We start from the raw sequence: 72,089 nt of genomic DNA, 5'->3' as shown, positions 1-72,089 counted from the left end.
TTAGTCAGACAGGACTCTGTGACAGAAGAACAATCAGTGGACAGGGTCTTGGTATGAGAACTTGTTCAACGGATCCCCTTGGTTAACTACACTGCTCACCTCCATCGCAGGACCCCTAATATTGGCATTTCTGGGGTTGCTATTTGGCCCCTGTGTAATTAATTAGATAACTGCCTATGTCAGAAAACAGGTACAAATAGTAAAACTCATGGTCCTCAGAACAAACTACCCACCACTCCAGGTTGGAGAATCAATGATTTGAATTCCCTTGAAAAACAATGGGGAATGTAAAAGTGAAAAATTTTCCAGTAAGCTAGTCCCAAGGACAAGACAGGGAATGATATCTTCAGCACCAGCTCCCAAGAAAAAACATTTCCACCAGGGTGCAGATAACAAAACTGTCTATCAGGCCCCATTTGCTATTAGATTAGGAGTCCCCCAGAAACAACATATCTTTGTACTAGACGCTAACAGCCAACTTCTGCCTTTATAATCTGCTTGCTTGCTTGGACAAGGCCACCAGGACATAATTTCAGGCTTTATAAACTGCCTCCTCTGGATTCTCTGACCTTGCGTGGTGGAAAGAGTCAGTCACCCGCAGGCTAATAAAGGCTCATAATTAATCTCAATTGGCTCCGTGGGTCTTAGATTTGAACTCGCTACAACAGTGGTACTATAGGCATTCAATTTCCAGTTGTCAAATCAGTGTCATATGAACTGAACATTTCTTCATTGAGATTCTAATATTTTAGTGAATATGGCAATCAAGAAGTTCTTTGACAATGTTTTATTTACTAAAAAATGAGGTCTTGCAAATTTTTCATGCAAATAATATCCAAACATGACATACAAAATAAATCTTACTTTAATTCAAACTTATTGTCATATATGAAGCTAAATATATGCGTTTGTATGTGTATATTGAAATGAATGCATGAGTATATGGAAACTGAATTTGTATGTGTATATTGAAACATAATATCAATATTTATCACTGGTACTCTATGATACTTTGCTATTGTAACTATGGTTATTTTCTGAATCTTTTGCAAGCACCATGTTTTAGTTTTATGAGAAAATGCTATAATAATTGATCCTGAAAACATAGTCAGTGACTTACAAATACACCATAAAGTCATAAGAAATCACTGTAGGTCCTATAATGACTTAGGGATGTGCTTGTGTTCCAAAGTCAAATGATCAATACATGAGGCTAAATCACATCCCCTCTGACTGGAATTTACACATATTCGAGTATGTGTATCATTCCAAGTGGGCACTGTAATCCATGCAGTCTTCGGAACTCTCTGAATACTTATCTTAGGGTTTCTTAAATATACCAAGGTCTAGTGCCCAGGCCAGAAAATGGAAGAGGGCTCCCAGGGAACCTGGGAATTGAGCCAGGGCAAGAACCGTGTGTATTGGTGCCTAGATTTCCTCTTCTCTTAGCCCTTAGGTGCAATAATTTTTTTTCTCCCTTAGACCTAGATATTTCAATTTTGACCTCTGATATCCCAAGACAATTTGTTACCCCCTTCCTCACCCCCCAAAAAAGATCACTGGAGCTATAATGCTGAGTGAGGAAAAACAGTAGAACTGCAAAGAATAGTTAAGTGGTAACAGATCTTGAACCGAAAAGATTCCCGAACAGAGTGTAGGTTTAGGCCACAATTTGATTGCATATGGAATCCAAAAGTAAAATCACAACACCGTGAGTAGATTTCTTCAAATTGGGAAGAATCAAGGTAAACCGTATTTCCTGACACTTTTGTCTCTTGATAGCATTTTTTTTTTTTTTTTTTGCGCCAGATGGGCGGCAGACGAGGGAGTTGCGGGGGCGGTTCGTGTTAGATTAAATTTCTGGAGCAACACCGCCATCATGAGGAAATCTCTGGAGAAAGCCCCAAAGCTTTCTCTGATAATGTCTTTTAGTTTGGAAAGGTCCATTCTGTTGGGAGGCTGACTGGCTGGGCTTTAATGCCACTTTCAGAGATCTATCTTGAGCTCTGGACGAAGGTGGAGTCCAGGCATAGAGAGGCCAGCGGGGAGGCTGGACAGCCAGGAGCTGCCAGGAAGTCTGGCACAGGAAGTCATGGGGTGGAGTTTGGTATTCTCCTAGTATGGGAGGGAGCATAGGAAGCAATTAACAAAGTACTGCACCTGCAAGTATTTATCTCTCTCCCAGCACCTCAGAGCATGTGGCGTTCCTATGCTCTGAGACTTGTGACCTTTGTGGTAGCAGGGTCAGAGTGCATAGGACAAGATGGTTTCTGATGGCTTACAATATGCTTGCTGGAGGTCTTGGCGCCACCGGCACCGAGATTGGAGCTGGGAGCCCCTGAAGAGAACTGGAACCACTCCGCTACATTAGACCTTTCACAAAAAGATGGGAAGTGAAGAGAATTGAAGATGAACCCAACACTTAAAAAGTTCATATCTCCCAGAGGTGACATTACCTGTTACCTCAATTCACTTCTTCATACATGGCTGTTGTAGCAGGTACATCATAAAGAAGCATAATTGTTTCTAGAAATGCAAAAACAGGTGGCAGTATTTTAAAATATGTCAGAATTTCAAAGAATTATTTAATGATGTTTTAAAAGTCATTGAAGCTACAAAGTAGGAAAATTTGTTTTAATGCTCAAAGCAGAAGGGAATTCGAACATTGTTGTTTTTTCTTTTCAGAGTATTTGTGCAAAAAGTGAAAAAATAAGAATGCATGGCAAAGACATTTTAATTTTTTTATGGTTGAAATATCATTTGCTTTTTACTTTATAATTGCTCAGAATTAGAATGATTTGCCAACAGCAGGTGTAGCTTTTGTAATTTCTTGGAATAGAAAGGTCTTCTAGGGTAAAATATAAAAACATTTACAAGCACTAGAAAACACATTGATATGCAAGTGTGCAAACAGTATAAGGTTCTGCTGAAAACTTTATGCAAAACTACACCCTGTATGCATCCAATTAGGTTTAAGAGAAGCAAACATGTGTGAACATTTATTTATATATGTAATATATATGTGTATATAATATATGTATACATTTTAAAAAATGCTACATATTTCCAGTGATGATCAGTGTTATAGTGAATATGCTTTCCAACTTGAAATTCTCAGTCGACATATACTCATATTTATATTTACATAAAAGGAGACATTAATGAAATATTGTAGCTGCATGTAAAGGCTATGAATGCATCTTCCTTAAAGTTTTCTTAGGGTACACTTCTGGGTGACTAAATTTGAGAGATAAAAATTTCAGTCTTTATTTATTGAATGTTGTCATTTTTCTTTACAGTTTAAAAAAATTAAGATGAAAAATTAGTGAGAATTTTGAGAAATAGAAAGAAAGGAGCCTTAATGTTCTGGGGCATGAATATTTAGTGTCTTCCAATATTAATTTTAGAGTATATGTCAATATGTTAATAATTAAGTAAGGCAAGTCCCAAGATCAAGATTCCTGAGTTGTAATAGGCATTGTAAGTATTATATGTCCTGTATGTCAGTAAAAAAAATTAAGTGAGAACCTAATTAATATTCTTTAATTAAAGAGGCAATCAAGTAGTTCTTTGAAAATGTTTTATTATCTAAAATCCAGGTCTTACAAATGGTTCATGATAATTTCAAACTACCCAGGAATCAGAAGTAAAAATTTGGGTTCTAAAAAATGATGCACCTATAAATCCATAAATACAGAATTATGTGCCTGTGTTAAAATAATGGGTGTAAATATCCAAAAGGTTATCAGTATTTAATATAATATTTTATGACAACAGTTTTACTCTTGATAAGCTCATGATTATTTTTGACTCCTTGGCAAACACATCTTAGTTACTAATGAGAAAATGGTTTTAAGGCTGATCTTTATAAGATAAATGGCAATACACACACACCTACATTCCCAATAGACATAAGAAAGCAACTGAAAGCCATTTAACAACATGGGAACTTCCTTGTGTTCCAAATGGTAAATGAAATATGAGTCAAAGCTCTAAGTAACCTCTGATTGAAATTTATGTATTCTGACATGGGAAGCATTGTATAGTGATGAGAGCTATCTGTACTCTCCTCTTAGGGCCCCAGTCAAATGGTTGCCAAGAATTCAACATATAACACCTACCTTTTTACCCAGAAAATGTAGGAGAATTTTTGAGAATGGTAGAGATGAGCCAACTAAGGACAGATGGATTGGTACCTAGAGATTCCCTTCTGGTTGAATTCCTAGTATTTTCTTTTTCTGTTTAGATCTGGATCCTTTATACTTGCCCCAGAAGTAAACTTGATAACTTATGAAAATGCTGGAGATAGAATGCTGAATGAACAAGAACAGAACTTTGAAGATTAGACCTAGTGGAAATTGAATTTTTTGCAAAGAGAAGATGCCTGATAAGAGTGGGTAGTTTTAAGCCTCAGTATGACTGCAGATGAAAAACAAAGCAAAAGTGCAGCAGTGTGAGCAGGTTTTCTCTAACTGGGCAAAATGCAAGGCAGCCATACTTCCTGGTGCCTTTGCCTCTTGGTAACATTTTTTACAGACAGGATGGGCAGGTGAAAAGGGACTGTGGGGGTGGAGAGATAGTACTTGTTGATATAGCTGGTGCACTACTGCCATCTTGAGGAAATGGTTTAAAATAACCTATACCATTATCGCTTTGTTTCCCTGAGGACTTTCTTCTGTTCAGAAGGGTCCAGCATGCGAAGAGGCCATGGCCTCAGAATGGGTCTCTCTAGCTTTTCTGAGTTATTCTAGGAGCTCTGGCCAAAGACCTGAGGCTGATGTGACAAAGGTGAAGGCCAGCAAGAAGGCAAGACTGAACCGTTATCTTCCAGGAAGTCCTGGCACCGGAAGTTGTAGGGTAGGACCTTGGTGTCCTCGCAGAGTGGGAAGGACTAGAGGAAGCCTCTTGGAACTTAATTAAGGAAGGTCAATAAGAATTACCGAAGTTCAAGCAGAGAAAAAAAAAGTTGGGGGAAGTAATACAGAATACCAAAAACTATAAGACAATATCAAATAGTCTACATACGTTCAATTGAAATCACCAAAGGAAAAAGCAATAAATATTTTTTAAATAATGACTGAGAATTTAAAAAATGAGACCTTAAATCACAGATCTAATAAGCTTAGAAAATCTCAAGTAGTTAAACACACTCACACACATACAAAGACACATCAATTGTCAAACTTCCTAAAACCAAAGATAAAGAGAAAATTTAGAGGACAGCTGGCCACAAAAAAAAAAACACAAAAGACATAATATTTCCTGGAGAAGAACAAATATAAAATGTATAGCAGACTTGTCAGACATGAACGATATAATGAAATGGAGTTGCATCTTAACAGTAATCAAAACTAAACAGAACATAAAAAAATGATTCCAAGAATTTTATACCATAAAAGATGTCTTTTCAAACAAACAAAAGCTAAGAGAATTCATTATCAGCAGAGTTTCATTACAGTACACATTAAAGAAAACTCTTCAGGCAGAAAGAATGTGATATGCAGACCTGGGATTGGCACAAAGAATTGGAGATCTGTAGAAACTGTTGAAGGTAAATACAAGAGCTCTTTTTTCTTATTTCTAATTGTTTAAAAACAGTTTGGTTGTCTATACAAAAATTGTAGTATAAGAGGTAGGATGACAGCACAGAGATAGGAAGCAAGAGTATATTGTCATAAAGTTCTTACATTACATGAGAAGCATATATTATTTAAAATCAGACTGGGATTAATTATATGTGTACATTATTTATATGTGTACATTTTTAAACCTTGGGTCAACCACATACAAATTTAAAATGAACTAATAGTGATAAAACTGGAATCGTAAAAAATACTCATTTGATCTAGAAGGGTTTCAGAAAAGATGAGAAAAGGAACGAGAGTAGAAAACAAACAGCAAAATGACGAATTTAAATGCTATCATATCAATAATTACATTGAATGTAAATAATTTAACCATTCTATTCAAAAGACAGATTTTCAGATTGAATTTTAAGAAGTAAGAACAAGCTATATTTTGGTGACAGGAAATCAACCTTAATTATAAAGATATTGACATATTAAACATAAAATGATAGAAAAATATATACCAAGTGAACACTAATCAAGAGAAAGGAAAAGTGCCTCTTTTAATCTCAGACAATATAGAGTTGGAAGAAATATAATTACTAGGGATTAAGAGGAAAATCACAGAAAGATAAAGGGTCAATTCACCAAGAAAACATAACAATTCTAAGTATTTATGCACTTAAAAGAAACCTTCAAGCCTTTTGAGCCAGGCTTCTCTTGCTCAGGCTCACTTCCACTTCTGGAAGTGTACTTTCCTTTCTAATTGTTAAGAGTAGAAAATTTTCAAATGGCCAACTTCTGCTTCTATAATCTACTTGCTTGTTTAATGTTTAACCAGGGTGTAGTTCTAGGAGATATCCTGTGCAAAGATATGCTAATGGCCAACTTCCGCTTCTGTAAACCTGCTTGCTTGTTTGATGTGGTTTTAGGCTTTATAAGCTGCCTCTTTTGGGATCTCAAGACTGATCTCCTCTAACACTACGCGTAGTCAGTTTCCGGCCAGGCCGGCTAATAAAGGCTCAAAATTCATCTCAATTGGTTCTGTGGGTCTTAGATTGGATCACATCACAACATAATAAAACTTTTCTACTGTAAAAAAAGAAAGAAACCTTCAAAATATATGAAGCAAAAACTGATAGAACTGAAGAGAAGTATGATAACTCACATGTATAGTTAGAAATTTCAACTCCAACTGTATTCTTCTCTCAGTAATACTGAACAACCAAAGTGACTCCATTTTAGGTATAAGACTCCATCTTAAGCACAGGCCAGTTCCCCGAAAAGCTGCAGATAGCAAGACGATTACCCCACCCTAGACTCAGCCAATCAGAGCAACTATGGTAAGTAACTCTCCAAATTCCCCGCCTTGTTCCTTGGCGCCATCACCCAGCCAATCCTGCTAAGCGACAAGCTCGTTGTACCAATCCTGTAACACCAAGACATTGCTCCCCATGCTTACGATTTTTCCCTTCAAATATCCCTGAAGCCCCATGTTCGGGACCGCTTCCTACTCACTGCTGTGTTGGTGTGCGGACTGTGGTCCGAACTCGAGTCTGAAATAAACTCCCTCTTGCTCTTGCATCGGTGTCGGCTTCTTGGTGGTTCGTGGAGATATGAGTCGGGGCATAACAATACAAAGAACAGCAAGTAGACAATAAATAAGTATGAATTTAAAAGACCTGAACAACATTATGGACTGACTTGATTTAATTGACATTTGTATAACACTCTATGTAACAACAGCACATATATACATTCTTTTCAAGTGTACATGGAACATTCATTAATGAAGACCATATTTTAGGTCACAAATAAAACTAAACATTTTTTAAAATTGAAATCTGCATACACGTCTAATGATAACAGAATTAAACTAGAAATCAATAAGAAAAATGTTCGGTTGCTCATGGGCACCATTACACCAGTGGGAAGGTGGCTCAATAACTAAGATGGCTGACGGCTCATGACCAAAGTTACAGCGGAGGCTTCCCGGGTGGTGAGATCAGCCAAACGGAAAAGTCCCCGCCCTGTAACCCCACCGACATCTTAGGTCAAAACCTTTAAAAATCGCGCCTATACCCCAGACATGTGCAACTTCTCTAGCCCCTTCCCTCGGGACCAGAGAACCTCGCCCGCAGACCCTAATAAAGCCTGTTTTATACTTCGCTTTGGCTCAATTTCACCCTTATTCTCATCTCCTCCTGCCGATCAAAAAAGATATCTGGAAAATGCTCAAATAATTAGACATTTAATAACAGACTTAGAAATAACATTTAGGACAAGGAAGTCACAGGAAAATGAGAAAATATTTCAAATCGAAGAAGAATAAAAACAAAACAGCAAAATTGGTGAGATTCAGTTAAGCAGTGCTTAGAGCAAAATTTGTATCATTACATATTTGTAATAAAAAATAGAAATATCAAACCAATGACCAAAGCTTCTCTCTTAAGAATCTAGAAGATTAGCAAATTAAGCCCAAAGTAACACGAAGGAAAAACATAATAATGATAAAAAGATTAATGAAATTTAAATCAGAAAATCGGTAGGGAAAATTAATGAAACAAAAATCTAATTCTTCAAAAAGATCAATAACATTAAACTTCTAGGCATGTTGAGAGCAGACTCCAGACTCAAATTACCAATGTCAAGAATGCAAGAGATACCATTCACTACAAACCTTACTTATATTAATAGGATAATAAAAATATTATGAGCAAGTTTAGACCTTTATATTTGGCAATATAGTTGAATGGACAATTTCTTGAAAAACACAAACTGCATAAACTCACTCAACAAAGAAAATTCACCAAGAATGTTTCATTGGTGAATTTTATCAAACTTTTAAGGAAAAAAATAATACTGATTCTATACAAACTTCCAGAATATAGAAGAGGTGAAAATTCTTTGCAACTCATTTTATAAGGATAGATTTACCTTGATAACAAGATAAAACAAAGATATTACAAGAAAACAAAAATATAGACCAATATCCTTCATTCTAATAGACATAGAAATCCTTAAAAATATGAGAAAATTGAATTCAATGATATATAAAATGGATAACACATCACAACCAAATGGAGTTCATTCTAGATATTCAAAGTTGGTTTAAAATTCACAAATCGATCAATGTAATTCATATTAACAGACTAAGTGAAAAATTATTATAATCTCAATGGATGCAGAGAAAGCATTATAAAAATTCAGCAAACTAGTAATAGAACAATATTCACAGACAAACCTATAGCTAACATCATACTTAATTGTGAAATACTGAATTAAACTCTCATATTTTAGCAGTGAGCATTTGAAAATGGTACAGCTTATTTAGAAAAAAAATATTAGCAGTTTCTTATAAAGTTAAATATGTGCTTACCATATGACACAACAGTTCCACTAATCAGTATTTATCCAAGAGAAATAAAAACGTATTTCCACATAAAACTCACATGTGAATGTTATAGCAGCTATCTTCATAATTGTCATAAGCTGGGAGAAACCCATTATATCAACAGTGACATATTCATACAATTAAATATCACTTAGCAATAAAAATAAATTATTGACGCATGAGCAATTACATTATGCTAAGTGAAAGATCCTAAAGTCAAAAGGTGTAACCCTCAGGCTTTAAAATAGCCTCCAGTATAAGATTCTATTTCTATATATAAAATATACCCATAGTCCTGTTCACATATGGAAATGAAAAAGTCACTTTTTACAGTGAAGAAAACACAAATCTTTGAGCAAACTTCTAAGTGACACAAAATCCACTCTTCTGAAGGACACTTAATGACATGTGAGATGGCCTTGTGATATAAGGACTAGGAAATGTATGACAGAAGGAAAAAAACCTCAAAACCCAAGAATATCCTCATACTAAAGTTATACCAACAATTCCATGTGAGTTAAACATGTACATACTCATGCAAACATTCAAATAAAGTAGATTTAGAAGAGAGATCAGAAAAAAAAAGATCAAAATACTAATGCTTGTTTCATAGATTGTTCAGCCTTTCCTTAAGGGGTTATATACCATGATCATCTTGAGAACAGAAGAGTGAGTGTTACTAAAAGAGGCAAGTGTTCAGGGGTCCTGATATGCTCAACTCCCCAGAGGATATCTTGTTAAACCTATAAGGAATCTTCAGTAAAAGGCACAAAGCAGGCATCAGAAGCAGGCATAGAGAATACTTGCTAACCTAAAAGAATAATTAGGTCCCAAACCTCAATGGTCTCATCTTTCTTAGAGGGAAAGCCAATGACTTAAGAACCTGTTTCTTGTCCTTATGAGAGCTGAGATGAGAACAAGTTCCTTTAAGTGGGTAGGCCTTCACACTGAATCCTAGAAGATATTTGCAAAGCCACTGCCTGCTAGGCTTGGAAAATACTTCCAAGACTTCTTGTATATTCTTGGTTCCCACCTTTGTGTACATTGGCACTCCTACTGCTGCTCTGGAAGTTATTGGCTTGGCATAGCAAGGTGGCATACATTCCTCCTCAGGCCATCCTAACTCCAGGCAATGGAAGCACCAGATTTTTGGGTATCCCTGAGAACTCAAAATTGCAGCGTGTTTGCTGTTAGATGTCACATGGAATGAGATTCCCATCCCTGACTCCAACTCTGACACTGCTTTCTCAGGGGGCCCAGGCCCTAGAGTACAGGGACACCTTGTGTCAGACAAACTTCCTCTTTCCTTAAGGAAAGAAATGCCCAGAAGCTCTGCATAGGTTCTGAGTGGTTTATTTTTGTTCTACCCACAGTAGGAAGAAAATCCCTGCCACACTCCTGGACTCTCATTCAGCAGCTTCTCCACCAACATTCTTCCTTTGTCCAGAGCTCCTGGAATACCTCCAAGTTCTAGTACATGAGGCGCAGTTTGGTCAGGGCCCATTTAGCCTTTGAATTAGCTAGATGTTTCTTAACTGCTAGAATTCACATAATTATGCTTAACAGCTGTGGATTTTGTAAAACCACTTCCTTGTGATAGCAGTATGGCTTCAGAAAAGCCAACTAGCCTTACCTCCAGGTCCTGTTCTCCCTCCCAACGAGTCTGAAAAAAAAAACACCACTTAGAGACAAAGGCACCAGGAAACGTGGCTGCCTTGCAGCAAACTTAGTTTGGGGAAACCTGCTAATGGTGTTACACTTTTGCTTTTGCTTTCAATTCGAAATAGAAATGTGCCCTAAAACTATCCACCCTTATCAGACATCTTTTCCAGAATTCCCTTTCCATTAGACCAAGATATGAAGAACGTCTTCAGCCAATATTCGGTCTGTATGATTTTCTGCATTTTCATGTTTTCCAATGTTGAGCTCAAGTCTCAGAAATCTATGCATGAGGAAAAGAAATTGCTGAAATCCGAAGGCTTGCAAGAGGCCATATGTAGCCCTTAGACATTGTTGTCTTCGACCTGGATCATATCTCAAGCTCCTATGGAGTCCTCCATTTTCTGGTTCACATTCAGTAGTCCCCCCACCCTTATCCAGGGTTTCGTTATGCAGGGTTTCAGTTCCCTGCAGGCAACTGTGGTCTAAAAATATTAAATGGAAAATTCCAGAAACAAACAATACGCTTTAAATTGCATGTTATATGAGTAGTGTGATGAAACTTCACTCTGCCCTGCCTGAGGTGTGAATTAGCCCTTTGCCTAATGTATTTATGCTGTATATGCTACCCACTCATTAGTTACTTAGTAACTCTCTCAGTTATCAGATTGATGACTGTCGTGGTATCACAGAGCTTGTGTTCAAGTAACCCATATTTTACCTAATGACCCCAAAGTGAAAGAGTAATGATGCTGGTAATTTGGATATACCAAAGAAAAGTTGTAAAGTGCTTCCTCTAAGTGAAAACGTGGACAGAATATAATAAAATATTTAGAGAGAGAGAGTAGCATAAACTGTTATTACAGTGTATTGTTATAATTATTTAATTTTATTTTTGATTATTATTGTTATCTCTTACCATAACTAATTTGTAAGTTAAACTTTATCATAGGTATCTTTGTATTAAAAAAAAAACAGTATATAATAAAATTTGGTACCATCCAATTTCAGGCATCCACTTGGGGTCTTGAACTGTATGCATCCTCTGGTGTATAAAATGGGACTGCACCTATCCCTCAATTTACATGGATTATCTGGTCTTTGTGGTTTTTTTAAAGGTTTTTTTCTCCAATTTTATTGAAGCATAATAAACAATTAGTTGCTCATATTTATATTGTAAAATTCAGTGTATTTTTTTTTTCGGTTATACTTGGCATATGTTTCAGTGGTACAGCGCAGTGATCAGAGAGATCTACACAATGTGCAAAGCAATCACCCCCTAAATCTAGTATCCTTCTTCATATGTGTGTGTGTGTGTGTGTGTGTATAAAACAACATTATATATAACAGCAATATATATATATAACAGCAATATGTATATAACATTACATATATATATATCAACATTTTATATATATATATATATAAACATTATTAACCATCTTCCCCACACTACACTCTACATCTCCATGTCTATTCTGCAACTATCCATTTGTGCCTTTTAATCTCTTTGCCTTTTTTTCCAAACTTCAACTCCACTTCCATCTAGTAGTCCTCAAAATATTCTCTGTATTCATAAGTTTATTTCCGCTTTTATTCTTGTTATTGTTTATTTTGTTCTTTATATTCCACAGATACATGAAATTATGTGATATTTCTCTTTCTCTATCCAACCCATTTAATTTAGCACAATACCCTCTAGGTCTATCAAGGCAATATCATTTTTCATTCCCTTCCTTTTAGTCTGTGTCTTTTAATCTGAAGTGAGTCTCTTGTAGGCAGCATACAGAGGGGTCTTGTTTTCTTATCCATTCGGATACCCTATCTTTTCGTTAGAACACTTAATTCAGTCACCCCATCTTTTGATTAGAACACTTAATTTTTTTCTATTTGTAGTACTTGTTGATTGGAATGTAGTTATTACCATTTTTATTTCTGTTTTAGATATATGCTTTTCCTTCTTAAAGAAGTTCCTCCAACATTTCCTGTAATACTGGCTTGGTGATCATAAATTCCTTTAGCTTATTTTTGTCTGGGAAGCTCTTTATCTGTCCTTCGACTCTAAATGATAGCTTTGCTGTATAAACAATTCTTGGTTGTAGATCCTGGGTTTTCATCATTTTGAATATTTTGTGCCAAGCCCTTCTGTCCTGCAAAGCTTCTTGTGATAAATCAGCTGCCAGTCTTATGTGTGCTCCCTTATAAGTAACTAACTGTTTTTCTCTTGCTGCTTTTAAGATTCTCTCTTTTTATTTAAATTTTGACATTTTAATTATGACATGTCTTGGTGTGGACCTCTTTCTTGGGACTCTCAGAGCTTCCTGGGGTTGTATGTCTATTTCCTTCACCAATGAGGGATATTTTCCAACGTTATTTCTTCAAATAGTTCTTTAATGTCTTATTTTTCTTCAGGTACCCCTATAACACATATAATCTTACATTTGATAGTGTCTCATAGACTATATTATTATAGTCTTGGCTTATATTTTGTTGCCATTCTGATTGGGTGTTCTTGGCTTTCCCATCCTCTTTATCGGTCATTTGATCCTCTTTTTTATTCCCTGTTTATTTCATTTAATATACTTTTCATCTCAGATAATGTGTCCTTCATTTCTGACTGGTTCCCTTTTATAATTTCCATTTCCATTTTTATGTTTTTTTTTAATCTCCATTAAAGTTCTCACTGAATTCATCTATACTCCCCATAAGTTCATTGAGCATCTTTATAACCAGTGTTTTGAACTCTGCATCTGTTAGATTACTTGACTCCATTATTACTGGATCTCTGTTCTCTCATATGGTTTCTGCTTCTTTGTCTTCCCATTTTGGCTGCCTTTCTGTGTCTGTTTCTATGTACTAAGCAAAGCTCTTAAGTCTCCTGGTCTTATCAGTGCAGCTTTGTGAAGTAGATGTCCACTGGCTCAGTCCTGAGAGAGGTGCGACTGCAGGTCAAGTTTAGCCCCAGCCTGTGCCCCTCTGAGGCCACCTGTTAAGTTTTAGCAAACAACCCACAGATGCCATGCTTATAGTTGCCTCAAGAGGCCACACTAAAAGCCGAGGCCGGCTGCCACCAGTGTGAGTCTTGGTGCTACTCAGTAAGGAGCACCTGAGTCTCTGAGGACACACCTTGATGTGGCTTGGGTGGGGCCATGAGTTGGGGGAAACGAAGTTTCAGGGAATCCGCTGGGCAGAGTGACCTCTGTTATCTAGTTTGAAGACATCTGATCTATGGTGGCACTGAGTTCGCACACTGTGCGGGTGAGGGGATGCTCAACAGAAGAATAATGGATACCACTGGCACTTCTCTTTGGGAGAGATCCTTGCCTCTGGTTCACTCCAACAACTCAGTGTCCCCCTGTAAGTCCCTGGTGCTCCCAGAGCAACTGCCCCAATACTGATGCTCAGAGAAAGAATAGGTCTTTCACCATGCTATCCCACTCATGAGAATAGCCCCTTTAAGAGCTCTTGTGTCCTTACCTCGTCCTACCCCCTCCTGTTGCAGGGTGATTTCTTATTCCTCTCCCTAGTTGTAGGGCTTGTTCATCTAGATCTCAGGTGATTTTCCTTGCTGTTTTTCCACATTTCTGTCACAACTTTTATTTGGTCACAAGAGGGATGAACAGAGCCTCTATCATCTACACCATTTTTTTTCTCAGCCCCCAGCTTATTGTTATTTTAACAAGAGAGATCTGGGGACATCTCTCACTTCACCATGCCTCTGACATGACTAAAAACAATATTTCCGATACAACTTAAAATTGCGTATTTATTCCAAGTTTATGTTAACTGTGATTCATTATCTTCAAATTTATTAAAAATGTCATTAAAACTCTATTTAACATAATTAATTTTAAAGATGGAAATAATTCCTTGATCTAAAGGTTGGATAGGAAGTTGTGTTTAGTGTTAAATATACAACTTTTATATTTGGATGTTCTAAATTGTGTGGATGATCAGGTGCATTATCTAAAAGTATGTATTTTAAAAGGCAGACATTTTTCTTTCATATAATTTTCAGCTTCTATAGAAAAACATTTGTAAAACAAATCCTGGAAAACATCAGAAGTCACCTATACTTTTCTATTTGCCATCCAATGAATGGGAAGAACAATAATACTTGTGTGTTAGTAAGTATTAGTTTTTTGTACAGTGCTGAGATAAGCTATTGATTTTTAGAAAGAGTAATCGCCAATAATGGAAATAGAAAACAAAGAAACATGTAAAATAAGACCATGTAAATGGAAACTGTGTATAAAAAATCTGCTAAAATGGGGGGTGTGGTGGTGGAGATATTTACCGCATTAAAAAAAAAACTCATGTAAAAAATACCACATAAATTGAAGAACTGGTGTTTTAAATGTGATTAAAATATTTTGTTTAGAAGAAGTTGTTTGTAAACTCTGTCCTCAACTTAGGCCCTCCGTGAATGGATACTAAAGGCATTTTCTAATGCATGTGGAATGAGACCCATGTTTTCAAAAGATGTTTTAGACAAGGAACTAACATACTACATGAGCACCAAATCTGCCTCCATAGAAGTGCTTAGTCGGGAAATTCGTATCATATTTATAATGCACGAGCTTAAGTGATTGACTTGATTACCTTCTTTTCAGTAGGGTTCTTTCTTGAAATGAAACTCAGACATGTCATGTTGTGCCTACAGCTAAGTTTATGACATGGCTTGGTTTAAACAGCATCTTAAGAAGCTACTTAGAAACATTCTTTAGGCCAGTGGCCTTCTACTCTTTAAGATTTACACATTATGTAAAGCAAATGGTAAAGGGTGGAATCTTACTAGTAATTAATTCGTATGAAACAGGCTACTTGCAAATTGTGTTCAGCCACATGTTATTTTGGTGAAAACAATTGAAACCTTTTCAGTAGTTGGTGTTTAAATATGATTTCACAGTTATTTGCAAGCTTTGTTGATCACATTTGCTCTCAGTGTATGGGAACTAAACACATTCACAGTCCATGTGGTCTGCGTCTGATGTGTTTAATATATGTTTTTGATGAGCTATTAGCACACTGTGTGAGCACTGAAACTTGGTTTTAAACTGTGCTTAGTCAGAGAATCAATGTCACACTTAACTGTAATGCATGTTGTAAAGAGTTTGACCTGAGGACATTCTATTTAGCATGATTTTTTTTTGAAAGGAACTCAAATGCATACTGTAACGTCTAAAGCTATGTTTAGGACTAGGGTAAGAATTAAGCTTAGAATTAGAGTCATTCTTATTGGTAGGGTTAGGATTGGTGTCAAGATTAGATATAAATTTGGCTTTATTATTTGTGTTGGTGTCAGGATAAGTGTTGGGATTATTTTATGCATTGGTTTGTGTTGATGTTAGAATTAGGTTGATATTAGGTTTAGGGTTAAGATTAGGGTTGAGGTTAGCTGTGAAGTCAGGGTTAAAGTTAAGTTTAGGGTTAGGGTTATGGCTAGAGTTGAGGTTAGTGTTTTGTATGATGTTAGAAATAGGCTTACAGTTAAGCGTGAGTTCCATAGTAAGTGTCAGGGTCAGGTTTGGGGGAGGTATAGAGTCTAGGATAATGGTCGGGGTTTTCTCTACTTTCAGGGTTAGGTTCAAGTGGGATTAATATTAAGGTTCAAATTAGGTATAGGATTAGGATTCAGGTTAAGTTTATGGTTTCAACTGAAGTTAGGACTATTGTTATGTGTAAAGTTTGGGTTATGGTTAGAATGGAGGTAAGTGTGTGTTGTGAAATTAGGTTTAGGGTTGGGGTTAAAAGAATTTCTAAATAGATGTTTTAATTTCCCTGTTAGAAAGGTACTGATAATGAGTCACATGATCAAATTTGCTCCTTGCGTGACTAGATTAGTTGTACTCCATTCTACAAGAGAATCCTATGGAGGCTTAATGCAAACCTTAATGTGACAGGCATTACAAACAATGTGTTTTCTATTCACTGTTTAAGTGCAGTTCTGAGCACAGTATTCTGGGACTTTGTTGAAACATTTTTTTGAAAGGATAGTAAAACCAAGGCATCCGAGAATGGTTTAGTTTCCATTCTCTGACAGATAAATGTGATTCACAGTGTACAAGTAACTTGTTGTGAACAGAGATTACAGATTGTGTTTCTACATTGTACATTACAAAATGGTTTCAGTTCTATTTACCTAACAGAATACTGTGCAGAACTCATTCGACAACTAACTATCCCATTTGGTACAAACTAATGATGAGTAAGTGCCACTCCTTTACTACCTGTTTTACACAATGCATGAGTTTGATGAGTAGGAGACCATTGCCTTAACCCTAACTCAAAATCCAAACCTAACCCTGTTCTATATGCTACACTTCACCCTAACCCTCAGCCTAACACTAATGAAACACAAACCCAAGACTCCAAGCTACCTATAACTGTATGGCTTACCCTCATCCTAACACAAGACTCATCTTCAACTGTAACCCTAAAACTAACCTAATCCTAACATTTATGTGACCTTAACCCTAACACTAATGCAGCCCAAACCATCACCTCAAAAATATCGTTAATATTATCCCTAATCCTAATTTACATTAAACCTTAATCTCAAAGATAACTGTAACCTTAACCATAATCCTACCCTGTCTCAAGAGCTAACACTTACCCTATTATCCTAAATTTATCCATGTCCCTCCTCGTATCCCAATTTTAACTCTAATTTAAAAGCTAAACCTATTTTAACTCAAATGTTAACCTCAAAGCTGACTCTAAAAACTAACCATAAGTATAAACTCAACCCTAACCATAAATCTAACACTTAAAGCTAACTCTAAATTTAAACCTCACTCAAAACATAACCCTAACACGAACCATAATCTAACCTGAATTTTCAGCCTAACCTTAACTAAAACCATAAACTTAAATCTATCCCTAACCTTAAAGTTAACCTAGTTCTTATTCCAAACCTAACTTTGAATCTAAACAGAACCCTTATGAAGAAAAAAACAAAAACCCTAGCCTCAAATATAAATACAACTCTAACCTTATTGGAAACCCAAAGCCTAAACTTCAATCAAAATTGAACCCTAACCTTCACCTTAACCTAATTATAAAATCAACCTTAACCCCACCCTAACCTTCACCTTAACTATAAACCTAATTCAAACCCTAAGTCATTCCTAATTTAAACCCAAACCCTTCCTTCAAAACTTACTCTAATCATCAACTGAACTCTAATCTTAATCTTAACCTTAACTACAAATGTAAATTATATCCTAAACTGAGCTCTCATCTGAACCTGAACCCATACCATAAACTTAGGCCTTATTCTAAACCTACTCCTCATTAAGAACCAAACCTTAACCTCAAAACTGTTTTCAACAACAACCCTAATTTTAAACATAATCATTAACTTACCTCTAACCTTAACTTACCTCTATACCTAATGTAATGGCTGAAAAATGACTGCTAGAAATTTATTATTTGCAGAAAAATATCTGCTTGGCTATGTCCATGAGAACATGGCTATGTCCATAGAAACATAGGCTGTTACCCGTAGGAACATAACATTCTAAACAAGCTTTCTGCTTCTGTAACCTCGATTATGCACCTGACCTGTGAGTTGACAGGTAATGAATAGAAGAAAGATAGCCCTTTGTGTTTAGACAGAATGAAGAATGGGATTTTGGGCTTAAAAACCCTGTACCTCTACATTTCGGTGTTGTTTAATTTTGGGTCTGCATACCCCTAGCAGACACAGCTGGCTGAATAAAGAGTGTTTCTTATAACTCACTCACTGAGTTCTGGTGGTCCATGTGTCTTTTGGGCGCTGGCGACCACAACACTAACGCTAGCCCTAACTCAAAACCTAATCCAAATGTGACCTCAAACCTTACCCTAACCCACATGCTAACCCATATGTTAAAACTAACTGTGATCTCTAACTCAAACATACTCCTAACCATAGACTTTAGCCTAACCCTAAATGTAATTCTATCTTAAACCCGAACCCTAACCTTAGGACTAACCCTAACCCTAAATCCTAATACCAAATCTAATCATAAACTCAACCGTAACCCTAATGTTAAAACTAACTATAAACCTAAACAAAACCCTACCCCATAAATCAAAACCTACATCTAATTCTAACCCTAACCCTAGGGATCCTTTATTTAAATGAAAACATAACTTCAAAACTGATGCTAACTTTAATACTAATGCTAATCCAAATTTAAAACCTAACACTAATCCTTACCCTAAGCTTAACCATAGCCCTTACCCTTATCCTAACGTGTACTTAAAACCTAACACTAATTTAAACTCAAATCCTAACTCTAAACTTAAATCATCAGATCAGTCCTAACTCTCACCCTAAGTGCAACTCTAAAATTTAACCTAATCCTAATCCAAAACCTAACCCTAAAACTAACCAAACACCAGTACTTACCCTAATCATACCATTAAACATCACCCTAATCTAAAAACAAATTACCATCTCAGAGTTAACTCTAACCTTAACCCTAGCCTTCATAATTAAGAGCTAACCCTAAACCCAACTGTAACTCTAACCCTAACCCTATGCTAAATCTCATTCAAACTCTAACCTCAACTCTAATTTAAAACCAAATGCTAACTACAAAGCTAAATCAAATTCGTATCCTAAAACTAATGAAGAACTCAATTTTTAACCTAACTCTGACTCAAAACATAAACCTATCCAAAGTCATTATGCTAACCCTAACCCTAAACTTAATCTTATAATAGCCTTTATCCAAAATCTAACCCTAACACTAATTTAAATCACACCATTGCCTCCAAGCTAACTCTAACCTTAATGTAAGCCAAATCATAAACTCAATCCTAACCCTAATTCTTAACCTAACATAAAACCTAACACCAATTCTAACCCTAACAATAACTACAACCATAACCTAACCCTAACCCTTGTCCTTACCCTTTTATGTCCCTAACTCTAACCCTAATTTAAACATAAAAGTTAACATCAAGGCCAACTCTAACTCAAACCTTAAACTTAACCCTAGTCATCAAAGCAATCTTAAGTCTAAGCCTAAACTTAACCATATCCCTAACCCTAACACTAATGCTAACTCAAAGCCATATCCGAACTTTAATCCTAAACCTAATCATAAACTGAACACTAACTCTACATCTAACCTCACTCTTAACTGAATGTCTAACCCTAACTTTATCCCTGCCCCTTACTAATCCTCAACCTGGCCTGCACCCTAAACATAACCCTAAATCCTAACCACAACCCTAAACTTAACCTTAAATTTAATTCTAACATGAAATATGAACATAACAAAACACTAAACTTAACCCACAAACCTAACCCTACACCTAAATAAAATCTAAACCCTTAGCCCAACTTAACCCTATACCTAGCTCTAACACTAAATCTAACAGTAATCATAAACTCAGCTTTAACCTTAAACCTCAATTGAACCCTATCACTACCCCTACACTTATTTAAAAACCTAACCCTCAAAAGAACCTTAATTTAAACTCAAACCTTAACCTCTAATCAAATTCTCACTTTAATATACCCCTAACTATGATCATAACCAGGCAGTCTTGAACCTAACTCTAAATCTAAACTTTACTGTTAGGAGCCATTTTGAGGAAAAGAAAATTGTTTGTTAAGCAGGATGTTTTTGCAGAGTCAGTCAGTCGTGCAGTCTGCTGACTCAGGAGGAAGTGCACCTGGTGTGGGGGTGGGAAACGGAATGTTTTTTGAATAGCTACAGAGTTTCTGTGATTGGTTGTTATTTAGAGGTGTTTTGCTTCTTACCCACTCAGTAGGGTATAAGTATGTGTTGCAGAATAAACTCGAGGCTGCAGCAATGAGACTGTATGTCCTCCCGAATAACTTTTCTGTCTTCTTTTTTTTCCTTAGGCTTCACCCCCCTCTTTCAGGTGCTGTTCCATCTCTGCCAGCGGGCTCTGGCACTTTACCCTTATTTGAACCTTACTATAAACATTACTCTAACTGTAAATCTAAACCTAAACAGAACCTCAACCCTCATTCTAACCTGACTTTAAACTCAAAACCTAACCCTAAACCTAAGACACAACCCTAAACTTAAGTATAAACCAATTATGACATCAACCCTTTCTGAAACCCTAAACTTAACCCCAACTTAAAGCCAAACCTCCACCTCAAAGCAAGCCCTAACCCTGACCCTAATCAGATTCAAATAGAATCTGATTTCTAACCTGGAGCTCTGACCCTGATCTTAAATGTAAATCCACCTAAATTAGAATCCAAAACCTAACTGTAAAGCTAAATCTAACCCTAAATCTAAACCTAATCCTAATCATAAATGTAATGCCTACCAACTAACTAACCTAAACCTAACACTACCCCTAAACCAAGGTAACTTACATAACCCGTGGCTTACCCTAATCCACACACCAACTCTAATTCTAACATGAATCCTAAGTGTAACCCTAACCCTAACAGGAGACCTTAACCTAGCCTTAAAACTCACCCTAACTTATATTTAATGCTAACCTCAAAGCTCACTCTAACCCTAATACAAATGTAAACTTAACTCAAAAAGTGACACTAGCCCTAGCACTAAGGTGAACTATAGACCATAACCTAAGGGCAATGCTAACAGTAAATCTATCTGAAACCCTAATCTTAACTTCAATCTAACTCTAAACTTAACCCTAGGGCTCAGTCTTAAGCTAGCCTTTTCTTTAACCTTAACCCTAACATAATCCTTAACTTAAACCTAAACCATAGCCTCAAGGCTAACTCTAACCCTAACCCTAACCTTAACCATGATTATAAACTCAAATATCACCTTAACCATAACCCTCATTCTAACCAGAAACCTAACCCTAACCCTAAGTGAAAACTTAACAGTAACCCTAACACTAAGTGTAAACTATTCCAGCCTTACACTCCCCTTTACCCTAGCCCAACCCCAAACCCAAATTAACCCTGATCTCTGACTCAGTTACCTCAATTGCTAACTCAAACCCTAAACTTAATCATAAACCTGTTCCCAAACTTAACACAAATCTAACCCTAACTTTAACCCTAAACTTCACTCTTAACCTAGCCTTTCCCTTTCTCCTATCCTTAAACCTAATGGTAATTCAAACCCAAACCCTTAATTCAAAGGTAACTCTAACCATAATACTAACCTTAACCCTAAATATAAATCAACCATAAATCTAACCCTAAAATTATAGTTCACCTTAACACTAACCCTAACCCTAACCCCAACCCTAAAGCCCAAACCTAATGCTAGCACTCAATCTAGTCATAAACTCAACTCTAACCTTAAAACTTATCTTAGCCCTCATGAATCTAACCCTCACTTCAACCTTAAATATAAACCTAAATATAAACCTATTCAATCCTAAATACTAAACTCAAAGACAACTTTAAATATAACCCTAACCCTCTTTATCATCATAAACTCCATGCTAAGCCTAACGATAATCCCCAACTCTAACTCTTACTCTAACTCTTATTCAAAACCTAACCTTACCCCTAATACTAGCCCTAAAGCTAATCCTATCTTAGTTCTTACTCTAATCTAACTTCAACTCTACTTTTAAAACAAACCCCGACCTCAAATCTCAAACTAACTCTAATCCTAAACCTAAGTTCAAATATTAACCAAATTCTAACTGTAAATGGCAATAGAACCTTAATTCCAGCACAAATCTTAATAGTAACCATAAACCTTACCCTAACTTTAAAACCAACGACAAACTCAATGTGAATGCTAACTCTAAACATAAGATTAACCCTAGTCAGTAACTCAACCCAATGCTGAAGTCTAACCCTAATTCTAAACTTAACTAAAAATCTAATCCTAAAATTAACCTAAATCTAAACCTGCACTGTACCTTAACCCTAACCATAAACCTAACCTGGATTTAAACCTAAACCCTTACCTCAAAGCAAATCCTGATCTGAATCCTAACCCTAACCCTAAATCTAATTTTAGCATGAGCCATGTACATAACAAATAAATAAACCTAACCCCTAAAGTTAATCCTAAACCTAAACATAAACTTAGCCCTTATCCTAACCCTAACTCTAATCATAAACTCACACCCAAACCTATCTCTAAACCTAACTGTAATTGAAAACCTGACCTTTATCCTGAACTGAAGCCTAAACTGAAACCTAACACTGACTGAAACTCAAAACCTAACCTCAAAGGTAAATAAAACCCTCACTATAATCCAAATCAATTCAACCCTTAACTTAACCCTAACAATAGCCTTAAACACTATTTCTAATTTATGTTTACCTCTAATCTCAAAGCTAACTCTAACTCTAATCCAAATCTAACCTTAAATCAAAACCTAACCCTAAAAATAACCCAAATCCTACCTCTCATCATAGATCATAACCAAATCCTAATGCTTACCCTAAACCTGTTTGAAACCCAAACCTTATCCTCAACTGTAACTCTAATTCTAAAACCTAGCTTAAAAGTAGCCCTAACTATAACTTTAACATAAACTAATTTAAACCCAAGCCCTAACCTCAACAATAACCCTAACCCTAACCCTAACCTTAACTGTAGTCATAAACACAAATATAACCCTAACCTTAATTTAAATTAAAGCCTTATCTCACAGCTAACTCCAGCCCTAGTTGTAAACAACCATAAGTCAAAAGCAAACCATAAACCTAACAATTATTCTATAAAGAACACTAACCCAGCCCTTACCCTCTAACTCACGCTAATACAACACCTAACCCTGATTTAGACCCAAACCCTGACCTAAAAGTGTAATGGATGAGAAATGACTGCTAGAAATGTATTACTTGGAGGAAAATTACTGCTTGGCTATGTCCATGGGAACATGGCTATGTCCATGGGAACATAGGCTGTCACCCATAGGAACATAACATTCTAACAATAAGCTTTCTGCTTCTGTACCCCCTCTTATGCACCTGACCTGTGAGTGGACAGGTAATGAATAGAAGAAAGATAGCCCTTCGTGTTTAGACAGAATGAAGAATTGGATTTTAGGTTTAAAAACCCTGTGCCTCTACATTTCGGGGCTGCTTTATTTGGGATCCGTATACCCCTGGCACAACCAGCTGGCTGAATAAAGAGTGTTTCCTATAACTCACTGAGTTCTGGTGGTCCATGTGTCTTTCGGGGGCTGGCAGCTACAACAAAAGCTCATTCTAATCATAATCCTAATTCTTAACAATAATCATAAACTCAATTATTATTCTGAACCAACTCAAAACCTAACCTTAATTCTAAAAATAATACTGAACCTAACACAAACCCAAATACTAAACCCACCTTAACCTTAGACCTAAACCTAACCCAAACCCTAAGCCAAAACCTAACCTTAACCTTGACCCTAACACTAACACTACATCAAAACCTATCCTAACCTGAAACCTAAACCAAACTTTAACCCCAACCCTTTCCCTAACACTAAACCTACACTTAACCCATATTTAAATCTAAAGTCTCACCTCAAAGCTAACTCTATCCCTTACCTTAATTTTTTCCCTAAACAAACTCAACCCTAACTATAACCCTACCCCTAATTCTAAACTTAAGCCTAACATTAATCCTAAGTTAAATCTGATTCCTGCACTGAACCTTGACCTACCCTTAAGGCAAGCCCTTACTCTATTCGTAACCTTAACCCTAACCCTAATTATAAACTCCACCCTATCTCTAACCCTAACTCTAACCATAAGCCTAACTATAACTGTAGCCATTACCCTAATGGTAAGTTTAATATAAATTCAAGGGGAAATTCAAAGTTAACACTAAAACTAACCCGAAACTTAACCCCATCTCATCACCTCAACCTTACCTTAAACAAAACATAAAACTTTACTGTAAACATACCATTTACCCTAATCCTACCCTAATCATAACCCTATCCCAAATACTAAGCTCAGCTGAATATTTAAACCTAATTTTAACCTTAAACCTCACCCTAGTCCTAGATCTTACCCAATTCCTACTCCTAAACCAAACCCTAATTTAAACCCAAACCCTAAACTCAAAGCAAAGCATAACACTAGTTCTAATTTCAATCCTAATAATAAACTCAATTCAAAATCCAAAATTTAACCTGACCCTAATTTTAACCCTAAACCTAATATTAACCCTAACCCGGAACAAAAGCCTAATCTAGCCTTAGGCTTTTAACCCTAATCCTAACCAAAATCAAAATAAAACCCAAAACTAAGCTCTAACTTTAAAGCTTACCCTAATTCTAATCCTAATCATAAACTCAACCCAAACATTAACCTTAACCTTATACCAAAACCTTAAGTAACCATCGCCCTAAATCAAAATCTAACCAACCTTAAGCCTAACCATAACCCTAACCCAAATCCTAGATCTAGCCTTACTCTAGTATCAACCTTAACCCTAATGTTAAACCAAACCATAAGCCTAGCCTTACAAACACTACACCCCTAAACCTATGCCTCATGGAAACATTAGCCCTAACCTAAAAGTTCATCTAACCTTAACCCTAAAACTAACCATTATCATAAACTCAACCTACACTTAAACGTAAACCAACCTAATCCTACACTTTACCCTAACCCTAGAAATAACACAAATTTTAATTTAAAAACCAAACCAAAACTCAAAGCTAACTAACTCTAAACCTAGCTTTAAGCCTAACCCCAAGCATAAACTCAAACCACAAGCTGAGCGATATCCTAGACTGAGACTGGAAAAAAAGTTTCTAAAAAAGGGCTTTGCTATGGCATCTCTCTCAAATGTAATTTTAAGAGTATAAAACATTTCATTTTCTATATGGTTCCCTCATGCTTGCTCCTTTATTTTTTTAAATAATAGATTGTGAATATAGCATAATTGTGAAAAACTAGGTGTGTGAGGTTAAGCATAATTCAAGTAGACAGCCTTATAACAGCCCAGGATGGTCTGTGTGACATTGAATGTATGTCTGATGAAATAAAAGTATGTCTCTGAAGAACTGTGAGTATAAATAAGGATGTATGAATGAAGTGTGTGCTATGTGTATCGATCTCTACATAAATGAATGAATATTTCATAACATTTCCTAAAAGGAATCTAAAAAAATTTGTTGGGCATGGGTAAGTAAAATGAGTAAAAATGGTGACGGAAAAACAGTAAATAATGTGATAATTTGCACAAAAAATAGTTACTAGACAGAGTAGTTAGCACATAACAAATTACATATATTATATAACTGTATTGTTAGACTAAAAAAAATGAAGATGCTCTATACTGTTTTACAGTGAAATATAAGATATTGAAAAACAAAACATAAATTAAATAATAAAATGAGACAGAAGCTTAGGACTAGGTTTAGTGTTAGTTGGAAAATTTGGCTGATGTTTTCAGTTAGGGTTAGTGGTAGGCTTCTTAGAATTAGCTCTCAGGTTAGGGTTTGATTTTAAATTGGCATCAGAGTTATGTGTAGGGTTAGCGATAAGGTAGGGTTAAGTTTCTGTTTAGGGTTTGATTTATGCTTAGTGTCAGCATTAAGGTTAGAGTTAGGATTAGGGTAAGGGCCAGGTTTAGTGCCTCCTGAAGAAAAATCTGTCTTGTGCCACCTCTCCTAAGACATTATTGCTAAGGTCTTCCCATATCCACACACACAAAAAAAACTAAACAAAAAAACTTCCCTCATTTAAGCTAGAGATTAATGATCTATCTATTTAAGATAGATCTTAATGGGTAAGATCTATCATCCATATTACCCGAATTATATCAGCTAGTTAAAATGTTGATGGGACCCTGAGAGGCTCAACACTGGGTGCAACTTGCAGACTGTCGAGATCCCAATGCTTCTCTAGGAGCTTTATTTAATGATCTGGCCCTAGCTTTAGAAGAGGTCAAGCATATTATTGAACAGCTGTGGGACTCCATTTGTTGAGTTTTTCCAAACCCCATAGACTACCCTCAAATTCAAGAATGTAAAAAAATTCAATAAAATCCATTTGTTATTACTTCATTCAGCTCTGCACCATATTTTGGAGGAATCATGACTCCCCTATTGATGCTGTACCTTTAATTCAGTTTTTCTTAATTGATTAAACAGATAACTGCTCTAACTAAAGAACTAAAACAGGCTGAGAAAGCACTTCCCACAGCTCAGCTTGAAGCCCGTGCTGATTACCTAGTTCTAACTTTCAATGAAGCTAAAGAAAAGAAAGCAAATCATATCATGAAGCTCCAGCTCCAATTACTGGAGACAAAAGCCAGTGTAAAGCTAAATCCAAATCCAAAATGATATATCATTACCATGAAAAAAAAAAAACAACAACTGATCGTTCAAAACTGAACAATGACAAACTGCTCCCATTGGTTCATAGCTCCCCCAAGATGAAATCTGATGGGGCTCTGAGGAAACAGAAAGGCTGCTTCTTCCCACCTACTACCCTTGATTTTTTTTTGTGAAGATAATAATTTAGGTTGACAATGCCTTTTTATCCTGATTTAGTTGACACTGGTAGCACACTTCTGCCTTGAACCCTATGCAGATCCAGCAACTTCTTCCTCAGCATACTAAAATAATAGAAATCATAGAGATTGAGAACTCCTTACAAACATTATTTTTCCCAAATCTATAACTTTTTCTTTGGGACCATTAACGGATGCTCACTGCTTCAACGGATGCTCACTGCTTCATAGTCAGTTCTGCCTTCATAACATATTAGGTCAATACTTTCTACAAAAACCTAAGTCCTCAATAAATTTATCTCCAAAGTGAGAAATATCTTTATTATTGGATTATACTTCCTCAAACTGAGGCTCAAATGAAATTGAAGAGGAACATGGAAGACACCTATAGAAAATAGTATCTTTATTGTTTCTCCTGACTGAACCCAATCTCCTTGCATAGAAGCTAGGAACTAGGTCAGGCAGCAGCCCATGGAATGCACACATTCATCAGCCTGTGTAGGGGGCGGGGGCTGTTGCAGACACACACATAATAGTGGAGGGCAGAGCCAGCAGCAAGGGCAGGGCCAACTGCAGGTGCTATGTAGCTGTTGGAGCCCTGGCAGCCATTGTACATTCTTATGGCTGCACGACCTTCCCATGGGTCTTCTGTTTTTTCACTGAAGGCCAGTGAAAGGATTTAGTCTGGGTACATATATTTGCATAACTGGAAGCAGTAGGTAGGTGCTGGTGAGCACAGGCTACTGACAGGAGACAGGGCTGGGCTCACAAATAGCTGTAGAGGACTTGGCCGAAGCCCTGTGGCTCCAAGGCTTCCACACTGCAGCACAGCAGTGGATGCTGGTGATGCAAGACAGGTCAAGAATGTGCAGATGCATAGCTGGAGGGGCTAGTTGCTTGTATCAAATTATTTGCAAGAACTGAAATCAAGAAGTAACCTAAATTCCATCAAGGAGAATGCATAAACAATTTCTGGTATATTGGTGCAAAAAAAATAACGCATAGACAAATAATAAAAATAGAACTATTGATACACCCAGAAACATAGATAAAACTCAAAAGTGTTTCTATGGAGTGAAAGAAGCCAGATAACAAGAGAAATTCATTGTATGACTTCTTCTATAGACAATCTTAGAATATGGAAATTAATTCATGGTGAAAAAAATTAGAGAAATGTTTTCTTAGGGATGGGAGTAAGGGAAGGGAAGTAGGGAGACATTTCCAAGGCACAAAAACACTTTAGGGAGTGAGTGTTAAGGTAGATCTTCATCATACTGACAGTGATGATGGTTTTGAGGCTGTATGTAAGTTGTCAAAGCTTATGAAAGTATATGCAATTTATTGTATTTTAATTCTACATCAATATAATTGTTTTAAATAAGGAAGACGAGGGTGCAAAGGTTAATATAGTCGAATAGTCCTCACTGATCTGAGAAGTAGAGGACTTGGTCACACAGAGTTGTGTTAGATTATAAAGAGGTACCTTTCGTCAAGAGATGGACTCTTCCTCCCAACGCCTGGAATCTGAGCTGGCCATGTGATTTGGTTTTAGTATAAAATGTGGCACAGTGTCCAAATTCTGAGCCTATTTCTCAAGAGACCTTGCAGATTCTTTTCTTGTTTTCTTGAGTGCTCATGCCATGTGACCATGTCCATCATTCTGCTGTAGAGGGGGCATGGGAAAAAAAATAAGGCATCTTTGCTGCTAGCCAGTGAATCACCGGACATGAGTTTTTGAGTCCATCCTGAATCTAGGTCATCAACCCCTGTCTGCAGACACTGTAATGGACAAGGAAAGATGTACAGAACTGCCCAGCCAAGTGCAGGCCACATAGATAAACTCCAGAGGGTTGAGTAGATACAATCACTAAATGATGAAGTGGTTTGTTATGCAGCAAAAATTAACTGATACAAGAGGCATTCAAACCTTGAAAAGAACATTTTAGCTCAAGTGGCTGTGGGGGATAAGATACTGGATTCATCCATGTTCAAGCGAAGGAGGGAGATGCAGAGAATGTGTTTAGAAAATTATTTCGGGAACATTTTCCACAAAAAGTGATGTAAAGAGACTATAATGACAGAGGGTAAATAAATGTTGGGTCAAAAACAGAGTTATTTTTAGATGTGAACCATTAAACCATGGTGGCAGAATTATCAATGGGCAGGCACAGAATATGAGGCTGGGGGCTAGGGGATGTAGTTGTCAAAGGGAGAAAGACATAATCACTGAAACATAGTAAAACATGTAGTTCTTTGCAAACCATGAAACTTGTCTCTTACAGGAGAATATTGCAGACCTGGGAATGGTTTTAGGACAGGGTGACTACATCTGTACTGTGTGTTGAGTATGTGGTCACCAATTTCTGACATCAGCCTTTTACTTCTTTGATAAAGCATCTTATGGACTATTCTGTTCTACTGGGACTCTTGTGGACTCCAACAGCAGTTATTTGTAACTGAACCCTGCCAAATCCTGCTGAACAGTTGTCTGACACAACCACTCCCCTCCCCTTGTGGGCACAGCATGGGAGAGCCTTCAGTTTCAGACTCAGTGGTCCTTAATACCTGACTGGATCACAATGCAATCATAGATTCCAAGGGAGAAGGAGAGGGCCAAATATGTTTTTCCGAATTGTTTTTCACATGGATGGGAGGAGACAGGTGCAGGGCCCTAAGAAAGTGTGGTTCCCAGAGCTCCTCAATGGAACTAAAGTAAAGCAATGACAAAAAATGAAAAGCCAGGCTACTCTCACCACAGGGATACTGAGGGCCAGGTCTAAGCATTATGATTCCCTTCTAAAGGTCTCCTTTCTGCTCTAGCTGTGCCCTTGTCTGACATGCCTGGCACAGTATTTATGGTGATTCCACAGGCTGAGAGCTGACAGTGACAATGGGGATCTGCTGTGCCCTACACAGTGATCACTTGTCCCTCCAGAGAGCCGAGCCTCCCACAGACTTGTTCCTATTCCATCCTCTCTTCAGCTCAGCTTTGAAGCCAGGCTTTGTCTCTTTGTTGGGCAGAGCCCTCCATGTGGCTTTCTCTGATTTCTTTGTTCCTACTCCTATAGCCTTTACACACTCTGTGCAATATGACTTATGGGAAATGTCTCGAAAACCTGAACCCAAGTGTTTCTAGACATGGGGACTTGGTCCTGGGTGGATTTTCTCCCCTTGAGTTCTTGAACCAGGAAAGAGCCCAACTTTGAATATCTTTTGTGCTCAAGAGAAAACAAAAACTGACACTTCTCATCAATTCATGTATGTGTACATGTGTGTTTTGGTGTAATTTTCTCAGTGTGTGAGGGAGGTACTGTTAATTCCTCTGATAATTATGTAAAATAAGAACATGAATAAATAATGAATTTATTTCCCTTCTTTTCCCTCCACATTTTCAAGAGAGAAGAGAGAAATTAACCTCTATTTTTGCCTATTTTGTCAGTCTTATTTCCATTATCCCTCATGGAGGGCATAGAATGAGGGAGGACTTTGAGATTCCATATTTTTCTAGTACCAGGACCCAGAGATCAAGGAACAGAAGCATCTCAAAGCACTAATCCCCTAGACCCGAAGTCAGGGTGGGCTCAGTCTAGGTGCTTTCTGTTGGCAAGGGCATTGTTGACATGGGCATGGAGGAGAAGCCAGGTGTTTCTGAGTGCCAATATCCTAAATATAACATGTCCCAGGGTAAGTTATCAGTGGCTTACTCTGTTGGACCTGACTGAGGCTTTCTGGTTCAAGATTCTGTGAGTCAGTAGAAGAAACAGAGGCCCACCATCAGAAGGGGCTAACGGCTTTCTCTTTGATCCTGTTACTGATTTCTTCAGGAAAAATACAGAAAATGCATTATCAGGGCTTCAAATATATGCCATATATCTATAATTGAATCAGTATATTGATGCTTAATGAGGAGTTTACTTGATACAGCATATGTTCTGTGTATGGTACGTGGTTGTAATAGGAGAGCGTGCTCTTTTAAAAATTTTTTCTTCATATATTTATTTATTGAAGAAATGATTTTAATTTTCCCCCATACACCTTCTCCCTCTGCCCTCCCCTCTACCCTCTGGTAACCACTAGTCTATTGTCTATGTCCATGAGTCTCTGTTTGTCCTGTTCATTTCTTGCTTTTAGGTTTATATCCCACATATAAGTGATATCATATAATTTTCAACTTTTTCTGTCTGGCTTATTTCGTTTAGCATCATTATCTCGAGGTCCATCCATGTTGTCACAAATGGCAATATTTCATCTCTTCTTGTGGCTGAGCAATATTCCATTGTATATACGTACCACAACTTCTTTAGCCAACCGTCTATCATAGGATACTTCGGTTGCTTCCATGTCCCGGCCACTGTGAATAATGCTGTCATGAACATTGGTGTGCAGATATATTTTCAGATATGAATTTGAGGTAAATGCACAGTAGAAGGATTGATGAATCATACGATAGATCAATTCTTAATTTTTTGAGGAAACTTCATACTGTTTTCCATAGTGGCTGTACCAATTTGCAGTCCCTACAACAGTGTATTAGGGTTCCTTTTTTTCCATATATTCTCCAACATGTGTTATCACTTGTCCTGTTGATTATAGTTATTCTAACAGGTGTGAGATGGTATCTTATTGTGCTTTTGATTTGCATTTTCCTAATTGCTAGCGATGTTGAGCATCTTTTCATATATTTATTGGTCATTTGTATGTCCACTAGGGAGAAGTGTCAGTTCAAGTCCTCTGCCCATTTTTTGATTGGATAGCTTGTTTTTTTTGTTGTTGTTGTTATTGAGTAGTGTGAGTTCTTTGTATACTCTGGATATTAGGCCCTTATCAGAGGTGTTGCTTGTAAATATATTTTCCCATTTGAATGGTTGTCTCTTTACCGTGTTGACAGTTTCTTTTGCTGAGCAGAAGCTTTTTAGTTTGATGTAGTTTCATTCATTTATTTTAGCTTTTACTTGCCTTGCTTTTGAGGTCAAATTCATAAAACCGTCTTTAAGTGCAAGGTCCTTGAGTTTAATTCCTATGTTTTCTTCTATGCATTTTATTGTTTCAGGTTTTATATTTAGGTCCTTAATCCCTGTTGAGTTAATTTTGGTGTATGGTGATAGACAGCAGACTAGTTTCATTCTTTATCAGATGGCCTTCCAATTTTCCCAGCAGCATTTATTGAAGAGACTTTCCTTTAACATATGTTTTTGGCTTTTTTGTCGAAAATTATTTGCCCATATAGATATTTACTTCTGGACTCTCAATTCTTTTCCACTTTGTCTGTTTTGCTGCCAATACCATGACGTTTTGATTACTGTCGCTTTGTACTATAATTTGAAGTTGGGCAGAGAGATGCCTCCAACCTTGTTCTTTTTTCTCAGGATAACTTTGGCAATTCGGGGGCTTTTGTGCTTCCATACAAATCTGAGGATTTTTTGTTCTATTTCTATAAAAGATGCCAATGGGGTTTTGATGGAGATTGCATTAAATCTGTATAATGCATATGGGTAATAAGGTCATTTTAACTATGTTGATTCTTCCAATCTAAGAACACGAAATATCTTTCCATTTCTTTGTATCTTCTTCAATTTCTTTTAAAAGGATCTTATAGTTTTCATTATATAGGTTCTTCACATATTTTGCTAGATTTATTCCTCGGTATTTTTTTCTTTTTGTTGCAGTTGGAAAAGGAATTATTTTTCCACTTCTTTTTTTCTGACGTTTCATTATTTGAGTATAGGAATGCTATGGATTTTTGAATGTTGATTTTTGTATCCAGAAAATTTACTATATTTGCTTATTGTTTCTAGTACTGTTCTTGTGGATTCTTTAGGGTTTTCTAAATAGAGAATCATGTCATCCGCATGTAGTGACAGTTTGATTCCTTTGTTTCCTATTTAGGTGCCTTTTTTATCTTTCTCTTGCCCGATTGCCCTCACTAGGAACTCTAATGTTATATTGAATGACAGTGATGATAGTGGACAGCCTTACCTTGTTCCCAACCTTAGAGGGAAGGTTTTCAGGTTTTTTTCCCCCTTTTTAATTCCACCCTTCCCCACTTCCAACCCTGACCTATGGATGTTGCTGTTTCCTTTTACGAACTGGATCTCTGAAGGCAGGGAGTCTCCTCCCACACACTCAAGGTATGCACATGGGGCCTGGCACACCTGGGGCCTGGTGCACCTGGGGCACGGTCCGTGGTTCTACCTGGGCCATGAACCCAGGACCTTCTGCATGTAATTCTGATGTGCTAACCACTACACTATGGAGCCACTCCAGGTTTTCAGTTTTTCACCATTAAGTATAATGTTGGCTGAGGGTTTGTCTTATATGGCTTTTATTATGTTAAGGTACTTGCATTCTATACCTATTTTATTAAATGTTTTAATCATAAATGGATGTCATATCTTGTCAATGATTTTTCTGCATCTATCGATATGATTATATGATTCTTATTTTTTAATTTGTTTATGCGGTATATCAAATTAATTGATTTGCGCTTGTTGAACTACCCCTGTGCCCCTGGGATGAAGCCCACTTGATCACGGTGTATAATCTTTTTAATATGTTGCTATATTCAGTTCACTAGTATCTTATTTAGAATTTTAGCATTTCCGTTCATGAGAGATATGGGTTTGTAGTTTTCTTTTTTTATGTTATCTTCACAAAGTTTTGGTATCAGGATAATATTGGCCTCATAAAATGAGGTGGGAAGGATTGCCTCCTCTTTGAATTTTTGGAAGAGTTCGAGGAGAATAGATATTAAATCTTATTTGAGTGTTTGGTAGAATTCACTGGTGAAGCCATCTGATCCTGGACTTTTACTTTTTGGTAGGTTTTTGATGATTGTTTCAAGTTCCATACTGCTGTTCGGTTTATTTAGATTTTCTAATTCTTTATTCTGTCTAGGAAGGTCGTATTTTTCTAAGTACTGGTCCATTTCTTCTACATTGTTAAATTTGGTGTTATATACTTTTTCATAGTATTCTTTTATGGTCCTTTATACTTCTGTGATGTCTGTCATAATTTCCCCTCATTCATCCCTGATTTTTTTTGTGTTCTTACTCTTTTTTCTTTAGTGAGTCTAGCCAGAATTTTGAAAATTTCCTTACCTGTCTCAAAGAACCATGATTTTGCATTCATTTTTTCTATTTTTTTTCAATTTCATTTATTTCTGCTCTAATTATTTTATTTTATTTTATTTTATTTTATTTATTTTATTTTATTTTGGCGAGGCAACCCTTAGTTGACCTCACAGATTGTAAGGATCTTGTCAGCTTACAATCCTTTATTTTTTAATTTTTTATGCCTATAGCACCTGATCTTCCTAGGTGGCCTCCCACCCAAGTACTAAACATGCCCAACCCTGCTTAGCTTCCTAGATCAGACAGGATTGGGTTTGTTCAGGGTAGCATGGCTGTAGACAATTTCTGCTCTAATTTTGATTATTTCTTTCCTTCTGCTGACTTTAGGCCCTTATTCGATCTTCCTTTTCTAGTTTTTTAAGAAGAAGCATTAGGTTGTTTATTTGGACTCGTTCTTGTTTGTGGAGATAGGCCTGTAATAATATGAACTTTCCTCTTATGACCACTTTTGCCATGTCCCAAAAGTTTTGATATGTCGTACTATCATTATCATTCATTTCTATGTATCTCTTGATCTTTCTTTTAATTTCTTCTCTTACCCAGTCATTCTTTAGTAGCATGTTTAATTTCCATGTATTTGTGGTTCTTCCTGCTTTCTTTTTGTAGTTGATTTTTAGTTTCAAAGCATTATGATCAGAGAATATGGTTGCTATGGTTTCAACCCTCTTATATTTGTTGAGGCTGTCTCTGTGTCCCTGTATGTGGTCAATTCTTGAGAATATTCCACGTGCACTGGAGAAGAATGTATAAGCAGGGGTTTTGAGATAGAAGTTTCTGTTAATGTCACTTATGTCCATTTGGTCTAATGTGTCATTTAAGGATGTTATTTACTTATTGATTTTCTGTTTGGATGATCTGTCCATAATCAACAGTGAGTTATTTTCATCCCTTACAATGACAGTGCTTTTGGTCTGTTTCTCCCTTTAGTTCTGTTAGTAATTGCTTTATATATTTTGGTCTCCTTGATTGAGAGCATAGATATTAATAAGTGTTATGTCTTCTTGGTGTATGATTCCCTTTATCATTATAAAGTGTCCTTCAGTATCTTTCTTTACCTTTTTCATTTTGAAGTCCATTTTGTCTGATATTAGTACTGCTACTCCTGTTTTTCTCTGAATGCCATTTGCTTGAAATATCATTTTCCATCCTTTCATTTTGAGTCTATATTTGTCTATGGAGCTGAGATGTGTCTCCTGGAGGCACTATATGGTTGTTTTGTTTTTCAATCCAATCTGCAACTCCGTGCTTTTTAATTGGTGAGTTTAGTCTATTTACATTTAGGGCAATTATTGAAATATGAAATTTTCTATAACCATTTTAGGTTTTGCTTTCTGGTAGCTCCTTTTTCTTGTTTGTCTTGTTTTTTTTTTTGGTTGGGTTTTGTGGGGTTTTCCTCTGGTCCTTCTTGTTCTACGTTATACACTTCAGTTCTGAATGTTTGGCATCTGGTTACCATTATGAATATGTAAAAAACTGTATATATTCATTTGCAAAATTAGATTTTTGAATCCTCCCCTTTTCTGTCACTACTATCTCAATTTGTTCCTATGTATACTGAATGTTCATTACTATCTTGCTATAGCAAATCTCTTTTTATTGTTTAAGCTTATAATGCCCTGTTCTTAATAAGGGTTACACTCTTCTGCTTCTATCTGTCTGCTAGTTGCTTTATTCATAGTTACTTTTTTTGTTTTTGGTCATTTTATTGTAGCTGAGCTGGCCCCTTTCAGTATTTCCTGTAATGCAGGCCTCATAGTGGAGAATTCCCTCAATTTTTACATGTCAGGAAAGGTCTTTATTTCTCTTTCATATCTAAAGGATAGCTTTCCTGGATACATTATTTTTAGCTGGCAGTTCCTTTCATTTAATTATTTGAATATTTGATTTCACTTCTTTCTGGCTTGTAAGGTCTCTGCTGAGAAGTCTGACAATAATCTAATGGATTTTCCTTTATAAGTTACCCTTTCCTTTTTCTTGGCTGCCCTGAGAATTCTTTCTTTCTTTGTTGTGGATTTTTGATATTTTAACACAATGTGTCTTTGAGAAGGCCTTTTCGGTTGAGATAATTGAGTGTTCTGTTGAGTTCTTGAATTTCAAGCTCCAGCTCATTACTTAGATTGGTGAAATTATCATCAGTTCTTTGTCTGAAAATGCTTTCTAATCTGTGCTTGTTTTCCTCCCCTTCAATAATGCCCCTTCTATAATGCCCTTTATTCTTATGCTTCCTCTCCTGAGCGTATCAGCTAGTTCTTGTATTTCTCTTTCATTATTTTTCATTCTTCTGTTTCTCTCTTCTTCCCTCTGATTTGTTTCTAGATTTATATCTTCAAGATCACTTATTCTTACCTCCATTTTGCCAACTCAATTCCCCAAGCTTGTATTTCATTTTTCAACTCTTTCAGTGTGTGTTATTTTTATCTCCAGAAAATCTATTCTGTTCTTTTTAAGGGTTTCAATGTCCTTGCTAAAGAATTCATTCACTCATCTAGTTGTTTGTTCAATTCTTGAAATTGTTGATATGACTCGTTTCGGAACTCACTGAGTTTTTTCAGAAGTACCATCTGAATTCTTTGTCATTTAAGATGCATATTTCTATGTACTTGAGTTTATTTTCTTGAGGTTTTTCTCTTTCTTTCAGAGCTGCCTTGTCATCTTGGTTGTTCATGGTGTTTGATGGACTATTTCTCCTCCTGGGCATTAATGGAAGTGTATTTTGCTTTCTTTCCAGAAGATTTATATTATATAAAGGTCTCTCTTTAGCCTGTTGCAAAGAAGATGCTTTTCTTTTGGTTTCCAGTAGGTGGCATCTAAGCCGCTTGGATCCCTGCTTTATATAAAGTCTTAATAATGCTTATTTTTTTCCTATAGATAATCGATCACTCTTGCTACTCTCAGTCTTAGAACCCTGTCATTGTTGTCAACAGTTTAGGTAGCATTTCCTCAGATTCCCTTGGGCCTCTGCAATGTTTGCTCTTGGAGGATATGGGGAGAGAGGCACTCTAGGTTGAGGGATGGGGGCTGTGGCTCAGCCTCATGTTTTGCCACTGTGGCTCATAATTATCAACTTTGCCAAACCCACTTCTCCGCTGTCCCCAATTCTCTTTTTGCCTAGATCACTACATTGCTGCCAACTGTATGGAGTTCACAGCTCTCCAAGGTAGGGTTTTGCAGAGAACCCCCTACGCTTTCTTCCCTGCCCCTTTCTCCTATAGGGATATCCAGCTGTGAGAGGTAGCTTCTTTGTTTCTACCAGTCTACTGCCTGAGTAGCGGGGTGCTGACCTATGGTAGCTCTTATGTGCAGATCTCATGCTCAGATGTATGCAGTTTGGGTGGTTTGTTTGTTTGTTTGTTTGTTATATTTTCAATATTCAGCTCATTGTTTCAAGGAGAGATATCTTGGGATGTCTCCCACTCCACCATTTTTTTTTCTCTCCTGGATTTAGGCAGTGACAGTTTTCCAGGTGATATTAGTTTCAGGTGCATGATGCAGTGATGCCAGTGAAACATCTTCCAAATTGTTTGCCACCCAGAGTCTAATGACCATCTCTTACCCAGCCAACTATCACAATATAAGAGACAGGATTCCCTTCCCCTCTTTTACTTGTCCTTCACACCCATGTCAATGAGATATGGACACGACAAGTGTGAGGAAAAGGAGGTGAAACATGCGCACACTCATCCAGTCATTGACCCACACAAAAGACACTGGATCCACACATGCTGATTTGCATGCACAATTAAATACACACGCAGTACCCAATATCCTGAGACACATATAAGGAAGGACAATTCAAGTATTACCCCATCACACACACACACACACACACACACACACACACACACTCACACACACTAGGGGAGTGAAAACACCCAACCAAGCACTCATCTGAATAAGTGTCCTGGCCACTTAGGGTCATGGCACAGGTCCACAAAACCATCAACAGAATGGGTAAATTAGACAAATCATGATGACACAGACACATCAAGACCTTCAAAGTGAAGCAACCATCATAGCCAGGCCCTTATTGACACCTTGTTTTTCACTTCAGGGCCATTCTAGGACTGAGACTTCTCCACTCTCAGCCCTATGGCATGCCTTGCTAAAGGATGAGAGGGAGAGTGCTTGGCAGTATGAGTGGGACAAGGATATATGGTCTTGCTTTTTGAGCCACTTTACAGGCTGAATGAGATATTGCCAAATCCCATATCCCTAGAACCCAGTCCCTGGCTGCCCCACTCTAGCAGAGCAGTGGGCCTGAGGGCAGGCCTGCTCCCAGAAGCTGGACATGTTCTTGAGCCCTTCTGTGGGGGGCGAAAGTGTCTAGGATGAGGATAGGGAATGGAGAACACTGTCCGGAAGTGGGCTGTGAAACAGGTGGGGTGAGGAACATAGGCGTGGTTGTCGGGGGAAAACATGAAAGAATGGGTTAGTGGAGTAATGTACAATTGCCTGCAAGAGTTAAAGAAACCTGACAGAAAAGAGAAATGGCTTGCTAGAAAATTTACATGAGTTGGAATAGGATGGAGTATGAATGCAGAAGCTGAGAATAGAAGGCAAATGAACTGAGGGAGTCAGGGAAAAGAACAGAGTGTGAAGGTGATGGTTAGACATAGCAAAAGGCTGGCAGAGGGGACAGTCCACAGCCTGGCTGGCATCAAGCGCAAGCACAACAGCTGTGATTTATTGAGAGCTAGTCCTGTCTTAAGAGTGTTAATTGGGAAACTCTCCTGGGCCAGTCCAGGGGCCTAGAGAGGCTGAAGGCTGAATCGGTGTCGACTGGCACCTGCCCGGCTAGAGCTCCACTCTGGGCTTCTGCCTGCCCTGGGCCTGGCTGCTTAGAGATTGCAAAATAGGCAAGCAAAGACTGGGCCAGGGAGAAAGAAAAACCTCCAGAGGCAAGGTGCCCAACTGAAAGAGTGGCTCCTTGTCCCTTGTTTGTCATCCCAGAAACTTGGAGTGAAAGCATGAATACTGGTGAACCACACAGTCAGGCCAGGGAGGGAAGTGAAACCCAAATGGCCGGCTACCTCGCAGGTCACCCATGTCTGACAAGGTGCTGATTGCCCAGGTCAGGGCATGACAATGACTCCCAGAGCCTCGAATGCTGGGTCATTTGTAGCCAGGCCCCCAAGGGCGAAATAATGCATCTGGCCAGCTCTTGGCCTATGCATTCCCTGAGACTTTGTTTCTTCATCCCCTACTATCATTGAAGGTGGGAAGCCAGTGCTAACCAGTATAATGAAACCATAAACACAGGGCTGAATTCAACAGCCAAAGTTGCATTTGCGTGCCCTGAACTTCAAACGAGTGCTCAGTCTTCCTGCCTATAGGTGAGACTTCATTAATACCGCACTGTGCTGTGGCCCCAAACTACTGAGTTGCACCAGCTCTTTCCAACCCTCAGCCCAGGCCAGACCATAATATCAGAGTGTGAACTCCCCACTATTCCCAGTGTTCCTGGAGACTGCATGAGTGCCAAGGATCAGGTCTGCCTTGCCGCTGCCAGAGGGCCAGCTGCTAGCTGTCGGCCTACTGGGAGGCCAGCCTCATCTGCCTTGCATCAAACTCTTTCTCCATTCAAATTGTGTCTGCATCTGCAGTCTGTCTGCCTGAATGCCTCAGGCTGACTCCTTCATCCCAGTGGCTTGTGCAGCCGTCAGTCCTTTGTCTGAAAATGGGTGTTTGTCGAACAGCCCTGGGAATTTCAGGGCTGTGTATTCCTGGAACTCTAGCCTCGGCAACTCACCAACTGAACACCTCACATTAACATACTGTGACCCTGGCCCTTTTGACCGCCACAGCCCACCAAGGGAAGGGAAAGATATCACGGAAAGAAACAGGGCCTTTCTGGTTTCACTCCCATGTGGACCTGGGACAGAGGGCAAGACATGAAGGAACAAAACAAGCAAAAGTGAATTCTTAGGCTCAGACAACAGACTGGGGATGACCAGAGCCTCAGGGTGGTGGGACGACAACAAAATGTGTAAATAAGGTCAGCGCCAGGGTGACGGTCAACTACCAAGCAGCTGGTACTGAGCACGCAACAACCTAAATGGCTGTTGACTAATTAGTTTGCAACCTGACATTTTCCTAAGGTTCTGAAGCCATGTATTTCGGCTAGGTTTCATTGGCTACAAATGATAGACGCAGCACGGTTTGAGGAGGCAACATCAAGTTGAGCTTTCTGGTGATGACAGAAACTTGGACAAACTGGATCCATTAAGTCACAGAGATGGTGGCAAAGAACACTGGTGTGAGGCGAGAGGAAGTTGAAAATGACTGGCAGACTGGGTGCATGACTATTTCATGAGAGAATGTGGAACAAGGTGGATCCCCTGATTTCGTAAGGCCATGAACTCAAAAGGGAGAGGTTTGTCTGTCAGTGAGAATGCGGCTTCTCAAAGATCAGCAGTGTCACAGCCTCATCCTTTCTTGATTGGGTAGCCCAGAATGGAGATATGAAAAGAAAGCTGTGATGTTGACTCGATGCTCCTTTCTCAGTAGCTGACCAAAAAAGGAAGTGTGAAAAAATGAACATTTCCTTCACAGACAAAGCATACTTGGGAGGCACCTATTTCCTTGGATTTGGGTGAAATGTGGCTTCTAGGACCCAGGCAGTTCCCAACAGTTGGATATTTCTGCCCTGTCAGGGTTTTGGCCCCTGTCTGCAACTCTGCTCTGATTCCTCCCAGAAACAATCCAAATCCATAAGGAAAAGTCCAGGTTGCTCTGATTGTGTGAGCTAAAGCCTCGTAAGTGGTTCCAGAGCAAATGCTAGTCAAGCATTAGATGAAAATGCAGGTGGGAGAGGTTGAATGGGGCCTATGGGATCGATTGTATGATGATGGGTGATCCAGAGTCTTCCTGGGCATAGCTGATGCACTGGGAATGCTCGAATTTCAAGGCTGGCCATTAGAAATGCAAGGCATCTTGCACAACCTTGTTCCCACAATCACCTGAAATTCACCAAAGCATTATGAGGGAAAGGCTAGGATGAAGCCCGCGGTCACCTCGGAGCAAAGGAAAGGTTCTGTACTCACTATGTAGAATAGCAAGTCAGACAAGCCACAGCCAGGCCCTCTCCTCAGCCATTGGGGCCATAAACCAAGCTTTGGCTTCTGGTGGACTCCGCCTTCTGTGGCCTGAAATGCCGCGTGGGGCTCCCTCCCTCTGGCCTCAGGAGGTTCTAGTTCTGTTGCGGATTCGGCCCTTAACCTGGATAGGCCAGCAAGCAGGAGCCAGCCGTGTGTCCCCCGGTAGCCGTCGACGTGCAGCGCATGAAGCTCCCAACTATTTATCCGGGGTAGTGGTCCATTTGGCTGATTTGTTGGATTACATTCTTGGTCTTGAAATTTAATCTTGGATTGAAGCATGTTAGACTCCAAGTTTATATCGTTTTCACATCTACGACGTCATGATCTGATAGTTACACACATCCTATGAAGCACTCTATGAAAAATAAATATACTGTGAAAAACAGTAATATAAGCTTACAGTACTAAGGAAGCACTTTGGAGAAATATTTAACTGTGTCTGAACATGATCACCATAGATTTGAACTGTATTTAGAAGGAGAGTTTAGCCATTCCACAAAAATGTGGAAGGATGTTCCATGCTAAAGACTCAGCATATACAGAAGTATAAATAAAGAATATTGAGAGAATGTATTGATTCCAAAATATTTTAGTAATTTAGTCTATCTAGAGCTAAATTGGAAGTTACACAACAATACTAACCAAGACTCAAAAAAATCCCGAAGATTTAATATAATAGATTACTTTATCATATTCTGTAATTTAGATTTAATTCCTCCGATAATTTCTAAAAGCTACCTAAGAAATTTTAGTTAGAGCAGGGCTAAGATACTGTAGGAGGAGAGAGATGATGCATCTGGGAATATTTAGTACACTCAACCAACTAGTTGTCTCCTTTCATAAAATGCTATCTTTATAATACCTAAGCAGTAAATTAAATTATGTAATCTAAATATAGAAGAAAATCCTACATAATACATATGTAAGACCTTGAGATATGGACTATATTCAAAACAATAAAAATTATTGATTAATCTCTTTTAAAGTCTGTTTTCTTCATTATGTATATTATTACCAAATCTCTTCCTTTTTTGTTGACATGGTAACCTGTGGACTCTAATTCTTTGCTATGGAACATACAGTTTTCTACTTTTTGAGAATTTCCTTGAATATCTTCATTTGGGTCTTCTCAAGAATGAAGATGTATGAACACTCATTTGTGTTTCTCACAAACTTATCTAGGAGATACTCACAAAAATGTACTTATTATTTGAGATGGGTCCAAAACCTCTTCAGAGTTTCAGCCCAATAAAATTCCCATTTTTGTTCTCCAAAACTTCTCACCCCATGTGTAGTCATTCCTTGGAATCTTTGAGAGAAGGAAAAAGATGGTGCAGAACACGTTCCCTTTAAATAAGCTCAACCAATTGTATGCCTTTTCTCTGGGCTTTCATTTGTAGCTCATTTCCTTATTAATAGAAGTACGCCTCCAGTCTTCCCTTTCATATTGCTCATTAACTTTTCTAGCTAAAATGTTGTGGCACTAAGGCCAAAGTCATAGATCTTATCTGGGCATTGCTCCTTTAGCTTTCTTTCTTCCTTTTTTTAATTGCCTTTACTTCCACCTTTTAAAAATAATTTTTTCAATGGATAATTTGCCATATCTTAACTTCTCTTCATAGAACTACTAACTGCAAATACATTCCATTAATAAGGTTGATAACTTAGAAAAGAAACAACTAGCCAATTATTCAGTTTTAAAATTAATAGCAGTCATTTGAACACATGGGGAAAGTATTTCTGACCTTCCAGAAGAACATTTATAACAATTGCAAATAGTGCCCTGATTGTCTCAGTTCATTTCTTTTTCTAACATGTAAAGGCAATTTGGTAATCTCATTGGATCCTGCAGTGTATGAAGAAAATCCTACATTAAGAATCAATAGAAACACCATAATGGATTCAGGAGTACTTGGATAATGAGCAGGATAGTTTTGTTTTCTATAAGGCACCCAGAAATTTGTATAATAAAAAAGTCATATTAAACATTTGCCAAAGTTACTACTTTTTGAAAAAAAAGTGAACAACTGAATCTAAATTTTTCCTAAAACATGGAATGAACTATTTTTTAAAAAAACTAAAGCTGATGCCTATCTTCTACATCAATTATCTCTTTATCAATGATCTATTATTGTGCTTTTGAACATTTTTACAGAAGTACATAGCAGAAAATTCCTGGGCCTCCTCATTGGTTTCCTCTTATTCGTGGCATACAGTTAGACTACATTTTCTAAACTTGTTTGCTAGATGGAGACATGTGACTGAATTCTGGCCAATAAAATGTGGAACAATATGGTCTACATCATTTCCTGGTATGACTTAAACTTTTCCTGTGTCAGATGTGTGAAATGGCAAGAAAAAAATCAGGAAACCTTGGGAGCCATATATTGACAATTGTAGAAATACAGTATCAAAGGAGCTTAGGCCTCTTAATCACAATTTGGAGAATAGCTATCTAATTTGGAATGCCCTCAGTGAACTATTATGTGAGCAAGAAATTTAGGGGCTTATCTACCATGTTTTTAAAATAGCATTCATGGTAGAATACTTTTATGCTTATATATGTATTACATGTTTAACTAATAGTTTTGGCCAAATACTTACACTATTTCAGATTGTAGTGATGGCCAACACAATCTCTATCCTTAACGAAAAAAAGGGGAAAAAATATAGAGTGATTGGTTGCTGTAACTTCATGTCTCCTTCCATCTCATTTTTTCAAATCTATTTCTTACCTCAGCAAAATGCATATAACTTCCAGAGATGCCAAACACTATTATTAATCAGGATGATCCCTTGTATTGGAGTTGAAGGATGGCAGAATATGCCACATATAATTATGCTAATTTGGTGTAAGGATCATTTGAGCTAAAAGCACTTAAAAAAACAAGTGCAAGAAGGGCGTTCTAATCTCCCTTTTCTTCCTGGAAACAGGAGATAAAAACACCCCTGTGAAAGATGCCCTCCCTGCATAAGGAGAAAAGAAAATTCTTTAACAGAAAGTCAAAGCCAAGAGAATTCTATATAAACAGGCCTTGTTAAAATAATTCTTGTCTCCTTTTAGCTTCCCTACATAGTTTAGTTATTTTCTACAGCTCTCTCTCTCTCTCTCTCTCTCTCTCTCTCTCTCTCTCTCTCTCTCTGTTCAACTTAATATGAAAGCATGTAGGTTCTGTCATTCCTTTTAGGTCTTCATTTCCTTATGAGGGCTCCCATGGTATGTAAAGTTTATATAACTACATATGCTGTCTCCTGTTAATCTGTCTGATGTCAGTTTAATACTCAAGTCTAGCCAAAAACCCCTAAATGGATAGAGGTAAAAGTTTACCTCCTCTACAAAAGTATGTCAGGTAGAAAAACGTTTGTTTCATGTGATCGAATTTATAATGAGGATGCTCATGAGTTACACATGGAGGGCAGTTATCCAAGATAAGTAGCATCATGAGCTGAGGATTGGTATTTAGAACTCAAGAATGTTTTAATTTCAATACTGGCATTTTTGAATTCCTTAAGAAAAACATGGTTTTCAACATATGACTAAGTATTAAAGAAAGGTTCTAAAGTATTCATTTATTATAGAATTTTGAACTGGATTCTTAACCTAAACCCCTCCCTTGACCCAATTATCTTATCTAATTTTTGAAATGGCCAGTCATTAAATCTTTAAATCTCAGAATAAAATGATTAGTTAGGTTCAGTTAGGCTGCTGTAAAAAGACACCTTTAAATTTAAATGGTTTAAAGAACAAAGAATGCACAATTTCAAAATTGTAACAAATATTTATTTTAATGCATCGTTCCTGTTTTAGTTGGCTCTTTCAGTTCTCATTTTTGACAAACAAGAAAAAAAAATCAGTAATTTCAGTGTCTTAGAGTTTGCATGCGTAGATATTTATTCATTTTTCCTCTCTTCCCTTTTCTTGAAACACATTTCTTAAGGAGCTAATGGCATTTTCTTTATCTTTTGTTATTGAAACATGCCTTCTTTCTCAAAATCATCTCCAGATAGCTTCAGTTTTTATTTTTCAATTAATCGTGTTCAAGTATTAACCCTTTCCTCATATAAATAAGCATTAATTTCAAGTTATTACCATTCAGGCAAATAAGAAGTTTCTCTCTGTTTACATTCAATCTCATAAGTTAATTTAAACCATTTTCCTCAATTTGATTTTCACTGGAAGTAGAGGAAAGTAGGTTAATCTTATTCATCAAAATTCTGTTCTTAGAATCATATCATATAATGGATGATATTATATGATGATACTATGGAGAGCATTTAGTCAACCTAATAATTTAATACTTGATTTTTCTAATATTCTTACCACAATGTCTACTTGTCTCTTTTACAAAACTTACAGTTATGAGGAATTCACGCCTTAATGTTTGGATAGCTGTGAAAGTTGGAAAGTCAGTTCTTATGCTGAAATTATTATGACTGTATTCATTCTCTTACATTATTTTCTATCTACTTTTCTTTGAGTCTTCATCAATTTTAGCATTTGCTTCCTCTTTTAAGTAGTATGACTGTGTAGGGGAGGAAAAAATCATTGTCCCTGTACCCTTCTGAGTTCTTAGCTGAGACTCTGTAATTAAAACAGATTAACAAGAGTAAAAGCACAAATTCATTAACATGTATATTTTACGTATACATGGGAGATACCTAAAAAAAATGAGTAACTCAAAGAGGTGGCTTTAAAATTCAGGATTAAATATTATTTTAATAGGGAAAGGAAAGGGGGGATATAAGCCTCTTAGGAGAGTAAATACTTTTTTGTAAAGACAAATGGGTTCTCAGAAGAGTAAATGGGAGATACGATAATTTGTGACAAAGTTTGTCTGGGTGTCATGTCCACTTCTAGTCTGTTCTGCTGTGATAAGAATCAATCTTTGCTAGGTGATGAAGCTCCTAGAGAGAGAGGGTCTATGACAATTGAGTCCCTTTTGGAAGACCTGTCTTTAGGTAGATAAGGGGCATTCAGAGAAAACCTCTCCCTGAATTTTCTGTTTTTTAAGTGCCTACAGCTCAAAGTAACCAATATAATAAAGTGGCATATTTTGAGGTAGCATGTCCTGAATGTCTAGTGTTGAGATTTAACAAACAAATATTTTGTTAAGTGATATTCCTTCATAAGAGAAATGATGAGGAAACAGGGTAAACCTTCTAACCACATGCCTTCTGACCCTGAAGGAAAAAGAGGGAGAGAACAATCATAGTCTGCTGTGTCTTTGAAGTGATTATTCTGTCATTTAAGTGAGTTTCTGTATGATGATCAAGGAGTCCTCAATTCCTAGTGAGATGTCAGATAAGTCATGTGTCTCCCAGGAAGGGACCTGCCTTAGCATCTCTGCTTTTCTCATTCATTATCTGTAAGCAGCTCTTAAGAAGCATTACCTTGACATAAACATAGTGATAGACTTCAGAGGACAGCAACAAGGACCTTGGTCAATGTGCTTCCTATAGTTGGAAATCTGTGAGGCACAGTCTCATTGTTACCATATGTCCATATATGATGAGAGGTTTTCAGTCAATTATCCACTTAGATCTTTTGGAAAATAGTTGCACTGTCACAATCAGAAAATACATTTTATATATCTTTCTTTTAATCCAAACCGAGAAATATCAAAATTCTAATAAGAAATTCAAATACATAATACTACTTTAGAATAGAGGGACTCTTTGTAGGTTGAGTTAGCATTTGGAAGAATGACATTTGCCCTCCATCACAAGATGATGGACAAAGACTTATACACACTGGGATTCACTTGTCATCTGTTTTAGAGGTGAATATCATGGAAAAGTCAATACATCTGGAATAGATTGTAGAGTCGAAATGCAAATATTTATTTTGAATGGGAAGTGCAGTACCTTACACAATTTACCAAAAAATTTATTAAAGACAATTGTTCACAACTTTTCCAAACAAATGTGCTAGCAGTATAGACATACCTTTTGTATTTATTTAAAATGGAAATGTATTAACATTGATTATTAAACTTTGCATATGTAATGCTACATATGTGAATGTGATAAAATAATTATCTTCATTTTATGAATGAAAGATAATTACGAATGCATTAATATTTTGAATATGTTATTTCAAAATTATGAATCCTCTTTTGTTCCTGCCTGTGATCTATGTCTCCCCAGACCACCTCTATCTCTCCTGTATTCAGAACAGAATGTTATTGGTCCTGAAAAGTCTTCAAGGAACCTGTATTCAGAATTTTCACAGAAACTTATATCAATATTACTGCCACAAAAATTATCCAGATTCCTATATTTTTATGTAGAACAAAAGCAACAATATGCATCTTTATAGCTCAGTTTGATTTATGGAAGTCTACAATTGAAGTGCAAGTTTTCTTTTATGGTAAAATGATAATTATTGTTAAATGTGGAAGAAAAAACTCATAGCTTTGTATAAATATGTCATCGTGTTTTGCTTCAATAACTAGACTTTCAATGAGAGATAAAAGGCAGAACAATTAAGATAAACCTTAAACTGATGATATAACAACTCAAATGCTATTGATATCACTTTATGGTTTTAGTTTAGGGTACAGCTTCTAATATTTTTCATTTTCTTGGTTTTTCTTCTTCCAAACAGGAGATCTGTGACAAATATAATGCTAATGACTCTTTACTCATGATTAACTGACTTACAAAACCATTTATTTTATAACTTGAATAATAACTTGCAGAATATTACGTTATTTTTTCAGTCATAATATCCCAGGTATATTCATTGCCTTATATTTCTAATATAAACATATGGCCACAGCTTTATAAACTCTATTCAAACTTTATTACTTTAAAACTGTTAGAGATTACTTTATGAAAACTGATACCATAATGTCTTTTGATATTTTTGTCTCAAACATTCTAGGCATCTTATATACACAGTTGAAAAAATTACATGTTTAATACAACAAATCTATCTGTCCAAGAAAATGATTCCATTGTGAAAAATAGCTTTGTTGAAAATGTAATTTTAAAATGTCTATGGAATTTTGTTAATATATTTATGAATCCCAATACATTAAGGCCATATTCTCCCCAAAATTGATTTGCTGACCAGGAGACAGGTGACAGTGTTGTGCAATTTACCTTTTTAAATTAGAATATAGATTATAATATACATTTCTTCAAATGTAATATTAAGAAAAATCATGTTTCATGAGGAAAACATTTTATATGGCTTCCAAGTACAATTAAAATTAAAATATTTAAGAGTTAAGGAATTAATAAACTGGTTCTCCTTATGTTATATTCTTAGTATATGATAAGTAGCAATGGGGACACAACTTAGGAGTCATATATTTTTTCTTTCTTAGAAACTTCTGTTTAATTAATAAAGTTAATAATTTTTTCTTAGCCATTTTAGTCTAAATTTAATTTGGGATTCAAAATAGAGATCATTCACTGGTTCACAGATATTTTTGCAACCTAACATTCTGTTTCTGAGATCAGTAATCCTTTGATTGATAATAAAGACTAGGACTATGCAATTGGAAACTTTCATTTTTTAAGTATTTTTTTAATGTTTAATTTTTATTTTTTATTATTTTTATTTTATTTTTAATTAATCTTATTGGGGTAACATTGGTTAATATAATTATATAATTTTCAGGTGTACAATATCATTTGACCTCTGTATATTCTATTGTGTATTTACCACCCAAAGTCCAGTTTCCTTCAGCTACCATATATTTAATCCCCTTTACCCACTTTGCTCTCCCCCTAAACCCTGTATTTGACCCCCTTTATCCAGTTTACCTCTCTCGTCCTCCCCCATCTCATTAGTAACCACTAGTCTATAGTCCTCTGGTAACCACTAGCCTATAGTTCATGTCCATGAGTCCTTGTTCATTTGTCCTGCTCATTTGTTGCTTTTAGGTTTATATTGCACATACACGTGATATCATGTGATTTTCAACTTTTTCTGTCTGGCTTATTTCACTTAGCATGATTATCTCGATGTCCCTCTATGTTGTTGCAAATGGCAGTATTTCATCTCTTCTTATGGCTCAGTAATATTCCATTGTATATATGTACCAATGCTTCTTTAGCCAATCATCTATCATAAGACACTTCGGTTGTTTCCATGTTCTGGCCACTGTGAATAATGCTGCTATGAACATTGGTGTGTAGATATCTTTTTAGATATGGGTTTTCAAGATTTTCAGGTAAATACCCAGTAGAGGGATTGCTGGATCATATGGTTGATCAATTCTTAGTCTTTTGAAGACCCTTCATACTGTTTTCTGTAGCAGCTGTACCAATTTTCAGTCCCACCAGCAGTGTATGAGGGTTTCTTTTTCTCTACATCCTCTCCAACATTTGTTATTATTTGTCCTGTTAATTATAGCTATTCTAAGAGGTGTGAAATGTTATCTCATTGTGGTTTCGATGTGCATTTCCCTAACAGCTAGCGATGTTGAGAATCTTTTCATATTTTTTGGCCATTCTTATGTCCTCTAGGGAGAAGTGTCTGTTCAGGTCCTCTGCCCATTTTTTGATTGGATCGTTTTTGTTGTTGTTGTTGTTATTGAGTCATATGAGTACTTTGTATATTTCGTATATTTTAATTTTTAAATTACAGTTGACATACAGCATTCTATTAGTTTCAGATGTGCTATATAGTGATTAGACATTTGTATAACTGATGAAGTGATCACCCCCATAAATCTAGTACCTCTCTGACACATACATAATTATTATAATATTATACATAATATTGTAATGTTATATATAATAAAATATCAAATATAATATTATATATAATATAATATTATATTATATATAATGTTGAAATAAAACTTGACCATATTCCCTTTGCTATATTTACATCCCCATTACAATTTTTTAATTACCAATATGTAAATCTTGAACCCTTTCCTCCATTCATCCATACCGCCATCACCTCCTCTCACCTGGCAACCATCAAAATGAATATCCTCTATGTTCATCTATGGTCAAAAACTCCCATTTCAATGGAGGCAAACTATGCTTTATTATTATGAAGGAAATAACCACATAGAAGGAACGTGCCAATAATAAACCTTCAGAAGTTTCATTTTTTCAGCTTCAGTGGAGTTCTCAACTCTGTTTTGCTAGCCATTTTTGAAGTTACTGTGCACATAAACTATGCACAGAAGAGCTGAAACTTGTTAGATCAGATAAATTACAGAAATAGCAACATTTCCATAAATGGAAAACTGAAGCCAATATATGGATAACATAAGCATAAAATTAATTTTAGCCTTTAAAATATGGAAGAACATTATCAGAATTTTCTCCTAAATACATCAATTGTTTATATTGTTTATGAGTGCAGTAATTGATCCTCTGATGTCTATTGTTATATAATCAAGGTCAGGTTTTCAGTATAAAGCCCTGGTTTTTAAAATATTTTGCTAAAGATTTAGCTGTTAGATTCACTTTATTTATTTTTAACTCATAATAAATAGAACGTGAACATTCTTTTCTCTTAGTGATGTATTCTATTTTGATCAGCCTTAATAAGCTGCAGAATTTTTTTGGTTGAATATGCTAAGGAAATTTTTTTTTTAAATCCCATTAATGAGAGAAAAAATAAACTTCAACATTATGTTTATAAAATAGAAAGAAATATTGGGGAAAGAACCATATAGAAGAAATATAAATAGAATGAACCTTCAGAAGTTTCAATTTTTCACCTTCAGTGGGTTTCTTGATCCTGTTTTGCTTGGCATTTCCTAAGCCACTGTTTTTCTCAGTTTTTGCTTGCACTATTACCCCTAAAATGTCCTTCCTTCACTATTTCCCAGATAAACTCCTATTTTACAAGGCTGAGTGTAAAAATCATCTGATTTTTGAAACTTTCTTTAATCATCCCTTATTCCTGTATTATGGAAAACAAATACATCTGGCCTGTGAGTTCTCAAAGGCAAGCTTATATTGTTATCCAATTTCATATTGCTCAGTTTCCATCCCAGGAGCACAGGTACGATTTGGTGAGAAATCATAGAAGATGCAATTTGAGATGGAACCTGGAGGAGAGAAGAGTATAGATAACAGTATGGACATGGAAAAGATCTATTTCAGGGGAAAATAGTGAATACTTCTTTGCCTGTACAATAGACAATTTACATAGTAAATTATGTTTGATGCTGAGGGGAAGTAGAATTTGGTATCCAAAACTATGCCTTTTAGGGTACTGATTATTTTAAGCTGGCTATTTTTAAGAAAATAAAGATCCAGGAAAAACTTCTGAAGTTCCCCATAACTACCTAAAATAAAGGTCCTATTATCATAGATACTAGTAGTTTCATATGAACTAGGTATGATAGACAGGGAGAAAACAGCAAGGCCCATTTGATCAAAGTCCTCTTTATATTCCATTGTAAAGAAGGCCCACAAACATTTGTTTATCAAACGTTTGATCTTCCATCTCTATGTGAATTGCTGTCCTGCCCTTTGAAGTCCCAAAAAACAATCTCTCCTCATGTCTTCTTAGCTCGAGATGTCATTAAGCCTTAACTGCCTAATCTCTCATCTGCTCTCACATTCTTATAGAACCCTTGTATTTACATGCATAATAAATTTGGTCAGGTTTTCCTTTTAATCTTTCATGTTAATTTGAATTTTAGTCCAGCCTGAAGACCTTAGAAGGTAGAAGAAAAACTAATTTTTCCACCCTGCAGTGCATGCTCTGATATTTTCTATCAAAGAAATGCTGTCATGTTATCTATTGCTCTATTGAAATTTACCTTTTGACATTTATTATTTATATAAAAAAACTCATATTGTACTTACTCTTAGAGCTTGTTATGGTTGACTTTGGCCAAAATTTATGTAATTCTGAACTAGGCTAATTAATGGAAACATAATTTTATAATTCTTCACAGTGATTATGAATTGCATTTCATTTAGAAAGATACTTTATGAATTAAACATGTTAAGTGATAATAAAATGCTAAATATATAGTCAAATAACAGAACTACTGCCTTCTAAGATAGAAATGGTAAATTTACACACATTGTAGGATACTGGGATTGTGATGTTTTTAATTTTGAGATCAGATATTACTTATTATCCTTGGTCACATTACATGAATTGATAAAAGCTTTATTGGTCCTCTTGTAATTATTATTACTCTTTGACTAATGCTAGTGTTCCTAATTATAATTAGGTAGAATCAAGATTATTTATATAAGAAACATAACATCTTGGACTTTATTTCATATTTAATTATGCAGAAAATACACATATCTTATTTTTAGGAAAAATATTCTAAATTGTATTAATGGACGCATTGAGAGATTTACAAGAACAAAGCGCATATTATGCATTTGTGTGTGTATTCAAATATGTAAGCTTTCTTGCAGACTAATACTTTGTAAGTTATTAATTTTCTTGCAACAGCTATGCTCCTTTTATTGTTGAAATACATGTAATATGAATCCATTTTCTTTCACATGGCTCCTGAAAATTATTTTAATCCTACAAGAATCATTACAAAACTATACATTAAATGAATTTATTGAGTACTTGACAAGCATAAGCATTTTTCTGAGTTAAGTAAGGGGATAAGAAAGATGACAACGCTGTCTTCAAAGACTTTAGATTCTGGTGGAGAAGCTATGATGCTGAAGCATACAAATAGTAGTAACACCAAAATAGCATATGGCTAATTGCTTTCAGAGAAACATAGATATGGATGGTTTGAGTGTCAAAAAATAAATGCTGTGGTGAACTACATAGCTTCTTGATTGAGGAAAGAAGTGGAAACTTTATTTGAAGTAAGAACTGGTTTTGTTTAATGCAATTGATTCTGATTAGGGTAGGTGGAAGAGGAATGAGAAAAGATTGAGGGAGAAAATTAGAAGAAAAAGCTTGGAGAAAGGAAATTACAAAGTGAGTTCAGAGGACAGTGAGTAGCATAGCAGTACCAATGAATTCATGAAAAAGAGAAATGGGAAACAGATAAGTAAAAGAAACATCATAAAGCAATGTTTCTCAAAATATGGTTTTTGAATTACCTGATGTCAATCACTTGAGATGTTTGTTTGAACTATTTTTTTTTGTACTCTTTTCATCAGGCCAACAGAATTAAGATATCTGGAAATAGAGAAGGGAAATCTGAGTACATAGGATGCTGCCTGTGTGTTTTCAGTTTTAGTTTTTTCACAACTATTTGAAATACGAATGCAGAAAATATGTGCTTGCAGATTCTTTTTAGGGAGAGAAATAATATGACAAAGGTATGATAGCTTGCAAAGAGATACAATAAATGTTAAAAGAATAGTCTATGCGTGAACAAGTATTGGGCTAGTATCTCCAGATAAATAGAACTGATAGTTTTGATATATAGGTAGATAAATAGATGATAGATAGATAGACAGACAGACAGAAAGACAGATGATAGATAAGTTGACAGGCATAGACATAGATAAATTTATTTTGAGGGATTGGTTCACATGATTACGGAGACTTAAGAAGCACCATGGCCATGATTGGCTGTCTGAAAGTTGGAAGCCCAAGAAAGTTGGTGGTATAAATTCAGTCCAAATCCAATGGCCTGAGAACCAGGAGTGAATGGAAATGATGTAAGCCCTAGTCTGTGTGAAGGTCCAAAGACCAGGAACATCAATGTCAGTGGGCAGAAGAAGGTGGATGGTTAAGCTCAAGCAGAGAGCACAAATGTTTCTCCACCTTTTGTACTTACTATTCAGGCCCTCAACAAATTGGATGATGCCATTATTGTTACTAGTGATGATATGTTTGAGTGACAATTAAAAATATAGCAATTACATACAAAAAATGCTTCATTTATTTATCTTAATTATTGTATGTAGAATTACATGTGTTTTTCTCTAAGTACTTTGCATAACCAATGGTTGTAGTTGGGGGCATATTAGAAAAGAAGTCATACCTTTCAGAGTATTTAAATTTGAGTACACTGTCTACGGCCATGCCACTCTGAACAGACCCAATCCTGTCTGATTGCGGAAGCTAAGCAGAGTTGGGCATGGTTAGTACTTGCATGGGAGACCACCTAGGAAGACCAGATGCTGTAAGCATAAAAAATAAAAAAAATAAAGGGACAAGCTGACAAGTTCCTTGCAATCTGTGACTTCAACCAAGGGTTGCCTTGCCTAAAATAAATAAATTCATTCATTAAATTAATTTGAGTACCCTGATCTTTATTGACAGACAATGTATGAACAAAAACACAGACAATATTTCCCCCCCATTAATAGCCATAACACAATCATCTATTTTTCAAAAGAGAAAATATGAAAAAAATATAATACTTGATTAGATTTTGAACACTAAGTGGAAAACTATTTTCTAATATGTTTAGTACCTTGGGAGGGAAAATGCAAACTCTTTCTGTAAGTGGGAAGATATGGTCCCTGTTCTCTAATATGGAATAAATTGGTCGTTCCCAACTGTATTTGGGATGGTTATTTGATTGGAAGCATGCTAAAAAAAAACTTGCACAAAGGAAAAGTTGAATAGAGTGTAAGGAAGGACAAAAAAAACAGATAAACTTTAGCAATCTTGATTAGAAACTCAGAACAACTGCTTTTGGGGGGAGGGCAGTGCCACTGAGATGCCTGGGATCTTGCACCTAAAGCACAAGGGTCAAGTGTCTGAGGGAGAGCATCCGATTAGCTTGGGTTAAGACATATACATTCCCTTGGCCAAGGGCGGACTGCAGAGCACTGTGATTGACAGTTTCACTAAAATCGAATGGCATCTTGATGTATAGTAACCAAAAGGAGGAAAAAAAATGGAGTTCTGTGTCCAAAATAAGGGAGGAAGGGATGTTTGGTAGAAAAATCCAAAACTTCTATTTTACCTTTTCACAAAGCAATTTAGACACCCAATGTGGTTGACCGAAATATTTAAGTGATAAGTGTGAGGACAAACAAATCAAAAAAGTGAAATGTGGTTGACTGAAATATTTAGGTGAGCAGTGAGGAGACAGGTGTAGAGGAGTGGCATATTAACTTAAAAATTATAGTGCTAGATTTCACTTTCTATCATAATGAAAATTTGATTTTCACTTTTACTATGACTGATGCTTAGAAATTTTAATAGCTGAATTATTAAAACTTTTTAAAATTTACAAGTTTATGTTGCTTCAAAAAAAATTTTTCCATCTTAGAAATTTTGGAAAGATTAAAGATAATGCTTGAATTTAGTGAAAATTGCAGGAACTAAAAGCCCCTATTTAACAAGAGTTCATTAAATACTTTCTAAGGACTAAATTTAACATGTTCATTGTGCTAAGTAGTTGTAGTTAAATTGCTTAACTTTGTATTGCTTCTTAAATTTCTGCAAAAAACTAATTATTAAATATGTTATGTACCACATACTAATGAATGAAGCAAAGCTATACAGATAAAGAATCATTAGGTTGTGTTTTACAAGGTTTCTTCGCTCTATAGTCATTGCTTCTTGTTTAAATCTTCACAAATAAATCATACATGACTTAGGAAATATCTTCTTACAAATAAGTAAGCAAATTCTTTTTATTTTAGGGGGAAATAATGTACACTTAACTAGCATCAGCTAGGGCTCGTTGATGCAAAAATAGTAAAGATTCCCAGGTTGTCTCCCCAGGCTCTTTAGATGCAAGAGATGATGTTTTGGAAAAGGCATAGAAAGGAACCAAAGATGTTTCATTTTTGTTGTATATTATGCTTTATAACTTCTGTTTTCTCTTTTCCCTCTAGTCTTTCAACATATTTAACATTAAGTTTTTCTTAATTATAAAAGTACTATCATTGCATGAAATTAAGGAAAGTATATAAAGAAGAAAATAATTTATAATTTTGTACATTTGAATGCTTTTAAAATTTGCATATTTTTAAGTCTCCCCCAAGGCAACACACACACACACACACACACACACACACTCATACACACACAAATACATAATTATGATCATGCATTTTTTATTTTAAAATCTCTTTTTTTCTTTTTAGCTCATGTTATATCAAAACTTTTTATATCATATATTCTTCAAAAACATCATTTTAATGACTATTTAATATTCTACTAAGTGGATATATTGTAATTTGCTTTTCTCTTCCTGTATTCCTGAAAAACTAGTTTGTTTTACAAGGATGGCATTTGAAAGCAGCAGTTCTTAATGAGATCCTTGGAGCCCATGACTGCTCTAAAATGAAAAGTCTTTACTAATATGGCTACTAGTCCTTTTTATGAAAATGTTGTCCATAATTTTCATAAAAATGTCCAAAGTTATACTTATACCAAATGAGGATGAATCAATTCAGCTACTAATTCATATCCTATAGACTAAATGTCTTCTTTTACTCTTTCCAAAGGATTTAGCATAATGATCAAAAAAGTTTGCTACTATACTAATATATACTATATAGGAAAAAAAACACACTCCACTTGTGTGTTTCTCCTATTCTCTCACGCTACTATCACACTTAAAACACTTCTGACACCAGATATATGGGTTTGCAACTCATCAAGCAATTCTCAGCAATATCAGCTGAGTGTCCTACAATTTAGTTTAATTCTAATAATAACTGTAGTTAGTGCAGACCCCACAAGTTAAGGCTCAGTTCCATAAGACTGCCTCCTAATTCAGATGCCAATCAAAAAGACTAGGTCCTCAGGATACCCACAACTTTTGTCTGTCTGACTTGTCTATAAATCAGAAGTTCCCATGATGCCCTTCTTGAATTCAGTCCGTTTCTAGAACAGCCCACAGAATTCAGGGAAACACTTACTTGCATATACCAGTTAATTATATAATAAAGGATGTGATAAAGGATACAGATGAACAGCCAAATGAAGAGATACATAGGGTAAGTCTGGCAAGCATCCTAGTTCAAGAGCTTTTGTTTCCATAGAGTTCAGGTGCACCATATTCTTGGTAGGTGGATATATTCACCAACCTGGAAGCTCTCCAAATTTCATATTTTAGAAATTGTTATGGAGGCTTCATCACATAGGCATGATCAATTATTAACTCTGTTTTCAGCTATTTTCCCTCTCCAGAGAGTGGGGTATAGAAATGAAGGTTTAAAGCTTCTAAATCATGACTTATTCTTTCTGTTTCCAGGACCCATCCTGAAGCCTACGAAGGGTCACCTCATTAGAATCAAAGATATTCCTATCACCCAATAAATTCCCTGGGATTTAGGAGCTCAATATCAGATGTTCCAATCACTCAGGAAATTAGAAAGGTCTTAGGAGCTATGTATTAGGAACTGGCATCACAGACTAAATGTTAGAACAAAATGTTCTCCTGTCACTCCTATTTACAAGGAGTTTTAGGAGCCTGGTGTCAGGAATCAGGATATTAATCCCTTTGGAACAGGGCCTCTCCCTTATGGTCTCATTTAAGCTTAAAGTAATACTTTATAGTCTCAAGAAAGAAGGCCATAATATTTCTTTCTGATTGTGTGTGTGTGTGTGTGTGTGTGTGTGTGTGTGTGTAGGGGTATGTATGACAATTCAAGACTGACTACATGATATGAGTCACTAGGGTCAATGTACCTTTTCAAGGGTTTAAATTGTATATCCAAGATCTAATCTTTTGTTGTTGCTCTTGGCTTGTATTTTTTGTTGTTGTTGTTTACTTATATATTTTACCAAATTTATCAATAATTGATTCTTTGTGAGCAAAACAGTTCGGGCTTAAAATATACTTTTGTTTTTAATTATATGTCAAAAATACACAGTTTATTTAATGGTTTATTTGGACATTTTTTTGTCTCTGCTATAGTTCTGCATTTTAAGATAGAATGATTCTTAATAGGCTTTTAATGTCAGAATATTTTTCCATCAAATAGTTTATAGTGTGTCCCTATTTATCTCAAAGACTGTTGACTTTTAAAAATGAGTTTTCTGTAAATTGTAGTCTTGCCATGTAAAGAAAAGAATGGATACTTAATAAGGTACTTTTGCCATGTTTTCTAGTAGCATTTATTACTATTCAATTTCTTCTTTACAATAAAAATATATGTATTTTCTACTATATTATTCGATAGTCCCAATAAAATACCCCATATGTAAACAATTTTTTTATAAATCAGTACTAGAATTTTTTAAAATTTTCATGGCATTGATGTTCTTCCTCTACTCATAATCATCATCATCATCATCATCATCATCATCATCATTATGATGGTGATGATAATAATAATATTACTAATAGTTTCTCTCCACCTTGAGAGTCAGTAAGCTTTGTGTCATATTTGAAATACTGAAGCTACCATGTATTAAATGCTTTACATGTATTTGATCATTTAATCTAGTTAGCTATATATGATTGCTAGGTTATTGATGAGAAATTTTAGCTGGAAATAGTTTAAAGTGTGCAAAAGAGCTCTTTCACAATGCCAAATACTGACTTCTGATCTGAATCATCAGTTATAATTAAAAGTAGTCCACAAATTTAAATCAATCCCATTATGATTTACAAGTAAAAATCATTCACAGTTGATTTTTATGTCATTTTATATTTTAGTCTCATTACATATGGATTAATTCAGTTCATTTCTTTAATTAGTAAATATTTTTGAGTGCTTAAAATGTGCACTCTTCTAGAAGTTGGACATAGCAATCAAACAAATAAAAAAATTACTACCCTACTAATACAAACTATTGAACTCAACAAATAGTATATCAAGGGAACCGGTGCCTATTTAATACAGATTCACATAATCAAGATTGTGGATTCTTTGGCATGGCACATACAGGGCATTCCAGTAAAAAGTCCCTGGAGCTAGAGGGAGCTTGGAGGTCAGTGTGACTGAAATACTGGTTGGAAATGAGATTGGAAATGTAGTCCAGGAGTACAACATGAAATTTATTCTAGAAATTTTAGAAAGACAGATGTTGAATGGTTTTGTCCAGAGGGGTAACATAATCCAATTCAGAAGGATTATTCAAGGTTTTGTGCACAATTGATTGGGAGTGTGGGTGAGTAAGTGTTATCAAATAGAAATAGAAACAGAGCATAATGCATTACTTTCCAGGTAAGATTTGATAGTAGCTTGAACCATGGTAGTAGGCAAGGGAGATGATGATAAGAGAGTCAAAGGACAGCCAAAAGGATTTGCTGATGGATTATATGTGATATATTAGAAGAATTGAAAAAACAAATCTTGCGGTTTTTTGTTCTGAACATTTCTCCCTCCAGGTATGGTAGAGGCAGGTATCAAGAGTTCATTTTTGGAGATTTTATGTTTGTGAAGCTTTTTCAATACACAAGTATAGTTCTTGGCAAGAGAGTCACAGGTGCTGGTCTAGATTCAGGAAAGAAATCATGGTACAGGATGAAATCACCTAGAAAATGAGTGAAGATATAGAAATCCAAAGACTGTTCCCTGGTTACTCAACACTTAGAAGTTGGAGGAAGATTCATCAAGGGATACCGAGAACGCCCTTTCTTGAGGTAGCAGGAATACTAGAAAAATGTAGAATGCATGCACCATGTAAGGAACAAGATTCATAATGAAAGGGAGTGATCACTGTCACCTGCTGCTGTGAATAGAATGTTCCTGTGGATTTCTACATGATCACTTATGATAATAAAAGTATATTGTAGTGAGAAAAAAAACAGTAAGCCAAATGCTAAAATGTCCCATTAATCAAGGAGTCAAAGAGATCTGTAGAGGACTATAGCAGGAGAGTTTAGTGGGTGATAAATTCAGATCACGGCATTTACTTCTGAGAAACTAGGAGAGGTGGCAAAGGAGATAGAATACTATTGTAGAAGCAATTCAGAGACAGAAATATACCTGCTATCTGTCTACCCCTAGGATCTGCACTATGTTAATTATGGGAGCAACTCTTTGAGATAGCAGTGTCTCATGTATGGGAGAGATGCAGGATGGGAAGAATCATAAAGTAGTATTTATACGTAAGGTTTATTTTTTAGTGGATATTGCTGATGATGGACTATAAATTCCTGAAGGTCCTGGGGAAAGTTTGGTGGTGAGGTAAAGGTGAGGTTGTAAACTGAGTCTCATTAAGATGTTTAAAGAGCTACATGTGGTGAGAGATCTCTTAGTGTGAACACCTGTTTTTCTTGTGCTAAATAAAAATCGTGGGACTGACTGTTTCTCTAGGACTACTGAGAACTCTCCAGGACATTCTTCCCTTTGCTCTATCAGTGGACTCTTCGGGCTAGGGAAAGAGGTGGTTTTCAAGAAAACAATTTCATGTGATGTAGTATTCTATATAAGTAGGTGAGAGAGAGAAAAATAAAGAGATAGAAAGTTTATCAATGTATTGAAGCAAGTATATGCTATAATAATTAATTCAATTAGGAAAGCACAAATTGCCATGTAGATTCCAAAGAAGAAGACATTTCAGCTGGCGAAATGGTTTTCTAGAGGGTGAAGGATTTGTATGACACTAAAGGATGGTTAAAGTTCCTCAGTGAGTCTCTTTTTTTTTTTAATTTCATTTTATTATTAGTTTCAAGTAAAGTGTACTTTGGTTAGAAATGTATATAGTTTATGAAACGATCTCCCCAATTACTCTGTCTTCCCTCTGGCTCTACACATAGCCATTACAGTACTACTGAAAACACTCCCTATGCCATAGTCCCCATCCTGATGACCATCTATCAGCTACTAATTTGTCCTTCTTTAACCCTTCACTGCTTTCTCCAAGACCCCTCACCCCCCACCCCTCTGGCCATCTCCATATTGTCCTTTATACTTGTGAGTCTGTTTTCAATTAGTTTCTTCTTTTGGTTCTTTAGATTCTGTATATAAGTGAATCCAGGCTGATCGAGCTCTGGTGCTTGATGGAAATATGATTGAAAAAATAAGGAATAAGCCAATGGTGTTTAAAGAGGCATTTATACCTCATACTATATAATATTGGTGTAATGTAGTATTGATTCTACCATACATGCTTATTAATTTTTTTAATTTATCATGAAATGCATAGTGATAAATTTTAAATTAAAAATGGTGTTATACATAGGAAAGGGAAGAGAAAACATACAGAATTGACTAAGAAATAAGACTGAAACATCAATGAATAAAATTATACTTACTAGCTTAATCTATAGATAGTGGATTAAGGGTATTTCTAAAAATATGTTAGGGGAAAGGCAACACAATGAGAGCATTATTGAAATGAATTATCCAATGTAAGTAATAGTAAGAGATATTTGTATGCGTGTGTATATGTATGTGTATATATATACATATATATGTAGAATGTATATATATATATATATATATATATATATATATATATACACATACCTAGAAGCAGAATGTGTGTGTGTGTGTGTGTATACCTAGATAGATAGATAGATAGATAGATAGATAGATAGATAGATAGATATGCTCTGAAATGGTACAAGTAATGTGCTTAGAGACTGTTGAAAGTTAATTTTAGAAAACACATATTGTGTCCTTAGTATGTGCTAAAAATACAGAAAAAAAGAAAACCCACTGTCCATCTGCCCTTAGACAATTAACATTCTAGTAAACTAGACCCCCAAAAAAAGTAAATAAATAAGGTTTTTATTTAAACAAACATGTAGAGATTTAATTCCTGACTCAAAATTATGAATGTTCATGTCATTTGAACGTAATTCTTGGATGGTGTCAAAAGGACAATAAACAAAAGAATTAATTTGGGAATATCACCTATATTTACTATGGGTTAAGGTTGATAGCTTACAACTAGATCCACCAAACTGATTTTCATTGGCCACAGCAATCACTCATTTTAGTTGATAGAAGAGGGAGAAAAATGTAAAGTGGCAATTTACCTCTTCAGCCTTTAATACAAGAAGTAATATCAGTTAAAATTAGCTGTTAGTATATATCCAAAAGAATTAACAATGGGGACTTGAACAAGCATTTGCATGTCAATATTCATGGCATTATTATTCACAGTAACTCAAAGAGTGTAAACACCCATTAACAGATGAATGGATGAACAAAATGTGATATATACATACAATATAGAATGTTATTCATTCTTAAAAAAAATATATGCTAAGTGAAATCATCCAGACACAGGACAAATACTATATGGTTTGAGGATCCTAGAGTAGTCCAATTCATAGAGATAGAAAATAGAATGCTGGCTACCGGGAGTTATGGAGGGTGGATTGATGAGTTATTGTTTAATGGTCATGGAGTTTCAATTTGGGAGGATGAAAAAGTACTAGATGTAAGTGGCAGTGATAGTTTCTGAATAGGGTGAATGCACACAATGTAACTGAATTGCACACTTTAAATGATTAAAATGGTCACTTTCATGTGATGTATATTTTAGCACAGCAAAAGAAAAATTCCCAAGGTGGGGAGGAACATCATCAATATTGTTAGAATATGAAAACGGTTCTTTCCAAAACTGTTATTCTTCAGTGGTATCTATTTTGCCTAATTTTGTTTGAATGTGAATCTCATATTCATAATCAGAAGCAAAGATTTGTGTTACTGTATTTATATTTCTTGATTATATAACTGTGATTTTGAACATTTATTCTCCAACACATCATCAGTGATATTGGTACCAGTTGCAACAATTTCACAGTGATGCTCACTGTAGGGCCATACCTCCACTTCTTAGCCTGTAAGAAGTATGTGTCAGAATTCCCCAGATGATTCTGATTTACCCTTCTTTGGGGCCAGGCCATTAGTTGAATAACACTCACTGAAGTCTCCTATTCTAACAAAAAAATGACTGATAGATTTGGTTACATCAGAATAAGAGACTACTGAGACAAAGATGTTATAAATGATTAAGGTACAAGCAAGAAACTAAAAGCAAATATTTACATTTTTTATACAAAGAGAAACAGTGTCCAGAATGCATAAATCATTTTTGAAAGCAACTATTTACCCAACATAAACAAAATTAGAAAGTCATGTATCTTTGTAATATTACTCATAATTTTCTGTGTGAGATAAAGAAGATTGAACTTAATGTTTAAGCATTAGCTTTTTTGCTCCTCTTGAGCCTTCGAGAAATAGTCATCGATATATATATTCCTAATCAATAGCAATAGGTACCATTCATTTGTCTTTATTACTTTTTGAGAACTGTAAATAATTCTTTACTTATTTTAGCCTACAGAATTAATTTAGATCGATAAGCAAACAAAACAAACCAACAAATAAAGGAAACATCTAATTACAAGATAGGTGCAAATATTCTTAATTGTATTGTTGTAAAAATGAAGATTAGTAAAGTTGGGTAACTTGCCAAGTATCACTCATCCAGCAAAGATAGAATTCAAATGTAGATTTACCATAGTTCAAGGCATTTTCTTGTAATATCTATACTATTTGTTGCTTCCCATGGGAAGGGAGGATTGGAACCTTAATAGAAGTAGAATGTTAGCAGAAAATAACAGAATATATTAGGAAATAATTATCAAGGCAACTAAATGGTATCAAAATTGAAATTCCTATGTGAATTATGATCCCCTCGACTAAAGTAACAAGTCGGATCTGGTTTTAGAAACACCTTTCAATTTATTAAACAACTTGTCCAGTTTATTACATATCATTTTAACTGCAACCATTAGCTTAATTTAATGCAAATGTAAGAAGAGGCAAAATATGATCAAGATTAATTTTGAAAATCTCTGATATTTTCCCAGAACTTAATGCAATAAGTATTAATCTCTCTTTCTAAAAGTTGCAGATATGAAAAACTCAGTGTCATAAAAATTGAATGAAAATGTTGGCTGAATGTCTCCCGGATGTCAAAAAGACTATGAACATTACTTTCTTGTGTTATTAAAGAAGACATATTTAAATTTATGGACAAGAAAATAGCATTTTGAAAAAGCATCAAGAAAGGGAGCGTTCTTGATGCTCACAAATTTCTATTTCTTTATCATGTTTCCTTAATAAGCATGAGATGGTGACAGGAGGTTTTAGGAGAATGCTACTATTGAGAGAGAAAAAATCCACAGGCACTGTTAGAGGATGCAAATTTCCTTAGTGGAATAGTATAGAAATATGCATGGGGAAAAATGTGGAGAGCAATATAATTTACTTCTAGATAGATATTAGGGCTTGTGAGAGCACCTAGTATACAACTCTACCCTGATGATGTGAGACTGATGGAAAGAAAATAATTGCAGCACATTCATGTATTTTCCCAGTGTAGCATCTTTTCCTAGGCCAGACTGACACCTAGTTCATATCAAAAGAAGTATTCTTGTCTCTTCTTTATAATTTTTATGCCTTCCCCCTCTTATCAGATTGATATGAATCACTTCCTGGTCATTGACTTCCCTTGAAGAGATAGGTTTCCACTTGATTCTGAATTGTGACTTCTAATCTACCATACTATAAAAAGCTAAAGCAATTAGTCTTTTTAACAAGAGGAACAAATGGATATCCGCATGCAAAAAAAAAAGTGAAGTTAATTTCCTACCTCATCGCATATACCATACGAAAATACTAAAAGATTCAAAATGGATCATAGACATAAATCTATGAGGTAAACTTATAAAAGTTCTAAAAGAAAACTTAGGAGAACATCTTTATGACCTTAAGTTAGGCAAAGAGTTCTTAGATATTACACAAAGAGCAAAAGCATGATCTACTAAAACATTTCGAGAAAGTAGAATTTTATCAAAATTAAAAACTGTTGCACTCCAAAACCAGGCAAAATGGCATAGATGATAGAAGCTTCATTCGTCCCCTCTTGTGACCACATCAAAGATGTGACAGAAACACAGAGAAAATAGCAAGCAGAGCCGCCAGAGCTCTAGATGAACAGAAGCCCCACAACTAAAGATAAAAATAAGAAATCACCCTGCAACAGTTGGAAGTAGGATGGGGCAAAGGTGTGAGGCTGCTCAGTCCGGAGCTACTAAGTGAGTCAGAATCTACAGCAGCTGCAATTATCAGTTGCAGATGCCTCTTAATGGGGCCATGTAGGTGACCAGATTTCCATGGTGACAGACCTGTTCACTCTGAGCACCAGCACCTGGTTTGCTGCTCAAGGGGCAAAAGGGACTTACAGGGGGACACTGAGTTTTCAGAGCAAGGTCCGAAGGCAAAGCTTTTTTCCAGGCAGAAGTGCTTGTGGTATCCATTGTTCCTCTGTTGAGCCCTCACCCTCTCAGTGTGCAGATGCAGTGCTGCCTTAGCTGAGACTTCATCAAACTGGATAATAGAGTTTGCTTTGCCCAGAGGATTCCCTGAAACTCTGCCTTCCCCAACTCGCGGCCCTACTCAAGCCACATCCAGTTATATCCTCTGTAAGTCCCGTGCTCCTTGCTAGGCAGCACCAAGACACAGACTTGTTGCAGTTGGCCTTGGTTTCTGGCATGGCTTCTTGAAAACTATAAGCACATCAACTGTGGATTGCTTGCTGAATCTTACCAGGTGGCCCTAGAAGAGCACAGGTGGGGCTAAACTTGGCCTGCAGCTGAACCCTCTCAGGACTGTGCCACTGCACACCTATCACACAAATCCATGCTAATAAGACTGGGAGACTTGGGAACTTTGCTTAGTACATAGAAACAGACACAGGAAGGCAGCCAAAATAGGAAGAAAAAGAAGCAGGAAACATATGAGAACAAAACAGACATCCAGAAAATTGGGGCCAAGCAATCTCGCAGATGCAGAGTTCAAAACATTGGTTGTAAAGATGCTCAATGAAATTAGGAAAAGTGTAGATGAATTCAGCGATAACTTTAACAGAGATAAAAAATGTAAAAATAGAAATGTAAATTATTAAAAGGAACTAGTCAGAAATGAAGAATACATTATTTAAGATGAAGAGTGTATTAGAGGAAATCAACAGAGTGGATGAAGAAGAGGATCGAATCACCAATATAGAGGATGGTGAAGACGGGGACACCCAATCAGAATGGCAAGAGAAAAGTAACTAAGAATATAATGATAATTTAAGGAGCTTATGGAACAAAATTCAGGGTAACAACATTCATGTCCTGAAGAGGGAGAATAAGAAGTTGAATATTTATTTGAAGAAATAATAATGGAAAACTTCCCTCACCTGGTAAAGGAAATAGACGTACAATCCCAGAAGCTCAGAGAGTCCCCAAAAAATGAACTCAAAGAGGCCCACACTAAAACACATCATAATTAAAATGCCAAAGGTTAAATGCAAAGAATCTTAAAAGCAGCAAGAGAAAAGCAGTTAGTTGCCTACAAGGGAGGAGCTCCGATAAGACTGGCAATTGATTTCTCAAAAGAAGCTTTGCAGGACAGAAAGGCTTGGCACAAAATATTCAAAATGTTGAAAACCCAGGATCTACAACCAAGAATACTTTATCCAGTAAAGCTATCATTTAGAGTCAAAGGACAGATAAAGAGCTTCCCAGACAAAAATAAGCCACAACACTAAGCCAGTATTATAGCAATTGTTGGAGAGACGTCTTTAAGAAAAAACGTATCAAAAACAGGAATAAAGAATGGTAATAACTACCTGTCTATGAACAAGTACCACAAATGGAAAAGAATTAAGTGTTTTAACCCAAATTAGGGAGGCTTAATGGATAAGAAAACAAGACCCATACATATGCTGCCTATAAGGGACTCACTTCAGATTAAAAGAGACCCAGACTAAAAGGAAGGGGATGGAAAAAGACATTGCCTCGATGGACCTAGAGGGTATTGTGCTGAATGAAGTCAGATAAAGACAAATATTGCCTGATTTCCATACATGTGGAATCTAAATAACAAAATAAACAACAAAAACTGAAACAAGATACAGAGGATCATAGATACAGAGAATATTTTTATAGCTACTAGATGGGAGAGTGGTTGGGAAGACAGTGAAAAAGGGCAAAGGGATTAGGAAGTACAAATAGATAGATACAAAATAGTCATTGAGATATAGAGTGTAGCATAAGGAAAATAGTCAACAATGTTGTAAAAAATATATGCAAAAGGAAGAGGGGTATTTGATTTAGTGGGATGACCCCTTCATTATTTATACAGATCTCTAACCACTATGCTGTATAACTGAAACTAATATATTATTGCATGTCAACTATAATTGAAAAAACTTTATTGAATTGTACAATGTAAATATGAGCAACTAATTGTCTGTTATATTTCAATAAAGCGGGGGGGGGGGCGGGCTTTTGCATTCCAAAAGACAGAATTAAGATAATAAAAAGTGAAGCTACATATAGAAAAAATTGCAAATTACATATCTTAATAAGAATATATAAAAATCTCTTAAAATTCAATAAAACACAACTTATTTTAAAATGAGCAAAAGATTTGAATAACAATTTAACCAAAGAAAATATAGGAACAGTTAATAAGCAGATGATAAGGTGCTCAACATCATTAGTCAATAAAAATGCTAATTATAACTGCAATGAAATACCTCTTCCATGAGTTTTTTCCCCATCTTCTCGGAGGCAAGACTATACCTCTTCACATGGTGGTCTTAGGGAAAGAAAGGGCAGGTCTCAAAGTGCAAGTACTTTTAAGATTTTGCTTGTATCACATTAGCCAAAGAAAGTCACATGGTCAAGCCCAGAGTTAATATATAGGAGATGATTAACCAAGGGCGTGAATACAGAGAGGCGTTGTTCATTGGAGGTGATTAATATAACAATATAGCACAGTCTACCCTTTAGTCCTGATAATTTTTGTTTCTCCTATATGTAAAATATACTTACCTCTCCCAAGACCCCAAAAGTTTCATCCAATTACAGCGTTAGCTCGAAGTCCAGGATTTTGTCATCTACGGTAACATTTAGAGGCTGCTTCTTGTTATTCCCGAGACCTATGAACTATAAAACAATTTGCATTAATAATCTATTGCCATGCAACAAATTACCCCTATACTTAGTGGGTTAAAACAATAAAAGTCATGTATTACCTCTTTGGCTTCATTTTAGACAGGATATCAGAGGGTATGATTTGTCTATGTTCTCTGATGTTTGGGGCTTCAGTTGGAAGACTTCGAGGTAGAGGCTGGAATCATATTAAAGCTTTACTCACTCACACGTGTGGTAATTGATGGTAGCTGTTGACTAGGAGCATATCTGGGGTTGGTTGCCAGCAAGAACATCCATATTGGGCTTCCTCACAACATAGTATCTGCATTTCAAGGGCAAGGGGAGAGAGGAGTGAGGAGAGAGAGAGAGAGAGAACCAAGTGAAAGTTAGGTTACCTCTTATGACCTATCCTTAGAAGCCAGCAGCATCACTTTCACCACATTTTATTGATTGAGACAGTTACAAAAGTCCACCCAAGTTCAAGGGGAAAGGATCATAGATGCCTTCATCTTCATAGAGGGCTGTTAATTTCACATCATGAGAACAGCATATGGGATGCTCTATATATTTGGTGTGGCCATCTTTAGAAAAAATACAATCTTCCACTCAAGTTATCTACACCACTTCCAATATTTAATGGTGATACAGGGACAGGATAACATTTCCATTTGAAAAGGGAAGTACAAAGGAGTCACTGTCTCATAACAACTCTGGAATCCACCTGGGAATAGGTTCCCCTCCCTATACTTGGAGCAGAGAAATCCTTGATTAGATCCTGTTTCTCCTCTCTGAGAGTGACTTCCTAGTCCATTGTTATCCATAGCTCTTATTTCCATCCTCTGGATTCTTGGCTTTGATCCATAGGTCATACTTTTATATAAGAAATGGCCTGTGTTTGCAGCTGAGTGGCTTTCTCAGCCTACTCCCTGCCCACAGAAGGCTGGTGGCCCAGGGGGAATTTGCAAATTGAGCAATCTCAGTCTCTCTTAGTTCAATTTGTGTTTTACTAGTTCGAATCTTTTAAAAACGTTGTGGATTTCATATGAATCTGATTTGGGTCCACTACATTGGACTGAAGTTATACCCACAACTCTTTTTGAGATGGGCCTCTCTCTACTTTGGATAGCATGTCAAGGTCGTGGGACAATATCCTTTATCTTTCTAAAAGGGTCTATTAAGCACCAACTTACATCTTTCTGGTGTCTTCACAAATGATCTTATAGTTACACTCTTAATATTTACTGGCTTAGAAACTAGAAATGTGAAACAGTTTTATTTTCTGACACAGAAATCCTGGCCCTTCTGTATTTCCTCTAAAATCCTGTTAAGCTCACCTCTCTTTCTGTACATTATGACGTACAGCTACAAGTCAAATGAAACTATCAACATTCTGCATATAACCAGACATTCTAATTAGCCAAATACACAAGTCCATTAGGTATATATTTTTTATTTTCCAAGTTATTGCAGGTGACAGTTTTGCCAACTGTTTTGCTACTACATGAAATGAAATGCTTATTTTCCAGTCTTCTACTGCAGTTTCCTTGTCACTTTTATAGTTTCTATTACAGTTTATTTACCCATTTCCCAGCCTTTCACTAACAGTTTCTTTACTGCTTTTTTAGCCTCCAATCACCACTCAGTCCCAAAGTTGGTGGATCTGTTTTAGTTTTGTCAATTGTGTTCCCTCCTCCTCCTCTGGAAACAGTAAGAGAAGAAAAAAAAGAATAATCCTCATCCGTCCTCCTCCTCCTCCCCCCCTCATCCTCCTCGCTGTCTTCTTCTTCTTCTTCTTCTTCTTCTTCTTCTTCTTCTTCTTCTTCTTCTTCTTTTACAATATCACCTTACTTCTAAGTACTAATTTCCACTACTGGAAAGATAGAGTACATACAATTTTCCCTAGTCCTCCCACTAAGTATAGCTAAAAACTTTGAACATTATATATAAAACAAACACAAGACAACACTAAAAGATTTCTGAAAGAGAAGACAAAAGACCTTCTCGGGACCTCAAAACCTGAGGTGAGTTACCTGTGTTTTCTTTTTGCCTCCTATGTCCCTGACTGAATATTGGAGAAACTGGAAATCTAGAAATGCCAATGGGTGCAAACAAAAAGAGTCCCAAAGGAAGCCTGCTCTCTCCAGCCAAAAGACCAGCAAAGGGGCAGCCTAGCAAGTTAGAAAGCTTTTAAACAATAATTGCTCAACACTGGCCAAACACCACAGATAAAATTGTGGCTCCAACAGCTAAGGCTGAGTGGAGCACCTAGCATTCCACACTGGACAGACTGTAATAAGGTGCCCCAACCCTCCCTGGCAGGATAGTGTAAGAGAAGCTAACTAAGGAGCTGGAGCTTTCATTCTTAATTGGAGTAACAATCTTCTCTCCCTCTTTCTCACTCTCCACTCTTCTCCTCCCTCAGTGGCAGTGGAGGCCAAATGGGAAGCCTAGACTTCCACCATCACTTGGAAGTAGCAAGATACCTTTCACCTCTCTGTTGGAGTAGTGTCATAGGAGGTCTAGTGACAGGATATTCACCTCCCTTCACCAACCTGACATTAATGAGGCAGTGCCCTCTTGGTGGCTTAAAACAACAGAAATTTATTATTATTATCTCACGGTCTTGAGTGCTAGAAGTCTGAAGTCTAGATGTTGACAGGGTCATGCTGCCTCTGAAACTTGTACAGGACTTCTTCCTAGCTTCTGGTGGTTTATGGGCAAACTGGTATTTGTTGGCTTTCAGCTCCGCAACTCCAATTTCTGCTTTTGTTGTCATGTGTAATTTTCCTGGTGTCTCTATCTTCACATGGTTGTCTTCTTATAAAGATACCAGTCATATTGGATTAAGAGCCCATTATACTCTAGTATGATCTCATTTTTAACTTAACTAATTATACCTGCCATGATCCTATTTCCAAACAAGCTCACATTCCCAGACATTGGCAGTGAAGACTTCAGTATATCCTTTCCAGTATCAATGTAAGAAATGTCTAAATACGTAGAGAATTTTTTATGAGTTTATTTGAGCCAAACTGATAACAATTCTTGGCAAGCAAAATCTCAACAGATTGAGAGAATTCTGAGTTTTTAAGGTCAGCCATGTAGGCCTCCCATGCGCTTGTCAGGTCCAGTATGTGGCCCCTTTTTCATTTACACCAGGGAAACAATTCAGCCAGTAACACTCTGCTCTCCCTGCCCCTCCTATGCACACCAATCATGACTTTCCTACATTCTCTCCATTTCAACAACTCCATTAATTCATTTCATCAACTCTAAGTCTAAAATCTCATCTAAATCAGGTATGGGTTAGACTCAGGGTATGTCCATCCTGGTGTAAAATTCCACTATGAATCTGTAAAGCCTAGAAAACAAGCTATCTGCTTGTTTACCATGGTGGAATAGGCATAAGATAAAACTTTCCATTCCATAAAAGAGAAATTGGAAGGTATCACTGGTTTAAAGCAGTTTGCAGTTTAAAGGGAAAATTCCATTAGGATTTACAGCTTCAGAATAAGTCTCTATGCTTCTGTTCACTGGATCTACTTCTTCAACCCTGGGTTGTGTTCCTAATCTTCACTCATGGACAGCAATTCTACCACCTGAGCCTTTGGTCAAGGCCTCAACCCTTCAAACCTGGAGAGCTACTAGATGACTATATCTTCCACACTATGCTTGGAAATTTCCTTAGCTAACTAAGTTAATCAATTACAAGTTCTACTTTCCTCTCAGCAGAAAATAATTCAGCCAAGTCTTCTGCCAGTTTATAAGGATCGTCTTTCTTCCAGTGCCTAACATTTTGTTTCTCATTTCTGCTTGGGACTTCACCAAAAGCCCCTTTAACATTCTAATTTCAAGCAACATTCTCTCCAAGGCAACCTAGGATTCTTCTATCATGAACCTCAAAATTCTTCTATTCTCTACCCATTTTGCAATGTCAAAGCCATTTCTACATTTTTAAGCATTTGTTAAAACAGTACCCCATTTCCTGACATCAAAATCTGTATTAATTTTCTAAGGCTTCCTTAACAAAGTACCACAAACTGTGTGGCTTAAATAAACAGAAACTTATTGTCTCAGTTCTGGAGGCTGGAAATC

The 72,089-nt window shown here is 36.3% G+C and overlaps 2 pseudogenes; one reads left to right on the top strand and one right to left on the bottom strand.

Moving 5' to 3' along the window:
• Positions 1–34,308: 34,308 nt before the first annotated feature.
• Positions 34,309–34,427, bottom strand: LOC118608499 (annotated as a pseudogene).
• Positions 34,428–54,190: 19,763 nt separating this feature from the next.
• Positions 54,191–54,309, top strand: LOC118608036 (annotated as a pseudogene).
• Positions 54,310–72,089: the final 17,780 nt, after the last annotated feature.

The sequence above is a fragment of the Rousettus aegyptiacus genome, unplaced genomic scaffold (genome assembly GCF_014176215.1).
Source record: "Rousettus aegyptiacus isolate mRouAeg1 unplaced genomic scaffold, mRouAeg1.p scaffold_m13_p_9, whole genome shotgun sequence".
In the NCBI taxonomy this organism is placed as follows: domain Eukaryota; kingdom Metazoa; phylum Chordata; class Mammalia; order Chiroptera; family Pteropodidae; genus Rousettus; species Rousettus aegyptiacus.
Note: the sequence above shows the minus strand (reverse complement) of the source record. Positions and strands in the feature narration are given on the sequence as shown.